We start from the raw sequence: 72,089 nt of genomic DNA on the forward strand, positions 1-72,089 counted from the left end.
ACTGCATACAAGGTAGATGAAGCTATTCTTAAACATATCATCAATAAAAATGTCACACCAACCAACCCAAATAGTAAAGTTAAACTCCGAATTTATTACAACAATAAAAAGACGTCTCACCTAATACTGAAAAACAACTGCAGTCCTAGAGATAACTCTGAGTTAAAGCGTAATCACGTAATATATGAGTTTAATTGCCCCTTTGACGGCTGTGCACGTCAACATGACTCATATATCGGGATTACTACTGCCTCACTGACTAGAAGGCTTACGATGCATAAACAGAGTGGAGCTATCAAATCTCATTTGGACTCAACACATTCAATCACAATTAGCCATGAAATCCTCGACAGTAACACCAAAGTAATATACCAGAACAGCAACTGCACGCATCTTAAAATTGCAGAAGCAGTCCTAATCGACATCAATAAACCAAAAATAAATATACAACAAAAAATGACAACCTCACTTCCAACCCGGCGCCTAACCAACAACGAAAACAAAGAAGTAATAAAAACTAGCATCGTAAATAGTGACATAGAAGAATATGATGCTATCGATGAAGGAAAGGAGACCAAAGAAGATGACCAGCCAATTAAGAAACCTGACACCTAATTCGCATCAAAGTTCAATTTTACAACACCAAAGTTCATTTTTACAACGTCAAAGTTAATCTTGACAAAGTCAATATTTTCCTATATATACAGCAAGGAGCACTGACGATGATTCATTCGGAATCGAAATATGGCCTTATTTGCAGGATGAATTCGAAAAATAAGTTTATTTTGAATTTTAATAAACTAAACGTTCACCAAAAAACTTTAGTGAGAAAAATCGAAAAAACGAACTACAAACATATTAACGCCAAACATTCAGTAGAATTTATAGAATATTGTAAAAATTATGGTCTATTACCAACATATATATATATATATATATATATATATATATATATATATATATATATATATAATGTTATGTTATATATCGCTACAAAGATTGTAGACAAATTATCCAACAAAGATGTTTCCGTTGAGTGATGTTTTCTAAACCTAAACTTACATACATGAAACAAGTAATTTTGTTCCAAGTTGCTAACAAGTTTTTTAACAACTCTTTGTTCTATAACATTTGACATAAACGGGAAACTGGCTGTCGTTATTCTCATCGCTTTCATCCAGTCCATTTTTCTTTAAAAGACGTATAACCAGGGCGTGTATGTACCAAACAGGAAATTTTTTAGAACTCAAACATAGGTTGATAAAGTTGGTTACAAACTTTGAAAAAATCCTAAAAAGCTTCTTGAAATATTAAATAGGCAAGTACGCATCGAGATTGCAGGTTTTAGTCGGCAAAGCCAAAATTATTCGTTTTTTATCATTCTCGATTAATATATTATGTTATATTTATTCTAGTTATGTGTTAATATATACGTGCATTTGAGTGCATTTGCGTTTGAACGCCTGTATAGGCATTCTAGTTTTTTTCTTTAGTTAGCTTTCCATAACTTGATTTTTCTTTTGAGCTAGTCTTACTCACCACGTGTTTTTGCCTAATAGTTATCTCTATTGTGCTTGTCGTTTTGAAGCTATTTTTTAACGTTTTTATTTTGCATCGAGTTGTTTCATAACGAAAGATTTAAAGGAAAAATGCCGAGAAAACATTTTCGAAAACGCGAACCAAGGATGGACATCACTACTGAATCTGCTGGGTGAGAAAAAACTTTGTTAAAGCTTTTCTTTAAGATTTTAGTTTCTGTCTTTTAGTGTTTGTTGCCACTTTGAAAGATTTTTAAATTCTACATAAAATGAAACAAAAAATATAGTTTAACTGAGCTCATGCAAATGTGGAATGGAGATTATTATAAAACTGATCAACATTGTTTCTGTTGAGTACTGACATTCTGCCAATTGAAATAGGTTCTTTCTCATAGAATAGAATAGACAGTTCAGTATTTCTTGATCAAATCCGGCCTGTTTATTGGCTTCCCATTGACTTTAATTTCCAATTTTTTTTAATTCCTTTAATTTTCTTTTTAAAGTTGAACGTTTTACAATTTTACATTATAAACCTTAGTTAGAAACTTGTCTTAAAGACATTTGATAATATGAGACGTCATCTAAAGCCCAAGACATGTCTTTTTCGTTCCAGCCACCTTTTTAGCATTGAACTTTCTTTAACCTTGTCCTCTTGTATTCAAAAATATTAATTAAGTATTTCAGTCTAATAATAACATCACAATTAAATTTAATATTTAAGTTAAGAGTAAAATCATAAATTTCAAGATTCATAATTCATGTTTTTTTAAGATTTAAAATGCAAAAAAATATAATTTAAAATCAATTCATAGTCAATATTTATTTATTAAAATTGAAAATAAAAATAATTAATATTTACTAATGGATTCAATTAAGTATTAACAAATGTGAGTAATATCACATTATATGTATGGCGGTTCATTTGGTACACCCAACGGTGGTCTATCTTGTACTATGTAGTTGTTACAGACTAATAATGGTCCCCAAAACAATGGAAAGAGATAAAACTGTTGAATATGCACCCTCGTGTAGAGAAAGCATTATTTTATCAAAATGAGCAAAAATGAAAAATATGCCACACAAAATTTAAAAAAAAAATCAAAAACAGGTACACAAAACTTTTACTTTTTCTAAATCCAAACAAAGCAATTTGGTTAAATCTGCTTCAGAAGACATGAATTTAAATTTATATCAGGTTATGGTTATAGATAACCAAAAGACAAATTTAAATTTAAAAAAAATTAATTTTGCATTTATACTATTTTTAAATTCACTGGTCCTTTCTGCACATAGTGCATTCAGCCCCATCTTCTCTATATACTTAATCACAAACTAAAATTCAAATTACAAATATAATTTGAATACTAGAATTATCATATAAATAATAAAATATAATCATGACTGAATAAACATGTTTCTTTAATTTAAACTATTGCTCCAACTTTTTAATAACTTTGTATCAATTTAACAACAACTAAACTAATCTACAGGATTACAACAAAACATGGAGCAATAATATAGGCAGTGAACTTAAATTCTCAATGACATCCAAAAAGAATATAAAATTACATTTAAAATAAACTCAAACAAAAGTTAAAATTGTAAATATCTTTTAAAGTAACAGATGCTAAAAATTACTTTAAAAATGATTTAAATTGAATAACATAAGACTAGTGAAGTCATTCAAATCTCATGAGCAGTAAGAAATACGTGAAAATGTCTGAAAGCAGGAAGAAATGTTAGATTTAAAAGAACCTGAAATTCAAACAAAAATTTATTGAGAAAACCAGATACACAGATAAATAATTAAAATTACCAAGAAAATATATGAAGGTAAAAAACAAAATTGCATAACGATTAGAACACACAAATATGCTGTATTGACAAAGAATATTTACATATGATAATAATACACAAATATAAATAATAAACAGTCTGCTAGCTGTTAGGTTAACACAATACATTTTACAACATTCCAAGCCATTTTGTCTTGCTCTGTAATTGAAATTTTTTTTTCAGTTTTTTAGAAAAAGAAGCTGATGAGGAAGTAACACAGGAAGATATCCGTGATGCAGTTGATATTTCCAGTGCTACAAAGGTGACGAATTTGCAACATTGTTGCCTCTTTTTCTACATTGGAAAATGAAAGCATCATGACTGACTGCTTTTTTAATATTATTATATTTTTTCCAGTATTTCAATTTGACACTGGACAAATTTGGTCCTTACAGGATTGATTACACACTGAATGGGAGGTAATTTATGATGAAAATATTTTTTATTAGGACATTTGATGAAATTTAGTTGAGGGTTGTAAATAAATCATCTTCATCATTCTAATTGTTCTAAAGCTATTCACACAACATGAGGTACAAAACCATCATGTCCTGTCCCCATGCCAAACTCAAATACTGAGTTTCCCAATCATGTTCTTACAATCCATCTGTGATTTTTTTACTATTAGTAAATTTTTTCCAGTCCAATTATTGAGTCCTACATCCAGTCACTAGTCAGTTGACTTCAAGCTGTCACAATTTCCACACAACGAAACCATTGTGAACGTTTTTACTTTATTGTCTTTTTTTTCTGCATGGCCAACTTATTTCCTCTCATCACTCTCCAACTTACTCCACTCATTCTCATGCACACATTACCAGTAAGTACTTTTTCTCAGAGAGTTGTTGCACTTATCCTTCTTAATCCCTGCATCCAACTTCTTTTACCTTCTCTGGTTTTCTTTGGATTCACGTCTTAAGAGGTAGAACATGCTCCTTGAAATATCTCAGCTGGTAGACAATTCAGTTTTCGTACAGCTTACTTTGTTACAGAAGGTCTAAATATTGTTAACATTGTATGCAGATGAATATATATTTACATCATATGATGTGATTGAAGCTCAAGAGACTTATATAATTAATTGAAGGTTCCTTCTCATTGGTGGACAGAAAGGACATTTGGCAGCTTTTGATTGGCAGACCAAAAAATTGATGTGTGAGATCAATGTTATGGAAACCATCCAGGACGTCAAGTACGGCTTCAACGTTGTTTATGCTCCATATTCATAAATATTTTTATTTCTCGTCATCCTTACATCTCAAAAAACTGACAGTGATGTGATGCTCTGTTTATAATTGATAGGTGGCTGCACATAGAAACGATGTTTGCCGTGGCGCAGAACCAGTGGACGTTCATTTACGACAACCAAGGAGTGGAGCTGCACTGCTTGAAGTTCATCGACAGTGCGCTGCAGTTGCAGTTCCTGCCCTACCACTTCCTGCTTGTTGCCGCCGTTAGATTTTTCAACATTTTTTTTACATAGTTCCTTCAAATAGGATAATTTTATATAGTTTTTTTTACAAATCATCAGTCCATTGTCATTGGTTGTAAACATTTATTGTGACACTGTAATTTAATTTATTCAAAGGCAAAAGCATTTACAATTTATTTAAAAAATCCATCATACAACATTGGATTCAATGTTTCCTCTGCTGTTTGATTCTTTATTTTTAATATAGCTGTTCGTCGTTTAAGTCTCACTTAATTTTCACAAAACTCAATCTATCATTTTATTGTTAAGCAAGTTGGTCCTATATTTTTATTGATGCTTCTATAATAGTTTCGTGACCTGGTTTGAATTCGAATTTAGAATGCAGCCTGCCACATCTACATTCCATGTTTTGCTTTGAAAATTATCCAAGATTGAGTCTTGCAACACATTTTTAACACGTTATGATGTCTTGTTCTACCTGCAAATTCTGTCTATGTTAACATTTTGTTAATCTCGTAACTTTTTTTCTGTTCTATCTTGTTCTTACAGTAGCCTCACACAGAGTTTTTCATTTATCATCAATTTTTTCTTGACTACAAATTGGTAAATAACAGCACATTCATTATTAACTAATAAGTACTTAGTTCTTACGATCTAAATATTAATAATCAGTGATATTATTATTTATATTATTTTTTACATTTTCCATGCCGTGCTCATTAAACATATTTTGGCAAGCACTCCTGAATGACTATTTATATACTTGACTCAATGTCAAACATACATTAGCTTGTCTACAAAATTAACGAGATAAAATGAACAACAAATTTACCTCCATCAGACATCTCGGAGCTTCATTACGTGGATCGATGTTTCCATTGGACAGAAAGTAGCTGGCTTCACAACTGGCCTTGGAAGATTGGATGTTATGTGTCAAAACCCACAGAATGCAACAATCTTATTGGGTCACCCTGGAGGTCAGATGTCTTGCTTGTTGATTGTTTTTTTCATTTGCTTGCCTGTCTCACGTTTCAATACATCTTCCACAAACTGCATCGCACAGTTTCAAATGCAGTTTATGTCAAATCATCCACATCTCATATTTGTTTTCGTTCAACTTCCTTATTACAACGTCTGAAGTCAATGTTTTTTGAAATTTTCTTTCTGGTCTGAATATCTTTTGTTCGACCTCTCATCACGTTTATCACAGAAAGGTGGGTTCCTTCAAACTCTTTTAGAACACTCCACATGAAAATCACTTAATTTTTATACATGGATAGCCTTTCTTTGTATCTCTTCTCAAAATGAAATCACTATGACAATGTCGTTTATGAAGCGCCTGTGCATGCCACTGAGGCACCCTCATTATAGTTTTCTTAAAGATAAACTTGTTGCATCGTTTTGTACACATTTTATTTCGTTTATTATGAACAAACAATAAATTTGTTACATAATGGGGCATTCCAAAAGAGTAAATCTTAACTAAGCGGAATCCCCAACATTCAAAAAAGTAATCCATAAAATCATAATTCGATTAAAAAAATGTAAATTAAATAATTTTTTTTCTTTCTTTTTTAAATCTTTTAAAGAATCAATTTTTAAAACATATATATAAAATATGAAAAATTTATAATGTTTAACCCATATTAAACCATGACAGAATTTTATAAAATTGTGTACTTATTTTGTTTTGTTTTTACATTCAAACATCATAAAAAATTTTGAAAAAATTCTAGAGGCAAAACTTTTTTTTTCTACCCAAAAATATGACCGTCAGTTTAAACTGACGCTAGCCACAGATGTTTTGGTTTTTTTTTTATATTAAAAAATGTATAAAAATGAAAAAATGACCACCATTTGCTTAATTTTTATTAGTAAGCCGTTTATTTGATCAAGTAAATTTATTATTTCTAAAATTAAATTCAAAAAAATTTTGTTCAATAAAACGTTCATAAGAAATATTAATCATGTCAGCAAAATTATTACGGTTAAGTATGGCTCAAATGAAATGACTTGAAACAGCCCTGGATGTAATCCAACATTACATTTTTCGCATGCAAATATGGATGTCCCTTTGCATCCAGCAGCAGCACATAGTCGCTGAGAACTTTGGATAATCCAGTGTGCAAACCCATCTGTTCGTATATCAGACAAGACGCGGCGATCAAGTGAGAGTCGTGGAGCAGGACATAATAATTTTTGAGTTTTTCTTTGAGACATGCTTCGCATATACACTTGTACAATTTCACGTCGAAATGATAGCAAATCATGAACAGAAGTTCCAGTATCTATTTTTTGCAGACGATACAACTGAAAGGCATTTTGAACTGCCAAATCTAAACAGAACCTAAAGATTGGCCAGTACCACTTTTTTGATCTATGCTGTATCATATAGCAAGCTACATTTTGGTCAAAACGATCTACTCCACCCATAATAATAATAACTTTGGGCTGGTCAACTTCAATTTTTTTTTTCTGTTGACTTGAAAATCGCTTTGCTTTCTGTAGCGGATCAACTCCAGCATAAGTTGAAGCATTAGTAACAACATTACTATCGTTCCATTGAACTAGACATACTTCAGACTTTTCTTCCAAGACAACATCATAGGTGCCACGAGGTTTTTTTCATTATTACGATGCTTTTGAGAGGAGAACCTTCAACACGGTTTTGACATAGAGTGCCTGCAGCAGCCATTCCATTTTTTGCAAGTAAACGTAACAATTTAGGGCTTGTGAAAAGGTTGTCCAAAACAATGTGATATAAACTGACTTTAATTGCTGGTCAAATTTGTAACAACTGAACCGCAAAGTCCAAGACTTTTGTCTGTTGTTCTGGCTCCCTGATATGGATCAAATTTAATAACGTATCCAAGTCGTGTGGCCAGAACCGTAGCCTAACGTAAGTACAAGCCTGAGTGCTCATTATGCAAATTTCGTTTAGGAGGCGAACGCATTTTGTTTACATATATGTAGTAACGTAAATAAACAAGCTTGAGCAGTTGTTGCCAAATTATTTGAAGATCCACTTTGTCCCACAATATTACCACCCTTATAATCTAAATATGGTTTAAGATAAATTTCATCAACCATTAGCATTACCTTTTTGTCTTTCTCATTTAAATATTTAAATTTTTTAGACATGTAATGCAGACACTCTTCTCCACCTTGTTCATATTCAGGTCCTAGTCTAAAAGAATTACAAACTTTTCTGATATTGGCTGGATGAGGCAAAATTAGGCAGCCAAAGTTTCTAACATATTTGTAACCTTTAGGTGATATTAAATGGAAAATACAGGAAAATATAAAAGTGTCATTGTGGTAACGACGTCGTTCTTTATTGTCTGATATCAATTCCAGTTGATTATAACAAAATTGAAAAAAAACTTCATTATCTTGGTCATTATCTTTTACAATTTTTAACAATTCTTTTAGGTTTGACAAATTATCCTTTTTATTGTTGAAAAGACCATCTCTCTCTCTTTTTTTCAACTTCATCCAAAATAGTCATTATATCAAACATATAATTGACATTTATCGGAGACTCAATATCATTAATAAATTGTAAGCGAACACTTTTAAAAAACAATTTCAGTTCTAATTCCTTGTTTACCACGAGTAGATATACTATTTCTGTTGGTACATCATGTGATAAATTAAAAAATAAGATATCATTGTCTCGACATACGACATTCCAAAATTTAGAAAGTTTAAGTTCCTTTACTTTGTCGCACAATTCAGAAAAACTATTTATTTTGTTTTTTGTTAAATATTGACTGTGCTCCATCAGACTTTTTGTAATTGCATTGTCAATATTCAAACTTTCCATTCGCTGCCTCTTTTTATCCGGCGATACCCTGAGAGTTACTGATGTGCTGTAGTAGTCTGGGCATCCAGGAAATATTGAAGGAACTGAATCTTTTTTTAATCTTGGCCTCTCGAGAGAAGTCAAAATCATCTTTCCAGATTTAGCATCAAATGAAGATTTTTTAGTAATGATGGCCTCAGCTGGAAAGTGCTTTTCACATACCTTAGAAAAAAAAATATAATTATTATTTGTAATTAAATTATTAATAAAATTAATAAATTTCAATAAACATGCTACTCACTCACATTACAACTAATAATAATAAAACAAATAACATAGCTATGTAATGTATTATAATTTTGTAACAATGTAAGGAATTTAGTTAAAATCTGAAATCCTGGTCATGCACTTTATTCAATAGATCATGCTTACTCGTGAATGCAAAGTAGGTTTCCAATCTTTTCTCGGAATTGCAGATATCCATTTTTGAAACATGTGTTCATCTTTAGGAAAACGAAAGGAATGTACTTTTTGTTCAATTGTATAATTCCCTTGGCAAAACGGAACAATACATTTATTCACCATTATTACAAAATATTATTCCTTCCGAAATTTTTTGATAATTAAATCCGAATAAGTAACCAATTACGAAGAAACAAATAAAACGTGCAACGCTGATCAAGTAAACAAGAAAATGAAATAAATCGTTCGCCTCCTATTTGATCAAAACATTAAAATAGGGATGTGAGCGCTCAGGCTTGTTATTTACGTTAGGCTACGCCAGAACCCACATTTGTAACCAAATTTTATTGGCTTGCCATGGATATATTGTTTAGCCCCATGACGGCCAAAATGGGGACCATACTTTCGTCTATGCTAAGTACTTGCTCTAATTGAAAATTTCTCTGACATAAAGCATCTATTTGGACGCACTTTTCCAAATTTGTCTCCTGGGTTTAAGTCGTTATTGTTAGCAAAGTGAATATTGCTCATTATGGCACTGAATCTATTTCGTGACATGGCACTAGACACCATTTCATTGTGAGTATCATGTGCTGTTTCCCAATACATTGAACGCCTGGGAAGAGAAACATACCCACTGAGCAGCAGGATCGAAAAAAATAGTTTGAGAGTTGGAATGTCTAAATCAAAGTTCAATATACCTTTTTGAGCAGCATAAAAGTTTGATTCATCACAAATATGTTGCATTAACTCGGGTGTAAAAAACAGTTAAAATAATGTAACAGGTGAAGAATTTGTATTCAAAGATGGTGGAAGAATATTCCATGCAAATTTTACTTTCCTAACACTTTCTTTCAAATCATGTTTTTTCCAGGATGGCTGATAGTCTGGTTCTGTTGTTACTTTTGTGGCTTGTTCTTGTCTCTCAACTTCAAATAAATTTTCTTTTTCCTTTGACTTTTTGCTACTTGTTGCTTTCAATGAACCAGTTTCTTTAAAAAAAACAAACATTATTTTCATCTTAAAAAACAACGAGGTTTTACACATACTTTTCATAGAATGTTTTCTTTCTGATTGTCTTTGTCCAGTTATAATTTTTTCATTTGATTTTTTAATAATTGTTCTTGGCTTATCACTACTTGTTGACGGTAGACAAGTTTCACCACTTTCAAAAATAAAGTCATCTAAATTGTCATCTAAGTCAAGGACAACATCTCCAGAAGTTTTATGCAATCGCACTGATGCCTCTGCGAAAAGTTGATTAGAATTTAAATGATTCAAATTTCCTTCATTTGAACATTCTTCTCCAGAATCTTCATCAGTACCATTTACATTTGTAGGTGGAACAATTGTGACATCTATGTCAAGCAAATTTTCATCGTCGTCGTCTTCTAGCATCCGAATCACTTCATGAACGTTATAACTTTAAAGAAATTATTAATGTTGAATTTTACTAAATTTTAAAAATAGAAAACAATATTGACCCATAAAAACTCAACTTAATTAGTTACTTATGATATAATAAATGACCTACGCGTCTGTGCCTAGCGTCAGTTTAAACTGACACATCAAAAGCAGCTATACCGTTAGTTTTTTCTTCAACCTTTTTTATTGTACTAGCTGATGTTCACATAGTTGAATCGTCAGCAAAGATTCGAAAATGTGATACATTTGAGGCCATAACCAAGTCATTAATGTATAATAAAAATAATTTAGGCACAAGTGTGCTTCCCTGAGGGACACCACTATGGACACGTTGAAACAAGGATATAGACTCACCAATGGCAACATATTGACAACGTTCTGACAGATAACTTTCAAACCATCTCTACGAAACACTTTGGGTTTACAAAGGGTCGTTCCACAGAGATGTGTTTAATGGAAATAACAAACTATAAAATAAACAAATTGTGTCTTCAGTCTTTCTTGCTCATTCACAAGAATATTACAATGATTTAAAAAAACTGTTAGTCTATTATCAACTATCTTCTCCAAAATCTTTGATATTGGATTGAGGATGGTGATAGGTCGGTAGTTTTTGACATCTTGTTTAGACCCAGACTTGAAAATGGGCACCTACCCTATGTTTGACTTTGTGTTATGATATGATGGTCAAATTTTTTGTGTGTAATTTCATCAGTGAAAATATGTTTTAATTGCAAATACATAATATTCTAGGTACGGTGAGCATGTGGTCTCCGAATGTGAAGGAGCCCTTGGTGAAGATGTTATGTCATGGCTCTGCTACCAAATCAATTGCTGTTGATAAGACTGGAAAGTTAGTCCATAATTTATGATTGTTATTAAAACTGGTTGTTGAAGCCTGCTGTTAATATTTCTCGTGGCATGTTTGATTCACTAAGACTTATTTATTTGAAACTATCCTTTACAATTACTCTGGTGAATATATCAAAAATATCCTCACGAATGACCCAGTTACATGGCCACTTCTGGACTGGACAGGCAGCTGCGAATCTGGGACTTGAGAATGTACAAGGAGGTGCATGGCAGTTATTTGAAGTTTGGCGCCAACCGGCTGGATTTCAGTCAGAGAGGATTGCTGGCAGTAGGGTTGAACGATATAGTACAGGTTAATTCCTTTATTATGTTTATTATGTTCGTATGTTGCTGACTGTTAATCAGAATGACCACGTTAATTTTTAATATTTTTAAAATCAACTTTACATTTTTAAAGAACTGTTGTGTTTGGTCATTTTCTATCTTTTGATACTTTCCAAGCATTTGTCTAGACGTAGAAATGACTAAATATTGTGTGTAATGTATAAATATATCCTGTTTAGGTATATACCGATCCCGTTTCAAGTCCTCCGACCACTCCTTACTTGAGTCACACACTAAGGAGACCGGGATTGCACGGAATGCAGTTCTGTCCATTTGAAGATGTCCTGGGTGTTGGTCACTTGGAAGGATTTACAAGTTTGCTCGTGCCAGGTTCTTACTAAATTTGCATGTAGCATTATCCCTGTCTTTAACGTTTTGCTCATATTTTCAATTCGCGGTTTAATTTTTCCTTTCATTGTTTGCAAATATAAAAATGATAAATGCGACAATGATAAAATGATGATGATAAATATAATGATGACTTTTCAGGATCTGGTGAGCCCAATTACGATGCACTGGAAGCCAATCCTTACCAGACGAAACAACAGAGGAGGCAGAAGGAAGTTAAGATGCTCTTAGAAAAGGTATTTCAATTTTTATAACTTTTTTCGAACACGCTATTGCTACATTTATTATTTTTATTAAATGTTCGCGTCTTTACTAACTTGTAACTATTCTTGAATGACTTGAAGGTGCAACCAGATATGATAACATTAGACACCAGTGCACTTGGAAAAGTCAACGTTAAGACATTAAAAGAGAAAATGGAAGAGAAGGCAAAATTGAAGGTTTGTTGAGTTCTGTCCATTTGAAGATGTCCTGGGTGTTGCTCACTTCTTTGTTAGATCCTTCGTTTATTAAATCAATTATTGTTACAAACTTTTAATTTCATCTTATTATTATTTAGTTTCTAAAGATGAAGAAAATAGACTTTGAACCAAAGTACAAGAAAAAAGGAAGAAGCAAATCTGGTAATCTATTTTCAGTTGATAAATTTCACTTACATTTCCCGATGTTTTTTATTTACTTGCTTAAGGATGTTTGTGTCTGTAAATTGTTAATGCTATTTAATACATATTTATTGTACTCTAGTCTACTGAACACATTTGTAACAAATTGAATTTTATTATTAATCATCAGGCAAGAAGGAATTGAGGAAACAAGGTGTTAGAGCTGAACAAACAAAACACTTTATAAGAAAAGTTTTAACAAATAAAAAACGGGAAGAAACAGAACCAAGCAAAGATTCAAAAAGAAAAAAAGATGTTTTGGACCGATTTAAATCTAAAACATAGTTTTTTGTCTACGTCATCTAACAGTTTCTTTTAGGTGAAAATTTGTAAATAAATTTTTTTTATTCAACCCTGTCAGTAGTTTTAATCAGTGATGTGTTCTTATACTTGCTACTTGTACTCGAGTACCAAATTTAAGTACTTGTACTTGACACCTAAGTACTTGTACTCGTACTTGTTATTTTACAATGTACTTGTACTTGAAATTTACTTTACTTAAAAGTACTTTACAAAAATTTACAAAATTATAGTTAAAAATTTTAAAGAGACTAATATTTTGTTTGGAGATTTCAACCATTTTTTCATATTCGGCTAGGTCAAATTTGAGCCAGATTTTTTTGTCATCTAAGTTATAATATAAGCATAGGTATGTCTACGTTTGCACATTGTACATTTATTCGTCTACATGTGAACTTAGGTTGGTTACGATGATACCGGTGAAAAATGTTTTTGGGAAAATTAAGTGCAGAGACCCTCTAAGCTGTGCCACTTGGCTAAAAAATGGCATTTGTAAAGATTCGGCTCAATTTGGTGATACCAACCCGGACCTCATCGAGGTTGAAATTTTAAAAAATTTGGAAAACTCATTTTTGTTTGTAAAATGAGAACGGTTCATCCTAGAAACATGGTTTTGGTTTTGTTTATCTGTTAATTCTCTTTAAATTTTATTATCATCATTATTTAGCTACAACTATGGATATATATAATATATTCATGGCTACAACGTATAGTTTCTGAGATTTTTGCATTTTTACCCATAAATCATAAGAAAAAGTTGAATTCTGATGTTACGCAAAAATTATTAATATATATTACAATTTTTTACATATATGGAAGTAAGCAAGAACTTGGGCGTTTGTGGGTCTGCTTGTATAGCATGGACTTTTAGTTAAAACTATAGAACTTTTAACTTTTTGTTGACGCGGAAGCGGTTACGACTCGCGTTATCATATAATTACCAACAATCGTTCAATATTCATTTCCCACTTTAAGATTAATACTGAAATGAATGCTTGCCGTCAATGCCACACGCTTGTGCTTCCAAGTAAAGTTTATGATTAGAAGAATAGAGCAATTTCACTCTAAAATTCCATAGCGATTTGTTCATTTAATATTTGTATGCAGTTTTTTAAATCACTTATTCACAACAACAACAATAGTATAAATTATTTTATGTATGAACAACTTTTCAGTTTTTTTTCATGGATATATGAACATCCATGGTTTGTTTCCTTTTTTGTTATTCTAGACCTGAAATTGCATTTGATTATGTAGCTGGCAAAAATGTTGAAAAAACTTCTTTAATCAAAAAACTATCCCTTGTATTTAATATTCATTAAACACTTTGCTGTTCAATCGCAAAATCCAGAAAATTACAAAATTTCGCAGGCATGAAATGAAAAATATAATATCGAGCCTTACCTATTAGTCCTGCTAACTCGCGATTGGCTTATAAATAGCACCGGACCAGTTCACAAGCAAACGCTGTTAACGAACCTTATAGACTGCATAACATCGAGCTCTATATGGAAACACCCAATTGTCACCGTTTATTATTTATATTATAATATATATATATATTTTACAATATTCTATAAATTCTACCGAATGTTTGGCGTTAATATGTTTGTAGTTCGTTTTTTCGATTTTTCTCACTAAAGTTTTTTGGAGAACGTTTAGTTTATTAAAATTTAAAATAAACTTAAGAGTAAATTACTACACAACAATAACCTTCCTAGTACCAACAATCAAGATAACGACATCATCTTGTATTAGAGAAATCACATGTCAACTGCATACAAAGTAGATGAAGCTATTCTTAAACATATCATCAATAAAAATGTCACACCAACCAACCCAAATAGTAAAGTTAAACTCCGAATTTATTACAACAATAAAAAACGTCTCACCTAATACTGAAAAACTTTAATCCTAAAGATAACTCTGCGTTAAAGCGTAATCACGTAATATATGAATTTAATTGCCCCTTTGACGGCTATGCACGTCAACATGACTCATATATCGGGATTACTACTACCTCAGTAGAAGGCTTACGATGCATAAACAAAGTGGTGCTATCAAATCTCATTTGGACTCAACACACTCAATCACTATTAGCCATGAAATCCTCGACAGTAACACCAAAGTAATATACCAGAACACCAACTACACACATTTTAAAATTGCAGAAGCAGTCCTAATTGACATCAATAAACCAAAAATAAATATACAACAAAAAATGACAATCTCGCTTCCAACCCAGCGCTTAATCAACAATGAAAACAAAGAAGTGATAAAAACTAGCATCGTAAATAGTGACAGAAGAATATGATGCTATCGATGAAGGAAAGGAGACCAAAGAAGATGGACCAACCAATAAAGAAATTTGACACCTATTTTCCATCTAAGTTCACTTTCACAAAGTGAATATTTCCCTATATAAATCAAATTGCACTGATGGTGATTCATTCGGAATCGAAATATGGCCTTATTTGCAGCATGAATTCGGAAAATAAGTTTATTTTGAATTTTAATAAACTAAACGTTCTCCAAAAAACTATAGTGAGAAAATCGAAAAAACGAACTTCAAACATATTAACGCCAAACAGTTACATTGATTGATTGGTTGATTTATTTTTTCATTTATTTGTTTATACTGTACCAAAAAAATTAATTGTGATTAGATAAAAAAAGTCAATAATTCAGTTAACGGTTCTTTTTTATCCTAGCAAGCTGCATTTGTTCTACTAAATAATGAAATATAAATTAATTTCATTTGATATTGAAAAATTAAGTAGATCAATGCAATGAATTACAAACATACATACTCTCATACATACTTATATATTTATAAATAATAATAATATATAATTATGAAACAGATAAATTTCTTTGAAACAGTAACAAAAAGCAAACTAAAAGTCTAGTTCTTAAAATCTTTCTATTTTTTATTTTCTTTCTTATCTTTGACTCTGCGATTTTGAAACCAAAATTTAATTTGACGATCATCTAATCCGGTTTTTTCCGCGATCCGAATCTGATCCTTTCGATCAATAAACTCTTTGCTTCTATATTCCATCTCTAATATATCTCTTTGACGAGCAGTGTATACCATTCTGTAACTTTCGGTCGTCCTTTTCACTGGTCTGCTTCGTCTTTTTTTCGAAATCCTTGTTTTTGGTTTTGATTCTGTTAGTTGTTCGCAATTGAGAGGTTGTTGCAGTTGAAATGGCTGTGGCATTATTTGTTGCTCTTGTTCGTCGTTTTTTTGTTGATAAGTAGAAAAATTTTGGGATGAAGGAAGCTGTTGTTGGAATTGTGGAAGCTGCTGGAATTGTGAAAGTTGTTGCTGGAACGGTGAAAGTTGTTGCTGGAATGGTGGTGGTTGCTGAAATGCATTTGGTTGTTGTTGGAACTCCGGTTGTTGATATCCAAATTCTGTCAGTTTTTGTTCAAATTCCGGGAGGTTATGTTGAAATGTTGAAGGTTGAATCGGAGGTAATCGCTGTTCGAAAGTTGGCAGAACCAAGTGTCGTTCTTGTCGTTGAATTACTGGTTGTTCGTTTGATAACACTTGTTGGGTAGGTTTGTTTGGTTGTTGTGTTTCGTATTCATTTAGTTGCATAGGATCGCATGCTTGTAGTTGTTGAAGCTGCTGTATGGGCTTGCAAGCAGGGTTTTCTTCTTGTCCCATAAGATCGCATGCTTGTCCTTTTAGCAGTTGTCTAGGATTATATGAAGGTTCGTGTTGCATGAGATTGCGTGCTTGTCCTTGTTGAAGCTGTCGCCTGGACTTATATGCAGGTTCTTGTTGCTGGTACATGAGTTCGGATACTGGTTCCTGTGGTTTGTATGTTGCAACTGCTTGCCTATAAACTTGCCGGAATTCTTGAAATGATGGTATTATTGAGTGCTCATCAAATTGTGGTGTTGTTTGTTGTTGATGCTGACGTGATGGTAACATTGACTGCTGTTGTCGGTAGTTAAAATTGGGCATCTGATAATCTTCATGCTGTTGAAAATGTGGTTGTAAGTCAAACATTTGATTATTCAAAGTTCTTGGCACGGAAAAAGATTTTGATGCTGACACTGACGTTTCGGAAGAAGTTGAAAAAGGAATCTGATTATTTAGCCTATTCCACCCATCATTCGAACATGAGTTTGAGAAGACATTGTTGTTTGTGTCTGAATGAATAACGCAAATTTTTTCTATATTTAATGTACCCATGAAACCTCCTTGAAATAATTCGTCTTCTCCAGCACTTAACAAGTACGATGGCTCAAACAAATCATCTTTCTGATTGTAATACATTTATGCTCAGTCTATTGTTTACTGCAAAATTTACTATTGAGCTCTTCAAATCTAAGAAGTGAAATAATTAAATTTGGAAAGCATCTCCTTATATATACGCCCTAACAATGATGAACAAAGGCATGTTTTACACTTTAGCCTTCATCCTTAAACAAAGGCACTTTAGCCTTCATTCTAAGTTTTTATTTCCCTTTCTATAACTAAATCGTAAAATTCATCAAACTCATAAAAATTGTAAAACTCATAAAAATCTTGTAGTGGTTTTAAATTCTCACAGCCAATAAAAGTGGCCTTTGATGGGCCTGTTTTGTTGGGCGATCTTTTTGATGAAGAAGGAGGAAGACAGGCGTGCCTTTATCGATCGTTCATTGGCATCAATTAACATTAAGGGGACACCCATCAATTAGCTATCGATTCTTCTCACGAGCGCCATTTACGGGTTGAACAGTTTAGTTTTGGGAAAAACAATAAAAAAGAAAAATTACTAGAATGCTTTCTTTCACTTTCAGGATTTGCAGTTAATTATTTTACTACACCTCAACAAATGCAATAATTTAAACGCGTATACAAAATTTAAATTTTGGTAATTAATTATCAAGTAAAATAATTAGTGAAATACTTCAACATATAGAATATAGAAAATATTCCAGTGACAATACAAAAAAAATACTTATTTATTTTTGTTGATCCGCACATACACATCACAAATTTTCACAAACATGCACACGCACGCGCACACACACAATCGCACAATGTATGAAATTTGCTAAATACAGTTATCTCACGCGCAATCTTTTCTAAAAATCGATTCTAAACATATTTAACTTAACTTAAAAATTTAATTTGCAAACAACTACGTGTTAATTTGGGATGGCTTATTGTTGGCGATATTTTTAAAATTTCGGTATCACTTTCTGCTCTTCTTCATTTTCTGGCCTGTTTGCTGGTAATATTTGATGTTGTTGTCGTTGCTGTTGAAAAATTGGTTGTAAAATGTTGGTATTAATTGTTCCTCAGCATCTTCTTGTTGAAAGTAAGATTGTTTTTGTTGTATTGGTTGTAATACTTGCTCTTGTTCGTGTTCAATTTGGGTTGGCGGAAATAATTGTTATTGCTGTTGTGTGACTTTGTAGGCTTGATGTTAAGTAAAGTTGCTTTCATGTTGCTGTTGCAGTTGTTGCGCGGGCTTGTTTGCTTGTAGCTGTGTAGGCTCATATCATTGTTGCTGTTTGTAGTTGTTTCTGCTTCTGTTGCTGTCGTTGTGCGGGCTTGTTTGCTTGTAGTTGTTGCTACTGCGGGGGTTTGTATGCTTGTTGTTGTTTTGTTAGTATGTTGGAACGGTTTGTCTAAAGTGTTGATAAAAGTGTTCAAATGGTGGTAATATTGAACGTTGCTGAAATGACGGTAATCTTTTTATGTGTTGTTGATGTAATGGTAAGATTAGCTGTTGCTGTTCGTGGTGGTTGCTGGGAATCAGTTGGAGACAAAAGATAAGAAACGATGCCATAAGAAAACAACTTGGAAGACAAAAAACTGTGTATGAAAGTGTCAAGGAAAGAAAGCTGGGTATCTTTGGGCACATCTGCAGAATGACAGACGACAGACTGATCAAAAAAGTACTGATGAGAAAGAGGGACTGGAAGAAAAAAGTTGGAAGACCTGTGAGGAAATGGATGGATGATATCACGGAATGGACGGGGGTTGGAACATTGGGCTCAATGAAGATGGCGAGGGAAAGAAAAGGAATTTGGAGAGATAGAAGAATACCATTGGCCTCAACGGTCCCTTAAGGGATTACAGAGAATCATTGAATGAATGAATGTTCGTGGTGGTGGAAAGGCTGCATTTGATAGTCTACATGCCGCTGAAATTGTGGTTTTATTTTATGCATTTGATTATTTAAAAGTTTTGGGACAGATGATGGGGAATAGGAGGAGAAAAAGAGGAAGAGGTTGGAGGAACATACGGAGCATCGACAACATTCCACCCATCATTGACATTTTTGTTTGGGAAGAAGACTTTATTTGAATTAGCTTGAGCATTTGAAATGTCAGCACCGTTCAACGGAGGTTCGTTGTTTTCCATTGTTTGCAACAAATTCAAAAAACTTTCTTGAACATGTTGCGGCTCAGCACCGTACAAATACACTGGATCACACAAGTCATTTTATTAAAACATTTTTGCTCAGACTAAATGTGGTTTGCGGAAAAATTGATTTTTTTACAACTGTTATGCAGTAAATGTATTATTTTAACACTTTGATCTGGATCGTATAAAACCAAGTTAATAAGTTATCTGGAATTCTATACCTGTACGACACTCGCACTGCTCGTTATTGGAAATTCAATAAAGAAACACATTTATTTCATTACGTGCTTCTCCAGTTTATCGAAATCTTCCATTCAATCTACTCAAAATAATACAAAATCGTAAATCTCGTAAATATCTGGTGTTGGTTTCAAATTCTCGCAGCCAATAAAAGTGGCTTCTGATGTGCCTGCTTTGTTGGGCGATCTTTACGATGAAGGAGGAAGACAAGTTTCGCTGTTTTATTACACTGAGCAACAAAAAAAAATTTTGAGGAAATTTCCTAATTTTTTACAACTGATTTATGATAATTTGGCCCCGCTGAGTCCGAAAATGACATCCGTTTCCCTAGAAAAACTGGACCTAGGTCAGGTCCAGTTTTTCTGCTAAGTTAAATGTTTATTTTATTTTATTTGTGAATAAATCAGTAAAATTTTTGTGCCATAATCGGTTTATTTCTATGAACATTTCTCATTCGGAATTGGTTTTAAAGAGAAAAAAGCGTTCTGAAACACAGTACCTTAAGTAAGGGTCATTAATGTTCGTCATTGTTAAGAATTTAGGGCTGGAACTTCCGTTTATTGGATACCCTGGAATGCTCAGCATCAGGGATGTCTCTCTTTAGAGTCCAGCAGTAATCAGCCATCATGACGGCATTCCAACGTCCCTGATACCTGGTCTCCATCTCCTTCATCTCCTGGAGGAATCTCTCTTCCTGCTCGTCGCTCATTGATTCAAGATTCTCAGGAAAACGATCCATATGTGAAAATAGATAATGCAGTTTGATGCTCATGTTGCATCCGAGTTTTTTGAAAGCAGTCACCATATTGTTGACAAGTTCAGCATAGTTTCTGGCCTTGTTGTTGCCAAGGAAGTTTTTCACAACGAGAACAAAAGCATTCCATGCTTCCTGTTCCACTTTGTTCATTGACTTTTCAAACTCTGGATCTCTGATGAGCCGACGGATTTGAGGACCGTCAAAGATACCAGCTTTTAACTTCACTATGGTTACTCCCGGAAATGTCTGGCACATGTAATTGAAGCAGCCACCTTCCTTGTCTAGAGCTTTTGTGAACTGCTTGATCAAGCCAAGCTTGATGTGCAGTGGTGGGAAGAGTATCCTGTCTCTGTCCACCAGAGGGCTGTTGATAACGTTACTTGCTCTGCAAGGCACTAGTTCCTCTCGCACAGGCCAGTCCTTCTTCGTGTAATGGTGAGCAGTGTCCCTACTGTCCCACATGCACAGAAAACATGGGTATTTGGTGAACCCGGATTGTTGCCCCAACAAAAAATTCACCATCTTCAGGTCGACACAAATAACCCACTTATGCTGATCATAACGAATCATCTCCAGCACATACTTCACCGCTTCATACTTCTCCTTCAGTTTAGTAGAGTGAGCAAGGGGAACAGAGGCAAACTGGTTGCCGTTGTGCAGTAGAACACATTTCAGTGACCGCTTGCTGCTGTCAATGAACAGTCTCCAGTCTTCGGGCTTGTACTGCGGCACTCCCAGGTGGTGCAGAAGCTGTGCAATATCTGTGCAGTACACCAAGTCCTGCACCTCCGAGAAAAATTGGAGGTACTCTTGATGCCTGTTGCGGTACAGGGTGATGCGAGCACAGCCAGAGAGGAGGTTTTTTTTTCAATCTGGATGCCAACAGTTCAGCAGAGGCCTTTGACAAGCTGAGGTCGCGAACTAGATCATTTAGCTCCTGTTGGGAAAAAAGCTGTGGAGTTTCATCGTCAACAACTGGCCATTCTTCTTCTGTTTCCTGATCTTCATCACTGGAGGATTCGTCATCACTGATGTCTTGAAGTTTGTGAAACACAGGTACTGGGATATCATCACAATGAGCTACAGGACGACGTGCGGATTGCAAATCAGGATACTCGAGGCTGCTTCGGTTCTTTCTGTTTATCCCAGTCAGATCGATGCTACAGAAGTAGCAGTCAATGTCATGGTTTCTCTGCTCCCGCCAAACCATGGGAATTCCAAACTTCAGACACGTCTTCTTGCCCTTGGTCCACTGACGCAGATACACGGTGCAAGCCTTGCATACCATGTGTGGCGCCCAATCTTTATCCTGGTCACCAAGTTTAATACAAAAATAAGCATGGTAAGCACGCTTTATGAAACATGTGACTTGATTCCTGTTATGAACAAGTGTGTATTCACCGCAGATATAGCAAAATACGTCGGGTTTATTTTTACAAGATCTTCTCTTGGAAGCCATGTCGTTCGCTTGCGATTCGTTTGCAACTGATACCTATACTAATGCAATCTGCTATATGGCTCAGATTTGGAAAATGCTGACGTAACTATCCATAGTTATACACAGCCTCGTCCGGGCATGTCTGCGATTGTCTGATCACGTGACTGTAGTTACGTGATTTAATGCATTGAACGTGTGTGTGTGTGTGTGTGTGTGCATAGGGGAAACATAAAAATATCAATTAATTAAAAATTGCAAATTCCTCATAGTGATGAAGTGATTAAGAACAAAGCATCACATACAGCGAAAATACCTGGGACTGTACACAAAAAAGTGAAAATGAAGATATGGCCATAGCTTAGAAAGTTGACCTGATCTAGAAAAACCAATGTGATATTTGGATTCAGGATATCAAAATTTCCATAAATCAGCCGAAAGACCTTAGGAAATTTTTTGGGTGTTGACCAGTGTTAGCATCGATTAAGCGGACACCTCTGAAACACGTGCGCCATCAACGTTTCGACGATTTTTTTGAAAATTTAGAAAAAAGTAAAATTTCAAAAAGTAACAACAGTATTTTACAAAAAATGCAATTAGTCCAACTTTAGAAGCAATTCATTAATCGTGTTTAAGTTATTAAGCATATAAAGCCATAATAAAAGAATTCAAATTTTTCCTATGGTACAAGGATAAAAATGCAAATATCTCAGAAAATATAGGTTGTAGCTAAATAATATCGATATTAAAATTTAAAGAGAATAAACAGATAAACAAAATAAAATTAAAATCATATTTCAAGATAAACTGTTTTTATTTTACAAACAAAAAATGAGGTTTTTCCAAATTTTTTCAATTTTTGAAGCTTTCATCCTTGACGAGGCACAGGCTAGAATTATCAAATTGAGCTAAAACTTTACAAAAATGTAATCTTTTTGCCAAGTGACACAATTTAAGAGGTTCTTCCGTTAAGATTATGAAAAATTTTTGTGACTACCCTAGAACATATTAGTGTTTGTCATTTAATGAACGTGTCGTATTGTTTTGTTTTTCAAAATGTGTTAACGCGTGGAGTGCATGCATGCATAATCACTGATGCTATCATAATGCATGCAAGTTTGTTTTAATGTGTATGTTTATATATGATAGTATATCAAAAAATCAAGCAAGAGGTATTCGTTCAATTTTTATAAAATTCAAGCTAATTTATTGATAGGGCTGCAATACAACAAGGTTTTGTGCTGGGTTTAAGACACAGTAAAGCCACAGTCGCAAATTATAACAAAATGCACCGTGCACAAATCTACTTGCGACTACGTCTCTGGTTGGATTTGTTTCTGTCAATTCGGGTAAATCGGTACATTTCTAGAAATAAAATAGTTGATTGATTTTTTTTTATTTTGATTGATTGAAAATGTTTTGTTGTTAAGTGTCCTTCGTCATTAACATTTGATATAAAAGTACTCGTACTCGAACTATAGTACTTGTATTTAAGGGCTAGGCACCTGTACTCGTACTAGAAACATTTTTTTCAATACTTGCACTCGTACTTGAGACCTGAGCACTTGCATCTGAGAAAAAGTATTGTAAACACCTCTGGTTTGAATGCCAACTACGTAGAAATAACGAAACAACAGCGCCGTTAACAAAACTGCACCTTGCACTAAAATTTATTGTTCAATTTAATACAAAAAAAAAACATGCAAATGCAAACATGTTGTGTGTATATACTTTTATATACATATGTATATTATATATATATATATATATATATATATATACATTAGGGGTGCATCCCTAATATATATATATATATAAATCAATATACAGTACTGTTTGAATAATATGAATATATAATGACGAAAAGTCTGTCAGGAACGTTTTATTTTTGTGTTGGGTCATCTTCTTCCTCACCGAAACTTCGTAGGCAGCATGGGTGTCTCGGGATCGTTGTCGATTGTGTGATGCAGCATGAGGGCCAACACACCAGCACGATTCGCCATGGCCGTCCTCACCTGACGTTCTTGCTCAAACAAGTCATCCAGCGACATCCACTGTACGTCATGGATGAATGTGTTTGTATGTATGCATATTTGTGTGCATTTAAGTTCACAAAAGCATTAGAAAATTATTCTTTTACAAAATATTTTTTTATTTGTTAATGATTTTAATGACCTGGGATTTTTAACAATTGTATTTTTTCTTAGAATTTAATTTGTTAATCGTAATTTATTTTCATTTATTTTATCACAATTATATAATAATTTCTCATGTACGTTTTAGAAAACAATCATATAACAACGTGGCAATATTATTTAATTTCGATAAGCGACGCACGAGGTGGACAGCTAGCAGAATGAAACACACGACCCTCTGTGCTCGAGAATTCGCAAAAGTTCATTTGGACTGAGAGTTGTTACAATTTCAAAATGGGTAGTTAAATAAAGTTCGCGGGAATCAAACTAATAAATAACATTTGCGTTTTTTAACTAATTAGGATTTAATAATCAGCATAAATTAATGAAAACAAAATTTGTAGCTGCAAGCTCAACTTGAAGTCGAACCTGTCGCAGTCTTTCCATGTCAATTTGTGCCTTCCTCAGCTTCTCCCAGCAATGATGCTTCACGCATTTCCTTTTTGAAACTCGGCAGAACTCTCCATTCGGTTCAAAAACGTTGGACACCAGCGGACATCCACATACTTCGTTTTCAGGTGCCTTCATGTGGTTTAAATAACAATGATACGACAAATAAAGAATGTGAGCAATTTATAAACACCAAAAAATGAAAAATTATAATCGTGTTCCTTATAAGTTTTTAGTTAATTAGTAATTTAATTTTAATACGGCTCATAACACTTGAACCAAAGTATAAAAATGAGAGTTACGAGCCACGATGTGATTGAATGAGATATTCATTAAGTCTTACCCTTGGCTCTTTGGTGTGTTCAGGACAGAGAACCTTCAATCTTTTGCAGTAAGTTTTTTGATGGGGGTTGTAAAAGTCACAAAACATTGGATCTCCCTCAATGCGGGTTTTATATATCGAACCGAACGACGTCTGACTCTCAAACTGGACAATAATTTATTAGGAATCATAATTTCAATCCAACAATAAAATAATTTAAAAAACTATATCAAATTTTAATACAATATTGAAAATATTTTAAAGTGTGAAAGTATCTTAAGTATCTTTTGCACATAATATGACCATGACCATGAATGGTTATCAGCATTTAATACGTTGTTATTTTCCATTGAACTAAAAATTTAATAAACTGAAAAATTAGTTTTTAAGTATTGAATCATTGAGCACGGCTCTAAAAAATTTAAAAAAAAAGCCTTAATTTCTGAGGAATGTTATAGTTACAACATTATGCCTTTGGGTAATTAACAATTTAATTCATTCATCAAATTAAAATACAGCAAAACAACCTTATTAAAACATTTTTCCATGTGCCTAAGAGCGCCTTTTTGAGCCAATTCGTGTCCACAAGTTATGCAAAATGTGCTCAAATCGGAATCATCATCTTGATCGACCTGAAAAATGCAAACGTAACATTTTATGACATCAAATTTGAACGAACGCAGGTCTAAAAATGGCTTAATAACTCGATTCTATCATCCCCTTCTCCACCAAATAATCATGTCATGGACCGCTCCAATTTTAACATTCTTCTACATGCCGTTAAATTCGGCAATCGATGGTGAACATTAACAGACAAAAAATTAAACCGATATCTATACACAATCTATGTGATTTTTATTGTATGCATTTTAATCTTATTGACTATCGTGTGCATTCTGATCTTTTTGTATAGTAGAGACACGCTGCGCAATTCTGGTTTCTGAGAGGTGACTCGGTTTGTATATGAGTAGGTATATAGGTCAATCCTGGTCTACGAATCTGTTGCGTAGGGGAAAAACGCACGTCTCAAGTTTCTTATTTGAAATGGAAGACTTTATGGATTTTTGAACTTTTTATTTTACTTTAAAATTTTTTTTAGATCGGTTAAATTTTCTTTTTTACCTTTGCATCATTTCAATATTTTATTTAATATTGTTGGTATTTAGTAATATTTTTCAATCTTTTCAAGTTATTTTTTAATTATTAAATTTTTCATTAAAAATAACAAAGTTTTTAGTTTAAAACCAGAGTTTTGAATTTTACTCTATTCAATAGTTGTCATGTTGAACTTTTTGAATTGAAATGAATTTAAAAAAAGTTTACTTCAAAAATTATTTAGATTATCAATGTTACAAATTAATTTATTTTCTATGAAACAATTTTAATTTAATTTGTTATAACAGCTATTTTTTAAACATGTGGTTCAACGACATCGTTTCAAAATTCATTGAAGATTATCATGGGTCTTGTTCTTGTGAGTGGGATGTATCGAGTCCGACTTCAAAAATCGAGTCTAAAGAAAAACGGCCCTGTACTCTCTGGCTGCAAAATACAATATAACTGTGAATGACGTAGAGAAGAATTCATAATATGAAAACATCCTTCAACTGGGGGCGGAAAAATTAGTTCAACAAGCGGGACCTCTCTCAGAAAGTCAGCATAGTTAGCTTGCAATTACTTACAGTTCCTGGCGCCAGTAGACGAAACAGATTTTGACGATGAACAGAATGAAAGCAATTAGATGAAGTAAGAAAAAAATTAGATTATTTTATATCGTGGGTTATGTTATTGTTGTGAGTTGTTTAATTTCAATTCTTTATTGCATTAAATTAAATTCAATGAAGCTTTGCTCGAATTTTTTTATTATTTTGAAAACGTCAATTATTATATGTAAAAATAGTTTGTAATCACATATATTATTTTATTTATTTTCATTGCAGTTACTGTATTGCCTCATATTGCCAAACTACTTCTACCTCTTAAGTCATGAAATTTATCAAAATTAGTTGATGATTTTCGCGGAGTGTTTTGAAGAATTACCAACTCACACTCTTCTAATTTTCCCTTCTCCGGGATCCTTCAATTATTTTTCCAGAACCGTCGTACAACCGCAGGTGGAGTATAGGCAAGTCTTCAGAATTGAAAATTGTGCAGATACACGCAAGATCAAAAAAAGACTCCACTTTATTTAACTGTAATGCAACTGGTTTGAGAAACACTCAAAATTTGGATGGCATAATACCAAAAACATTTTCAATGACCCTTCTAGCTCTACTCAGTCTGTAGTTGTCTACTCTTTCTGGAATGTGTATTGTTTAATCAAATAATTAGATAGAGCGAAAACATCATCTCCCACAATGACGTATGGCACCAGATATATTCTTCTAGATAATTACTCGCTTGCAGGTTAATGTGCTGTATTGTTTTCCAGATCATTGCTCAGTGAAGCAAATCTGAAAATACACCATTCTGTAGCGCAATTTATTCATGAACCGTTCAACAACGAAGGCCTGCAGCGCGCCATGAGACGTTGTTCATCATCCCGTCTATCACGCAATAATATGATTATCTTAATGTCGTTTAAAAAAAGTTCAATGAAATTTCTGAACACTGTTTAAAAAAATATACTTTATCATTTTATAAATATATATATATATTTATATATATATATAAATTTACTTGAAAAAATTACTTTTTTTAAGTTTGAAAAAATAAAAATAAATTAAAACTGACAACAGACGTGAAAAGAACAAAATGAAATAAAATTCTAAAAAACCAATTATATTAAAAATAAAACCAATCCAAAAAATAAAAAAAAAAGAAAGTTTTAAAATTGTATAGTCTCCTTTTTAATCTGGTAACTATAAACGTGTGATTTTCGCCTTCACAACAGGTCCGAAGACGAGACTGATAGACATATTTCGTAGACAAACCTAGTCACATCTCAGAAACCAGAATTGCGCAACATGTCTACTAGTGTGTACTAGACAAAATGGACTAAAAATGTCCTTTAACTCAATACGAAAGTGAGCCCATATCCGCTAAATTCCAGCACAAGTGGAAACTTAACGTGACTTTTTATTAGCTCAAGCATGCACACAGAGTACACATCAAAAAACCTATAACGCATAACCAAAAACTAAGGTGGCACCCATTTTAACCTTCTGGTTATCAGTCTTTTCTGCTCCTGTCTATTTTAGCTAAGTTATGCAGTCACCACTTTAGGCGGGCTCTGTCAAAATGTCCACTTCTACTCTTGAGTAAGAGGTCTTCCGTTTTTCCTAATTTTAAAACTCAGGTTTCTTCATTTCAAACTCAACTCAATTTACAGATACACTATTTCACCAAGAATGATCAAGATGCTATGCAACTCTGATATAAACACGATGACGAATAAAATTTAAAAAATGATGATGGAATGAATATAACTACCTCCTCGTCCGCATTTAAAACAGTTCCTCTCTTTCCTATCATAATGATCTCATCCAACTTTCTGCGTTTCTGCTCCAACTCCAGTAATTGCTCCTTGGCTTGTAACTGTTTGTATCTGATCTTGTCCAGAAGTTTCATGTTGTTCTGTTCAGCTATACAAGGAGTTGACTGCCATTCAAGTATTCGACGGGGAAGAATTTCAAATATTCGACTGTGCAAAGTAAAAAAATAAAAATCTGTTTCAACATATTTGTGTCTCCAAATACTTTTGAAAAATTTTTCTCTTTTAGAAATTAAACATTTCCATAGTGTAATAGATTTTAACTAATCAAAACACTTATTCCTTAGGTAGAGGCATTGATTAAGCAGAGGGAAGTATGAAATGAAGTAATCAATTGTGAACGACAGGAATGTATTACTTAGTGGCGAGTTTCATACCACAGTCATCTGAGCAGTACTTGGAGCCCTGTCTTGCAGACTCTGTACAACCAGGTCCCAGACACTGTCTCGGACCATTCTCGTCATAATACTTGTTAGGGTAACTGTACCTTTGTTGAGCTGTTGTATGTTGTTGAGTTGGTGCTAACTTTGATGAATGCTTTTTCTCTTTATTAGGTTGAGAATATCCTACATAATCATCATCAATATAATAACTGTGTTGCATGCGTTTGCGATGATGTTGTTGTTGTTGTTGTTGCATTTGTTGTTGCACCTGTTGTTGTTGTTGCTGCTGCTGTTGAAACATGTAATTGTTGTTGGACTCTAAAGCAGCCTGAGAAACATTTTGAATGGCGTCCTGTAGAGAGAAAGAGCATATGCATATTATCTGGTGCATGCACGTGCATTATGGGTGATCTATCATCCAAGACGATTTTTATGGATGGTGATGGTTGATGATGGCGACAAAAAGCAAGAACAAACAAACCATTTTTAGTGATTCACTGAACTTGCTACTTTCATGACTGCTTTCCTTTTTGCTGCTATGATGTTAAATAATGTAAATATATATGCATTATAAAATTTATAAGGTATTCAACAAAAGGTATGTATGAAAAGTTTGAAGATGTCATGAAAAGACTGTAAAGAAACAAACAAGAATGAATGGTGGAACCAAGAGCAGCAAGGAGACGATAATAACATACCAAAAATTAAATGATGGAAAAGACTAAAAAATGTGACCTTCTAAAATAATGAGTACAAATCGGAATGAAAAAAATATAAAACAAGCCTTTTAGAAAAAATTGGATCATCGTTCACCATTGTAGAGATTCCCTAGTTGATACGTTTCATATTTATTAAAATGGAGGATTGCAATTTATAATTAGTGATCAAAAAATTTCTAGCAAATGCAAAAATGTTAAAAAAACAAACGTAAAATGTAGAAATCATACATAATTTAGGCACTGTCTAAGTCGACATTTCTGTCGTAACTTGTTTGGTCCACCAAATTTTTTCATGTCCTGTTTGAATGAATACAAAATCTAATTTAATAATTGGTAAGCAACCGTGATGCCATTATATTGATTTTTTAAATATCACTATCATTATTACAATATCAAATCGTTCTTTGCCTTAAGGATATATTAATAACCACCACCATATCTCTCACCTCAACAACCAACTGACTGCTCAATAATTATAAATTCGTTCATCTCATTGCTCGAACATTCTCCAAAGCTTTTGATGCTTTTAATTACTTCTCACTTGCCTCAAGCCTAGCTACTCTTTCTATTCCTGACAACATATAAATAAATTATGCCTGCACTACTGCCTCTCATATACCGCACATACAAATTACATACACATTTTACCAAATAATACTTAATTAACTATTAATATTAATTAAAAACTAGAACTTGAAACAAAATTAAAATTACTCATACAAAATAAGTCAAATAAACAAATAGATCAATGAGAATGAACACATGATAAAATGAAAAATTGCCTTAAGAAACTAGAAGTAAAAAAGCAATATAGAATGACCTTGCAAAAATCACACTTGGCACAGTCTTCATTTCTGATGCACGCTTTGCATGAGCCACACATTCGAGATGATTTTTTTCTGTTTAATTCCTTTTCTTGCTGTTGTATGTAAACAAAACATGTATTCATCGTCAACCATAATACAAGGGAGTTAAAACTAAAATATAAGTATGAAAATCAACTATATATATATATATATATACAATTAAGGTGTTCCAGATCAATCAATCAATCAATCTTCATTTTGCGTCCAGAGACCCGGTTTCCCGAGGTAGGACGTTGTTTTCTTTACCATCAACTTTTTGCGCCACATTAGACGATCAGTTGTATCCATTTCATTTAAATTTAGAGTTTTCATTTCTTGCTCGATTGTTTGCGACCAGGACTTCTTTGGACGGCCTTTTGGACGTGTGCCAGATACTTCAACATCTGCAAGAGAAGTTATGGCACTGTTTCCACAGTTTTCCCAGAAAAAAGTGAAATTTGGAAATTGTCAAGTGTCACCCTCTTAAAAGTTTCTATGTGGCATTTTAAATAAACTGTGCAATTTCATATCATTTGAACAAGGTTTAGGGGTCCCTCAAAGCTTTCGATGGTACTTGAATAATATCCTAATGTGAATGACTGAACGTATTCACCAACAAACTGCTAGCATGTAACTAAGTGTAATCGTGTAAGCAAAAGCGACTGTTCCCTGTATTTGTGGACTTGGAAAAAGCTTTTGACAAAGTGCTTTTTGAGGCAACCAAGTGGAATCTACATAAACAGCTTGTTCCAGAATATCTGGTTCACGGGCTAAAGGCAAATCTTGACAAACAAAAATTATGATCCCCGGTGGTACCGCTGAGCCTGTAGTCTCTGGTCATTGTCCATGTTTGGTGTGTGGGGCTGGAGTTGGAAGCAACTCGGTCAAATGTCTACGATGTTAGCAGTGGTGTCACAGATGATGCTCGAGAATTACCGGATCAGTGAGAAAAATGATCGATTTCGTATACCCCACCTGCATCAATCTACGAAAACGGGGCCCAGGTGATGATACGATTTCCGGGATCGAAATCTTTACTTCATTTCATTATTTGGGAGATGTGCTAAATTGTACTGGAACAGCTGATGCCGCCGTTCGTGGACACATACGTGCGGCGTGGGACGGCGTGGGGCAGATGGCACCTTCTTACATCGGTACTAATGCGGTATAGCATTTCTCTACTGCTGCTCTCAGAGCTGTACAACACAGCTAGACGTTCCGTTCTGACGTATGGTGCAAAGACCTGGCCGAAACTCGAACAGCAGCTTCACCGAACTGACATGAAGTCGATTCGTTGGATGTAGCATGTTGACCTAAGGGACCATATCCATACGACCGAGATCCTGAACCGATCGGAACTGTGCATGTTGAAGGATGCATGTCGTTGTCATCGCCTACGATGGTTTGGCCATGTGAAGCGATAACGATACAATAATTTCCGTTACTGAGAACCAGGTGCCTGGAACCCGCCCAAGTGGTCGCCTAAAGAAGTCCTTGAAGCAGACCATACAGGACTTGAAGGCACTTGGTCTCAAAGAGACAGACACAATGGATAGATCGACTTGGAGACAGAAGCTCATGAATGGAATAAAAAAGTCCGACCCATAACGGATGGAGACTATAAACGAGGATTGATTGATTGATATTTCAGGATAATGGCACAATCAAAACTGGCAAGATCATCACAAAAAAGTGACCATATTTGGCGATTGGGTATCCTACTGAGACTGACAGGTGCTAGACTACCTTTTGGCCATGATGTTATCAAAAACTTTACGCATTACCACCATTCGCAAAATCTCACAGTTAGTGAATGTGCAAAACATGTATATATAAAACTGATGCATTTCTGGATTAAGTCACGACTACCTACACGTCAAAAACATTACATAATAAAGAAGATTACAGATTTACACAGTGAGTGGGACAAAGAGGTTGTCAACAGATGTGAAATAGCCCTCCTGAAAAAGTTTGAGATGGAAGGACAGTGTTATGAAGTCCGCGTATGTGTAAAAACACTGCTCTGTTCTCCAACCATCTCCGTTAAGCTTGCTGACAGATGATCAATTTGATGGAGGACAGACTGTCGTCCCAATCGATCAGCCACATTCTACGATCAGAACACTGGATTGGAAAATGGTGGGTTACCGATCGAGACGGCCGTTATTGAGGCTCCGGTACCGAAAAAAGAACCATACAGCGGAAAGAAGCTGCAAAAATCCTTGAACTCGAAAGATGGACCATCAACGTCCCTGACTGCGAATGCAAATGTCGGGACAACGTTCAATGAGGTGGGGGATGTTGAGAGATTTGCGTGACGCGTGTATGTGCATATGTTGGTATAATATTGCATGAACGCTGTTGAATTGGCTGTGCATATATGCTATTGTTAGAATGCAAGTACGGTTAAATATACTAAATATACTAGAAATTGAATTCATATATATATATATATATATATATATATATATATCTATATATATATATATTTATTTATTTATTTACAATATTCTATAAATTCTACCGAATGTATGGCGTTAATATGTTTGCCAAACAATCGGTAGAACTTATAGAATATTGTAAAAATTATGATCTTTTACCAGCATATAAACATATATATATATATAATATATATATTATGAAATTTTGGCTCTCCGTCGAAGTTGTCTAGATCAGCCACTAAACATTTGTATGTACAAGCAAATGCCTCATCAATATATATAATTATATATATATATATATTTATATTATATATATATATATATATATATATAATAGTCTAACTTTTGTGCAGACTACATTCAAACTAGCTCAGCACAAAAATAAAACCTTGCAAAACCTATCATGCTTTTTGAATGAAAACTTACACAGATTCAAAAATTCACTGATTAGAAAACAATGGCAAAAAATAAAACAAACTCTTTTAGTATGCTTGTGATGTTTAGATTCGCCATCATACTTGGTCTTGTTTTTGTGATTTTTATGTTTCCAATCGTCTTCATCGTCATCATCATCATCATCGCAATCATCGTCATCATCTTTGTAGGATTTTGAATCAATGGAAGTTTTTGATAGATGACTTTTCTTGTACAAAATTTTCAACGTTGGATTTGATTCTGAATAGTATTTATGTCAAACAAATCTTTGGCATCACCATCATATATTGATAAATCATATATAGATAAATTAATATACCATTTAATGATCTAACAACAATGTTACAGTCCTTGATATTTCAATAGATTTTCTTATTTGATAGAATATTGAAAAAAGAAAAAGAATAGATAAGTAAAAAAAAGAATTTGAACATTTGAAGATCCAATGAACTAGCCATAACCTGCTTCAATGATGGAACAAAACTTTCAAAAGTCTAATTTAAACTCAAAACATCAAATAGAATGATTTCAAGCATGAGCTATGTAGTGAAGAAGGTAGAGGACTCGTTAATATTAGCCAAAGTGTGAAATTATTAATCAAGTATGCATTAATTTAGTGACGAGGTGATGATGGTGCTGATAATAATGGTGATTGCAATGGAAACTTACTTAAGCAAAAGTTGCAGAACCAGTGTTCAATGTTTTGGGCATCATCTGAAGTTAGATTAATACAATCTCCATGATACCATCCATTGCATTCTTCACAACCACTGTGTGCAGTGCATAGTTTAACAATGTATTTCAGTTTTATAAGCCAATAGATCATTTGTTTGTAAAGATAAAAAATGAAGTAAAATGTGGTGAAGTTGCATCACAGGAAAATAATTTTTAAAAAATTTGATTTAAATTTAGTTATTCATTCAAAGAAATAGTCTCTATTAAGATTAATACCAGAGTAAAAAAGAGAGATTTGAAATATATTAGATTAGTACTAGAGTAAAAAAAATTTGAAATATATTATTTGGATTAAAGTGTGAAAACAAATTTAAGTTTAGTGTGTTCCAGTTCAGATGAGCTCTATTCAGATGAGAACCAAATTATCAATTAATTTGTGTGAAAAAACAAAAAACAAACCAGAGGTGCATGGGGTTAGCCAAAGATATTCACAGCCAAGGAATTTAATCTTAGAGTTTAATAATGAAACTCAAACAACTTGTAAAAAAATCATCCACAGCAGGTGAAATTTTCAGGGTAAATATTTATATGGTAAAAATTATAATGTATTCTGTAGTTCAGGGGTGGGCAAATTTTTTGCTGTGAGGGCCGCATTGAAAACTATTTTATCTTTGAAGGGCCACATATGTATTTGAGTATATACTCAAACCCGGAGGAAAATTTTTTTAAGATTTGTGGTCATGTCTGGCTGACGACCATTTTTTGGCGAACAAGGCCTCGCGGGCCATAGTTTGCCCACCCCTGCTGTAGTTTTTTAAAAAATCATTAAAGCTGAATGCAAATAACTAATTTAAATGGACTCTGTTAAAAACAATTCAAATAATCAATTAATTTTCAGAGTTTATTTATAACAATAAATATATGATCTATGATGGACATAGTTTAAGATGTTTTGCAAAAAAAGCCACAGCATTTACTGCGAATATCAGATTGGTAATAACCATCAACTAGGTTAAAAAGTCACAGTATCTACAGCAGACCTAGTAAATTTTTGTGAATATATAGTCAGACCTACTTATAGCAAACTACTATACTATGAAAATCTTTATATAATAGTAAACTTAAGTTAAATTTTTGCATTACTGTTTTGGTTATTATGCTTTTTGTTGTATACATATGGTGTAAGTATATACATATAATAACATACTATTTATTAAATTTTTTGCAATTACACTATGTATCATTACTGTTTGTTATAAAAACAAATAATTGAGAGGTTGTTTTTCCTAAATAAATCGCATATAAACACCTTCAAAGCAATATAGATTTTTTTTCCAAAGCAATTCTATATAACAAAATTTGTATGTGATGAATTATTTCATAGAACCATCAAATTTGTTGCAAGGAGGTCCAACTGTATATCATATATATATATCATATATATATATATATATATATATATATATATATAATATTTATATGACATTGGCATCATAGGTAGTATTTAGTATTTATCATAGACTAACTAAAAAAATATGTTAAATGTTTATTTATGCGGACCAGAGATGTTGTTTGTCTGGTCACTCAAAAGTAATTAAGATATAACCAAGATAGCCACATCAATCAGATGGTTCAAGATGGTATTTTTTCATGCTTCAAATCATTTCACACATATACAATATGTTCATTAAATAGCACACATTAACATACTTGTTCAAATGTAGACAAACAAATATACAATGTGTAAGCATAGACATACATACGCAACGCATATATTAAAACTTAGAGGATAAAAAATTTGGCTCAAATCTTAAATCTAGCTCGACTTTGACCAATCCAAATATGAAAAAATGGCTGAAATCTCTAAACAAAATATTAGTCTCTTTAAAATTTGTAAATTTTTGTAAAGCACTTGTACCTGTACTTGAAAAATTTCAAGTCATAAGTACAAGTACATGCACATTGTGAAACAGCAAATATAAGTATAAGTATTTAGGTGTCAAGTACCAGTACTTAAAATTGGTACTTGAGGAGTACTCATAGAAGTACACAGTAGTATTAAATTTATTAGCTATTAAAATTAAATTAAATTTATTACCTATTATATTTTTATTAGCAAAGTAAAAAAGATATGTCGCTTTATTTGCCGCAGACATAGTAATTTTTCATATAGGCAGTGGCATTTTATTTGTATTTATTAATTTTTTTAGATATTTACCAAGATTCATAGTCATGGAAGTAGCTTTGTTGTGCAATCAAAATTGAGGATAAAATAAAAACCCTGAAAATGTAACCTAATATGATTATTTTAGTCTCCAGTTACTTGAGTTGAAAGTCTCAACAACGATAAATTTTAGGCTGCGCTAAAATCTTTGGCTGATTTCATAAAAAGTAAAAATAAAAACCAACATCAAACCTGTCCTAACTCAACCAACTCCAACAAACAACAACCTACGTACATCATAAACCGAGAAATATCAGAACTTCGACAAATGCAATAAATTTCCTCAGTTTTTTCGTCGCCATCATTACTTTTACTCATTTTTATTTTTTATTAACTACTTAAATTTAAAAAATTTTCATAAAAATTACACTAATACCACTTTGTAAACAAAACCAGCGATACAAAAATTACGATGTCCAAAAATCTACTAGGTGGCTTATTATTCTATGCCGGACATTTATATATATATATACATATATTTATATATATATATATATATTTATATATATACAATACGTTTACAATTTTCATAAAATTCTATCGTTGTATTAATATAATGTTTTATAATATCAATTTTATTTTTATTAATTTAAAAATATATATTAAAATTAAAATAAATTAATAAAATATATTAAATAAAAACTAATAAAATTAAAATAGGCAAGCTTTTTTGGCAAACTTTTGCCTTTTCTTGGCGATCCTTCTCTTCTCCTTCTTGTTACTTAGTTAGTCGTATCTGGGATTGATTATTGTAACTCACTCTACTATGGTCTTCCTGATTCTACACTCCATCCTTAAAGTAAAGCTTTTAACTTTGCTGCTCGTCTAGTTGCTCGTGCCTCTTTCTTTTTCATATATCTCCATATCTTGTTCTCTTCCACTTACCACCCATAAAATAATTTTTAAAATTTGCACATTTATGTATTAAGTCTCAATCTAAATTATTTCATAAGCACTTACCAGATATATTAATTAAAACTAAACGCTCCGGTTTACAATCGTCTTTTTGTTCTCACACTTCTTAATTAGTGTTAAACACTCTTTTGCTAAGTCTGCATTTGCTTTTTCTGGCACTCTCTACCTCCTTCTCTGACTACTTCTCCATCACTTACGAAGTTCAGAGCGGATCTCAAGACCCATCTGTTTGCAAAATTTCTTGAGTAGTGCTATTGAACATCGCGGAAATAGCGCTTTATAAACTAATTGATTGATTGATTGAAAACTGCCATCATCATTAAATACGGGTGATATTCCAAGTGATTGGAAGACAGCTCTGGTGGTACCATTACATAAAAAAGGTAACAAAATTTTGGCAACCAATTACAGACCAATTGCACTAACGCCAATATGTTGCAAAATAATGGAATCAATTATAGCTGATCATATTAAAAATTATTTTTTAAGCAACCATCTATTCACAGAGAGACAATATGGGTTCCTCCCGTCTCGTTCAGTCACATTACAGCTTTTGAAATTTGTTGATGAGATAACGGCGTCATTGGAAGCAGGTATGAGTACAGATATTGTTTATACAGATTTGGAGAAAGCTTTTGATACAATTTCCCATTCTAGTCTGTTTTCAAATTAAAAAATATAAAGTTCAGAACAAGATAATAAAATGGATAGAAAGCTATCTTAGGGATAGAACGTTTCGTGTTAGAGTAAATGACCAACTTTCAAGAGCTAAACCTGTTGCTAGTGGTGTTCCCCAAGGAGGAGTACTCAGTCCACTTTTATTTGTGATTTACGTCAACGACATTCACTCAACAACAATATTTTTTATATGCAGATGATGCAAAGAAATTTGGTTCAATATCTGTTCCACAGGATGAGGCGGTGTTGCAAGGTTGTTTGGATAATGTAATGATGTGGTTCCACAGATGGAGTTTGAAGGTTAACGTCAGTAAATGCAGTTTGTTGAAAATAGGCAGATGTTTGTCAAGGGAATATTTTATCATTGATTCAGATGATGTAGCTCAGGCCTTGCCAAGGGTGAAGAGTATATTTGACCTGGGTCGGGTAATGGATGATCGCCTCCAATTCAAAGAGCATGTTTTGAGTCAAATAAAAAAAAATCTAACTCCATGTTAAGATTACTATCAAGAAATTTTAGTTGCCTGTCTGATGAAGCTTTTATCTGTGTCTACAAGTCTGTTCGCTCACGACTGGAATTTGCTGTTCAAGTTTGGTGTCCATATAGAAAAGGTCTAATAAATGAATTGGAAAAAAATCAGAGGAGAGCTACCAAAATTCCAAAGTCTTGTAAAAATCTGGAATACAGTTTGAGGTTGGTGAAATTAAACCTCCCTTCCCTTAATTACCGCAGAATCAGAGGAGATTTAATCCTGGTCTATAGAATGCTTCACGGCATGGTGGACCCTGTGATTTGCCCTCAGTTGTGCGGTAGGGCTGATGTAAACACCAGGGGTCATCAGCTCAGATTGTGTACTCGACTGGCCAGAAAAGATTGCAGGAAATATTTTTTCTCGAATCGAGTGGTTAGCCCATGGAATGCATTGCCAGAGGATATTGTTAATGCTCCGTCATTGGCTATTTTTAAAACTAAACTAGACTTACTTTATGGTGACGCAAATTATTCTATATTTTAATTTTAGTTTGTTTTGTGCCTGATGTTTATTATAAATTATTTGCAAATGTACGTACCTGTAATAATCAATTTTCGGAATTTGCATTTTTTTCAAACATTGATAATTGTCTTAAACATTGACTCTTTAATTTTATTCTGATTTATTTTTGTTATGTTATTTCAGTTTTTGGCAAGGGGCTTTGCCTAAGCCTTTCTTCTTATAATATATATATATATATATATATATATATATATATATATATTTACAATATTCTATAAATTCTACCGAATGTTTGGCGTTAATATGTTTGTAGTTCGTTTTTTCAATTTTTCTCACTAAAGTTTTTTGGTGAACGTTTAGTTTATTAAAATTCAAAATAAACTTATTTTCCGAATTCATGCTGCAAATAAGGCCATATTCCGATTCCGAATGAATCATCATCAGTGCATTTCTGTTGTTTATATAGGTAAATATATTGACTTTGTCAAAATGAATTTAGATGGAGATTGACTTTGTCAAAGTGAACTTAGATGGAAATTAGGTGTCAGGTTTCTTTATTGGCTGGTCATCTTCTTTGGTCTCCTTTTCTTCATCGATAGCATCATATTCTTCTTTGTCACTATTTACAATGCTAGTTTTTATTACTTCTTTGTTTTTGTTGTTGGTTAAGCGCCGGGCTGGAAGTGAGGTTGTCATTTTTTGTTGTATATTTATTTTTGGTTTATTGATGTCAATTAGGACTGCTTCTGCAATTTTAAGATGCGTGTAGTTGCTGTTCTGGTATATTACTTTGGTGTTACTGTCGAGGATTTCACGGCTAATAGTGATTGAGTGTGTTGAGTCCAAATGAGATTTGATAGCACCACTCTGCTTAAGCATCGTAAGCCTTCTAGTCAATCAGGTAGTAGTAATCCCGATATATGAGCCATGTTGACGTGCACAGCCGTCAAAGGGGCAATTAAATTCATATATTACGTGATTACGCCTTAGCTCAGAGTTATCTCTAGGACTGCAGTTGTTTTTCAGTAAATTCGGAGTTTAACTTTATTATTTGGGTTGGTTAGTGTCATATTTTTATTGATGATATGTTTAAGAATAGCTTCATCTACCTTGTATGCAGTTGACATGTGATTTCTGTAATACAAGATAATGTCGTTATCTTAATTGTTGGTACTAGGAAAGTTATTGTTGTGTAGTAATTTGCCTTTAGCAATCTTTTCAATAGAATAAGTCTTATATCCATTGTTTACAAGCAGGTTAGTGACTCTTTTTAATTTGGCGTCGCGATTTTCAATATCGGAAGAGTGTGTGAATGCCCGGTTTACAAATCATTTTATTCTGCTGTCTTTAAATTGTTAGGTACATTCACTTTGTCCATTCAAACAAATTTCTTTCTTTGGCATAGACCGTAGTCTTGAATCGTTCTTCGCCACGGGTGACCAACACATCAAGGAAAGGTAAAAGTTGTTCATTTTTAAATCTCATTTGGACTCAACACACTCAATCACTATTAGCCGTGAAATCCTCGACAGTAACACTAAAGTAATAAACTTATTGACATCAATAAACCAAAAATAAATATACAACAAAAAATGACAACCTCACTTCCAGCCCGGCGCTTAACCAACAACAAAAACAAAGAAGTAATAAAAACTAGCATTGTAAATAGTGACAAAGAAGAATATGATGCTATCGATGAAGAAAAGGAGACCAAAGAAGATGACCAGCCAATAAAGAAACCTGACACCTAATTTCCATCTAAGTTCACTTTGACAAAGTCAATCTCCATCTAAATTCATTTTGACAAAGTCAATATATTTACCTATATAAACAACAGAAATGCACTGATGATGATTCATTCGGAATCGGAATATGGCCTTATTTGCAGCATGAATTCGGAAAATAAGTTTATTTTGAATTTTAATAAACTAAACGTTCACCAAAAAACTTTAGTGAGAAAAATTGAAAAAACGAACTACAAACATATTAACGCCAAACATTCGGTAGAATTTATAGAATATTGTAAATATATATATATATATATATATGCATATATATATATATATATATATATGCAGTAATTTATAAAGTCTACCAAATTTCTAACGTTAGATGGTTTTTTCTTACATTTCTCAATATTTCTGACCAAATTCTGGTCGCCATTATTTATTTTATGAAAGTTAGAATAATATACATTTTTCCTTTTCATTCTCGAGTGAATTTTTTCGATCATTTTCAGCACTTGTTGCAGTTTATATAGAGAATCTGTATAACACAGTATTTGTTGAAGTTTACATAGGATATTTGTATAATTAATAAATTGTACTGTCTTCATTATTAATTGATATGATTTCTTTGTTCGGGCTATAATTACTGTGTTAGGTGTTATCAAATTTGTCATGAACAACTGGACTCCTCATAAAGGTTCGGCTTTAAAACGTAGCCACGTCAGAATATTTCATATATCGGAGTAACTGCAACATCGCTAATTAGACGTCTCGCCATGCACAAAAGGGAAGGTTCTATAAAAACACACATAGAACACAAATAATATTGAAATTACAAGAGAAATCCTGGACAACACCAAAATAATCTACTGTAGTTCCAGCCATTCCCAACTGAAATTAACAGAAGCCATTCTCATCGACATAAAATAACTCCTGAAAAACAAATTTGAGATTTCAACATTACCCCCGACAAGAAGGATATTAATAAAATATAAAACGACTCCAATGATACCAATGAAGACACTGAAGAACGTAGCATCGACCAAAGTGCTATCAAAAAGCGAGTAAATGATACCAATAAAATTAGCGCAATAAAACATAAGACCGAAGTAATTAGCACAATAAAACATAACACCGTAGCAATAAAACAACACCGAAGCAATAAAACAAAGTAACCATATCAATTACTAAAGACAGTAAAATTAACTAAGTTTGTAATTACAAGAACCAAAACCTAAGTTATACAAATTCTCTACAACAAATACTGCGTTATAAAAATTCTTTTGAACAGAGACATGATCTCAATAATATATATCGAACATTATTGTTAGTAGCTAAATATTTTAAAATAGTTGAGCGAATTTTGCTTTCAATTACGCTTCCCGGTTCAGGAGATTTATAAACCTCACCGGCAGACCGTGTAGTTATCAGAAATTGTGCTGTAACCCTCAATGAGAGACCCAACAAACTAGCCATACAAAAATTAAAACAGGAGCATAAAATTAGTGTAAATATTATTCTTGTAAACTTTAGACGTCCTTTAAAATGTTAGGAAATAAATTTATAATTGACGGCAAAATAAATGCTGAAAACTTTTTTATACAAGACACAAACAAAAAAACAAATCTCATAGATAAGAGTTGATATCGATTGGAAAAAAATTACAAAGCATTTCAAATAAATGGATATGTAGTGCGTTGCTAAAATATCTGCTAAAAACATGGAATGGAATACAGCCTCAAAAAATGACCAGTTGAAATTGAATGTAAGATCTTTAAATTTTATTTTAATCTTACCGTGAAATTCGCAGTATTGTCCCCAGAATGGTATAACATCTGTAACTACATAGAAGAATGAATTGTCTATGTTAAACAAAGAAATTGAATAAGTTTACAAAAAGATGCGAAAGGCTAAGAGTAACACAAGTAATATTTGGACTAAAATTTTAATTCAGTCAGAAAATGTTTTTTTTCGCTAATATTTGTTACTGTTATACAACTGGAGTAATAAAATAATTGCAGATAAGGGGTCCAATTTAATCTTTCTGATCTGTTTTCTTTTTTCCATCTCCTCCGAAAGGTGGAAACCGTTTGCCTGAAAATAAATATTTGAGCAACTTTCTAACGTTTCATAAGATAAAAAAAGTCACAAAATCTACTTGGTGGCTGGTTAATCTTGCTTGTCAACCAAACAAATGGATCGATCAAAGACTGACGATTACTAACAGATATTTCCCAGAGTCTCACTGTTGATGAATTTTTGACTTTAGTTTGAATAAACTGCGGGTAAGAATGTATCATGAAGCTTGCAATCAAACCCACCTTTCTCAGTTTGCGCCCACCTATTTGCTACGCTAAAATCAACTTTTCTGGCATCTTTCAAATCACATTTATTTCCCAGAGCTATTATTACTGCCTGCCAATTCATTCAACAACAACAACAGCATATATCATCAAATTATTATCAATTATATCAAAATGTTTTTTAATATAATTATTACCTCTTTCTTTTCTTTATTTTTTTCTATAAATTTCTTCAGCTTATCCATGCAATGAAATGATAATTCATTGGTAACATCATATACAATTATGAAACCCTACAAAAGTCACAATTGTTATTATATAATGTATATCATTGATTTATTGTTGATTGGTTACATCAAAAAAACATAATATAATAAACATAACATAGAGCTGAACAAGGGTGAGGGGCAACATTTGACCTTGGTTAAAAACTAGAAATACTTGGTGACCAACCTTTTTATACTGGACAATTTTTTGTAAATTTTCTCATTTTAAACGATGTTTATATGTACAAAAAAGATATGGTTAACATCATAAATTTCAACATTAATTACAAAGATTAAAACTATCAGACTTCATTTATATTTCTTAACTAGCACTAATAATATATTTAACTAAGCAAACAAATTGTTGTTAACAAAAAAAAACAAATTTAGCTCAATGATGTTTCACACAAGTGCCTTATTCCACCAACTATACTTTACTGTTTTGTCTAGCAATAAGAGTAGTAGAAAAATGTCTTTTCCAAATCATCAACAAACATCTAACTGGCAAATCATCCACACGGCTTCCGTGTTCCGTCCGAGACATTAAAAACTCTGCTCTCACCATAATTACCCCAGACATCTTTAATGGCTTAAACCAGAAAAAACAAGACCACCGCACCATCCTCACTGCATTGGACCACACCAATGCATTTGATACAGTCAAACATCATCGAATGCTGATTTCCGATCTCCTCTCCTCTATACTTCTTAGATCAGTCGTTCATTGGATCTCCAACCACCTATATGGACGATCTGCCATAACCGAAACGACACCAGGCCACCAGACAGCGCATCATCCGAAAGTGTGTAACTCAAAGCTCAGTGTTGTCGCCATACCATTTCAACTACTATGTCTCCAAAACACCTGAACTGCCGCCCTACATTAAAATTGTTTCCTATGCTGATGACTTTTTTATTTGCACACCCCGACTAAATGCGGACATTCTAACTAAACTACCTGACCATGTTATATAAAATTTTTGACCATCAAAACCTGGAGATCTTAACCACAAAATTTACAGTAATCTTCTTCCCTACTGCAATCCTCAAATTAAAATCAAGAACCTGCTCCTACCTATGGAACAAAACCCAAAAATACTAGGCCTCAAATTTGACACAATGCTGAATTTCACCAAAAGTTGACAGCATCAAAGACGTCCAAACGCAACCTCTATAAAGACTCAATGGATGATGATGATGTTAATACAAAGTAAAGACATCTGAGTGAATAAAAACAAAATCATCTGAATCTATTTAATGACGTAATCACAGTGATTAGAAGACTGATATGATTTGGAGTTGTTCAGCAGCATTACTCTTTTTGGTCCAAATGGAATCAATCAATTTTCGTTTTGCGTCCAGAGACCCGGTTTCCCGAGGTAGGACGTTGTTTTCTTTGCCATCCAATTTTTGCGCCAAATTAGACGATCAGTTGTATCCATTTCATTTAAATTTAGAGCTTTCATGTCTTGCTCGATTGTTTGCGACCAGGACTTCTTTGGACAGCCTTTGGGACGTGTGCCAGATACTTCAACATCTGCAAGAGAAGTTATGGCACTGTTTCCACTTCGTTTGACATGACCAAACCACCGCAGACGGTGTTGCCGGCATTCGTACTTTATATCATCTAAACCAGCACGACGCAGGATTTCGGTAGATTTGATGTGGTCCTTCAGACTAATTCGTTGCATCCATCGGAGCATTTTCATGTCGGTTCGGTGAAGTTGTTGTTCCAGTTTGGTTGTCATTGGCCATGTTTCTGCACCATATAACAACACCGGACGTATCACAGATTTATATAGTCTTGATCGTAGTGGTAGTGGGATGTCACGCCGCATCAATATAGAGGCAAGGAGATGCTATTTATTCCAGGCTGCACGTATGCGTGCTCAAACGGCAGCTTCAGCTGTTCCAGTACAATCCAGAACATCCCCTAGATATTGAAACGATGTGACTTTCTCTACCTTAATGGCTTCAAAAACAGTGCTATTTCGAATTTGTTATTGTGGATTGATAAAAGCAGGACAAACAAAATTGGACACTTTAGATAAATTACCAATTATTTTTGAACAACGTTTGTGACACCACTGGTTACACTGCTGACACTTGATTGTATTGTTATCTCCACCAGCTTTACAAACTGAACAGGGCCATCGTCCAGTAGCTGTGGATTGGATGGGTTCACCAGTGTTCATTGCTTTGGTTTTGCTGATGTTGACTTTGAATCCATGATCGGCGAGTCTAGTGTTCCAATCTTCAAACATCTGTGCTGCATTCTGCTCAGACGTGGCTGTTAAAACGATATCATCAGCATATATTAGATTCCAAATGTCAGCAGTGCGTATCGGTTTTGTGATTTCTTCCATCACAGTTATAAATAACAGTGGACTGAGAATCGAGCCTTGGTGAACTCAAACGACGATGTCAAATGCATCAGTGTTTCCAACCGTTGTGCTGACAAGTCTTAGTATTCGTATACATTTCTATCACAAGTCGAACAAGATATTCTGGAACGAATTGTCGACGTAGACTCCACCTAATTGCTTCACGGGGAACTCGATCAAATGCTTTTTCAAGGTCTACAAAAATCTGTGATAGTTGTTGATGCTTTGCGAGGTACTTCTCTTGCAGTTGCCGAAGGATGTGAATTGCATCAATTGTTGATTTCCCCGATAGAAAACCAAATTGATAATTTCCGATTGTGATGCACGACGTTAATCTTCTCTCAATGATTTTTTCGACAATTTTCAGGGAGTGTTCTAACAGACGTATACCCCGATATGATGAACAGTTCAATGGATCACCTTTGCCTTTGTATAGCGGGACTGTCATGCTATAGTTCCATTCAATCGGCATTGAGCAATTTCTCCAGATTTCACGGCAAAGTTGTAGTAACGTTTGGATACCTGCAGTACCAGATGCTTTGATTATGTCATTTGTGAGTCCAGAGGGCCCTGCGATGGGTGGAGCGTCAAAGTTAACATTGATGGGATTTGACAGACGATTGAAGTATTCTCTCCACTGTAGCTTGATCTCATCTTGTTCAAGAACCATCTCATTTTTGTCGTTTTTGATACATAAGGCACCAACTATGTCTTTTTTCGTACGCTTTGCTTGTTTTGCTATACGATACAGAGATTTCATTTGTTCACCTTTGCTTTTAGTGAGCCACTCTCTGCACTGATCTGTCCGTGCCAGTGCAACTTGACGTCTTGTATAGTTGTTCTTCTCACGGAAAATTTTATGGTCATCTACAGACTTTGATTTTTGCCATTGCTTGTATGCAACTTTCTTTTCAGCTATTGCATTTTGTACACTGTCATTCCACCACCAAGTGTCACTTTCATGCTAACGTTTTGTACCAGTTTTCCCACAAACTGTAGTTGCAGCGTTCATTAAAACGGTTTTGTATGTACTCCAATCTGTACTGGCTTGCGATTGGTGGTCTAACTGTGTGGCGACAATCTGTTGAAATTTTTCTTGATGAATATTGATTTTCAGCTTCCACGTTTTGATTCTCCGAGGCATTTGTTTAGACTTATGTTTTGACAGTTCGACAACCAGGTCTGCCACAAGGAGTCTATGTTGGGCGACACATGATTCGCCAGGTATAACTTTGACGTTTTTGAACAGCCTTCGGTGTGGTTGCTTGACAACGAAGAAATCAATTTGCGTGGCTGATGGTCCCCTTTTGTATGTTATGAGATGTTCCAACCTCTTTCTAAAATATGTGTTCAGTAAACAAAACCCGTGACTTTCAGCAAACTCAAGGATGCGGTTGCCATCTTCATTCCGTTTTCCATAGCCAAAACCACCATGTACGTTGTCAAAACCATCTGTTTTCTCTCCAACGTGGCCATTGAGATCGCCTCCAATCAGGATTGTTTCAGATTTTGGTATTGTTGAGATGGTGTCCGAGAATGCAGTCCAGAAGTCATTTTTCATCTCTTCTGATTCGCCTGTCTGTGGTGCGTATGCAGAAAAAATAATCATTGTTTGCTTTTCTATGCGAAGCTTGATCCACATGAGACGTGAATTAATCCTTTTAATATCCAGTACTTCTTGGGCTAGCGGTTCTCTGACAAAAATTCCAACACCATTTTTGGCCGTCTTTTGACCATTCCAGAATAGTTTATATTTTTCTTTGTCTGAGTTGACATGACAGACACCATTCGATCTCCATCAGGTTTCCTGAAGGCAGCAGATGTCAATCCTTCCACGCTCGAGCATTTCTGAGATTTCCATGCTGCAGCCAGTCAGTGATCCAACATTGAGCGTTCCAAGTCTAAGTACCATAGAGGGTTCATTCTGACTGTAAAGTTTTAAAGTTGGAGCATCTACAAAAGAAATACCAAATGTAGAATGTATAAAGATAAATTACATCACATCAATAAAAACAATACTGAAAACATAAAATTGCTGTCTTTCCAAAAAAAATTATCTTTTGCAACAAAAATAAGAAAAAAGTAAAAAAAACAAACCAACATCAGCATAAGAAAGATAATGTTTTGCCAACTCCGGTCTTGAATGATCCTGGAAAAAAGTTTTGCTAACAAAATATATTTATGATTTCCTAAAATTGAAGATTATGAAAAATTGTTTGAACTAACTAGACCAGCTGTGTCATAGAAATGTACTTTTTCTTTTTGATTTTTATCTGTATCTATTTGAGCAACATAGATATCTTCTATTGTCGAAAACATTGACTAAATTTATAAAAAAAATAATTAACAAAATTGTGTAAACAACTAAATATGAAAACGGAATTATAAAAGTCAAAGGTAATAAATAATGTAATATGCTTGGTGCAAAAAAAAACAAATGTCACTATTACGTCTTTAAAAATATGCATGTCAGGGTGATTCTAAAATTAGGAGCTTTCAACATTAGAGTTTTTTTTTATGTAAAAACAATTAGATGGGATTTGTTTGAATTCGTAAGTTAAGGATAAGTAAGAATTTGAAGTTATTTATAGAAAAGCTAAAAAATTAGTTTTTTTTTATACTCCATGAAATCTAAAAGTTATATAGCATTAGCAATGAATTTCAAATTCAAAGCATGACTAATTAAAATTGCTAAACTGCAAATAACAAAATTTCACTTTTCTGCCCAGTTTAATACTATTATAACTCATAAAATTTTACAACTTTTACATTTTCATAATTTATTAACAAAAATTTATTCATTTTTTAAAAATTATTAATTTTAATTATTTTTTAACTGATTTATTTGATGTATTTGCATAATATTTAAGCATATACAGTATCTTTTTTGGTGTAAGTATATGCAAACTGAAATGAGCTTTACAGCTTTAAAGGCATCCCCCTGCATCTACGTAAGTGCTTGTAAAAATTCTTTTTATTTATTTATGCAGTAGACTCAAGTGTACTTTCTGTATCTATACTTTAGAGTAATAACAATTTTAAAATTATTTTAAAAGCAATGAAATATTTATATATTTTATGTTAAATCAATATCATAAATCATGTCCAGCAGTGTTTCTTTATAGGTTTAGATAGAATGATAAACAAACCAAGCAGAACAATTTGGAAATCTGTGTTTGACAGTTATTGCCCTGATATATAGCGTGCAGGGCAAAGTAAAGGTTGTGATGGAAAGTCTGTAGCTGCCAAAGATCAGTAGTATAGATCTGAGTTTTCTCAATCAGTCAGAACTGATGAGACCAATTGCACAAGCTCTTAAAATCTTAACAAGCTTCAAGAAAATGTTTTTGTGGAGTCTTACTTTGGGCTTGTTTTGTAGACTATATTTTTAGTCAGTGTTGGTATAATTGCTAACATGCCTGGCACTGCAATTGCAGCGAATGGGCTCAAATGGAATGGGATCCAAAGGTAAAGTATGTGATGAATTGATTCACATGTATATGCATACACTATGCGCTTGTTGTTGGTAACTCTGAGCAATACTTAAAAGAGAATTATAAAAAATGTAAATAAATAAATTCAAATAAAAATGTAAATGAATTTATCTTGTAAATGAATACATAACGTTTTAATTTAATTTTTTTTTTAGAAAATCAAAATCTGACAAATGCACAAACTGTTGGAGCATGCAAGGCAATAGTATAAAATGATAGCAAAAAATAAATAACGGAGAAAAATATGGAAAATAAAATAAAGTAACAGTTTAAAAAGACAAACAAATAAAAGAATTAATTAATAGACTAGTTAATAACTTAAGTAATCGATAAGAAAAAAGAATAGACCAAATTTAGTAAATGACAATTTAACTTGAATATGGCATTTACTTACATTACACATCTTACAGACTCAAATATGAATATGTACATGTGTGTACACAAGACATAAAATAAACTACATTAAAATTTACCATTACATTATTACATGAATACATTAATTTAATTTTATATTATAATAATTCTATATACCATAAAAAAATTACAATACCTTTATACAACAAAAAACCTTAAGTTCAAGACTTAAAGTTTAACTTAGACAGATAATTATAGTAAGAAAGTGATCAAGAAAATGAAACTTTGGTTCTAAAATTACTAAGAAATAAAACTTTATTATTATTTTATATGTTTTTGTTTATTAGTTTATTTTATTTTATAAGCTTTATTATTTACTTTTTTACATGTTGAGCATTTTTCAGTTCATCTGGTTTATGTATTTATAAATTTATATATATTATATATCTTATATTATATATATATATGTATGTATATATAAATAAATTTTAATAATTTTTCCTATATTATTGTGAAAGTTGAAAATCGACCAATATAAAATAAAATAAACTTACTGAGCCAACAACATGATCACCATTTATCAGCTGTTCAAGTACAGCAGTTTTGCCAACGCCTGCCTGCCCACAAATGACTACTTTTGATATTTTACCCATGCAACCAGTGACCAATCAATTTAATATTAATTTGATTAATGTATGTATCTTATACTTATATAATATTATAATACAAATAAATTATATATATTTAATATTATATATATATATAGTCCATGAAATATACATTATTTTATAAGACCAGGTATATGTCATGATAAAAACTAAAAAGGACAAACTACTACTATAGTAGTCTTTTATTGTTTATTATTCTTTTACTTTTAATTTAAGTTTTATTTTTTTTATTAATAAATAATTAAAAGAATAAGATTTAAATTAAAATTTAGTTATTATCCGTCTTCTTGTCGTTATCTCTAGTAAATTTCTTTCTTATTTGGCTTGTAGGACTCAAACTTAACTCAAAATTTTTGTATTTTCAAAAGCTGTTTATGTTTAACTTCTATCTTTCATTTACGTTTCGCTGACCAAAACTCCAAAAAAAGACGATTCATGACTTGGTCACAATAGCCGACCTATATTACTATCAACAAAAAGATCATGAAAAAGAGAGGCGCATCGCGCAACCATAGAATTTTAGACTGAAATCGCCCTATCATGTCTCTCATTATTTGCATCATTTTACTGGAAACAAATAGCAATGACATTATGTGTTTTTTAGTGGCGGAGCTAAGGGCGATCAATGCTTTTTTGGAATTGATCAAAGGTTTTATTTTGTTTCAATGAACTTCAAACCAATCAGGATGTTTCCTCCTTCCGTAGGCAGCAATGGCGGAGCTTTAGACGGCACCGCGAAGACGTTACCAACTCAAATCCACTATATCATTAATCATCACTAACCCCTTGAAAGCGTTCTCTAAATTTCTGATAAACTACTGGGTTTTTGAGATTGTTGATACAACTGGTATTATTGCGTGGGCGTTTCTTCCTTTTAGAATGAGGCAATTTTTCTGACTTTAGACGCACCCTGATAACAACCAAAACATGATACGTATCACAGTCTGCACTGTGGTAACTGCAGGTAAGTAACATACAACTAACATCTGCTCTTCTGGTGAGGACAAGGTCCAGCTGATGCCAGTTGCGAAAGCGTGGGTGCTTTCATAACATCTGATGAATTTCCTTGCACTTCAAAAAATGTGTTTGTCACGCACAGTTTGTGATTATCTAAAATCTACCGCAGTCTTATTTATGTCTCCGGCCCCAAAGTTCCAAGACAGGCCGACCAGGCATCCCGATTTACACCCAACCTTGCATTGAAATCCCCAAAAAATAAAGGCTTTCATTTTGAAATATTCTTTAAAACACTCTATCCAAATCTTATTAAAATTGACACTTTTTTCAAAAGCAAAGTAGAAAATTTGAGCGTATGCAGTTATGCACTGAGAACATTAACTGTGCCAGATTACGTCGACAGCGGAATAATAAGCAGCATTTCCGAGCTTTTAACAGGCGACTGAGTAGAACCAAGCAGCGTATTTCTTACAGCAAAACCAACACCGTACTGCCTAGGTTGATTCAGTGACATTTCTTGCTAATAGAATGTTTAATTGGCCTCATTGATAACACTACTGTTTGCAAGCCTAGTCTCCTGTAGAGCGACAATATCGACATTAAAACACAAAAGGATTTTGTTGATAACGGAAGTTTTTCTTACATCATCCATCATCTGTATTTACCAATTTTTGTCACTGCTCTTTGGTCCGAATAGTGGTATTTTATAACTCAACTCAACTTTTATAACTTTTTTAAAACTTTTCCTGAGAATTCTGACGATGAGAGCAGGAAGCAAAATCAGATCTGAAATTTCAAATGTCCAGTGTGGTTTTGTAAAGGATTGTGGCACAAGAATTGCTATCTTCATGCTACGAATGGTCAGTGAACGAGCGATTTAAAAGAAGAAAGACTTTTTTTTTATTATTCTTTAAAAATCAGGATCTGACGGACGCAGAAACTGTAACAACATGCAAGGCAGTGAAACAAAATTAAACAAATAAGTGAGAAAATAAATACAAAAAGTGAGGAAGAGAAATGATAAAACATGAAAAATAAAATATGTTAGAATAAAATAAATAATAATAACACAAATAAAAGAAAAGTAATTTACGATGAAATATAAAATGAAGTAACGGCAAATTGATAGACTAGATGATGATTTAGTGGGTTAGTGAGGTGATCGATAGATAAAGGCTAGGCCTGTGTGTGAAAAATTTAATGAGTATTAATATATTTGGTGACTTATTAATAGACTAAATGATGACTTAGTGAGTTAATGAAGTGATCGATAAAGTGAGGTGATCAATAAGTAAAAACTAGTTCAGTAATGATGAATTTCTTAAGTGCTAATAATATGTTTGAGGTGTCTTGTAATGAAGGTCTTTTCCTGGTATGTAGATTGGGCGACGACTTGATATTTATGTTTGCGCTGACGAAGGTTGTGTGTTGTAGTTTTGATTGGTGGTAGTAGAGGATGGATGACGTGGTTGTTGTTATTTTCTATTTTCTTGAACAGCCTTAATATATATATATATATATATATATATATGTATTAATGTACATATATATATATGTATATATGTATAAATGTACATATGTATTAATGTACATAATGTATATATGTACAGCCTTAATACATATATATATATATATGTATATATATATATATATATATATATTAAAGTTGTTTAGAAAAGACACAACATTTTTAGCGTTGCTTAATTTTTTATTTAATTTTTCAATCTTTTTCACGATAGAAGATCATCGTAAGAAAGTTTGAAAAATTAAATAGATATCGTAAGAAAGATTGAAAAATTGCACAGGAAATGAAGCTACGCTGAAAATGCTGTGACTCTCCTAAACAACCGTATATCTGATAGTCTGAATCCTAAATATATATGTTAGTTAGTGAATGGTGGTAATGATAACTGTTTATATATAAATATATATGTATATATATGTATATATAAAAATATATGTAAATATATATGTTTATATATATTTATTTATGTGTTGGTAATAGACCATAATTTTTACAATATTCTATAAATTCTACCGAATGTTTGGCGTTAATATGTTTGTAGTTCGTTTTTGCGATTTTTCTCACGATTTATTTATGTATAAACAGTTATCATACAATTTATTTATATACAAGTGTATATAAACGTGTTAATATTTGTATATAAATAAATATATTTATATATATAAATATTTATTTTTATTTATATATTTTCAAGTATATGCGTGCACGCCTACAGCAGTTCCTGTAAGAAGTTTCAGTTCAGTTAATCATCATCGCCTTTATTTTTTTCCATTTCGCTCGTTGTTGTGGTGGCGTGTGGATCTTCAACGTTGCCATTTTAAGTTCTATATACTTTCAAAAAGTTAGTAAATACGGTTTTTGTTCTTTTTATCATGCTAGTGTTCTCTTTTGAAATTTAAATTTTTTAAACCTGTACGCATTTGCATGCATCTTTATGTGTGGCTAGTAATAGTTACTAGTAGAGACGTTTTGGTTTTATTTATTTATAAAATTGAAATATAAAATAAATAAATAAATAATAATAATAATAAATAGATTTAACTTTATTTTAAAAGTTATTAACTTATTAACTAACAACCTGCCAACAATAATAATTTATTTATGAATATCGTAATTAATTAAATGAATTAATTAAAATAAAATAATCATAACTACATGATATAATCATATAATATTATAATCATAATAAATAATGGCTTGATGTCTTGTGTGATTGAGATTGAATTGAATATTCATTACTGATTAACATGCTGTTTTCAGTTTTTTGGTTAGAGGCTTAGTTTTTTAGTTTAGAGCTTAGAGACTTCTTAGAGAGCAAAACTAGAGATTCACTCTGGATTTTAGTTAGATATATACATATTTAAATATATTCCCTTTGGAATGTTTAATGTATCATTGTCCACTTTAAAATTAATTAAATTTAATAATTAATTAAATGGTCAAAAAACAGTGGTTCTGATTTTAAAATTATTTAATTATTGAAATTGAAAAGTAAGTTCTTTTGTAATTTAAATTTTAAAAACTACTAAAAACATTTAAACCAGGTGTTTTAATGGTCAGGCTTTTTTCATTGTTATAATTTAAATTTATTGTTTAACTTTTCATGTTATTTTTTAATATATTATTATTTATTGTTTTAACTTAATTATAGCAATAATTAATCTTTCATGTCTTGACCCCCATTTTTGCCTCTGTTGTTAGAGACAGGGTAGATCCTAACTACTGATATAAACGAAACTGTTCATTCTCAAAAAATATTGAAAAACTGTTAACATTTGTAAAAGTTGTGTGGATTTCCAATTTTTTGTTTTTTCTGTTTAAAATTTTTTTTTAATACTTTTATCATTATGTTTTAAATTCTGTGATATAATTTTTTTATATTTTAGATTTCTCAAGTAACTGAACAGCCAAACAAGTACAATGCAGGTTTGTATTATATTCAATAAACACTAATCAGTTACTCATTGAACTAATCAGGGTCAAACCGAGCTGTATCAGTTATATTGTATCCTCTAAAATTTTTTTCTATCATGTACAACAGCATGGGAAACAGATCATAACTTCCATTTTTACCTCTGTCATTTCTTCAGCACACATTTATGTATGCATGTACACATTAAAATATACAATACAAATTTTATTGTTATAGAATTTCTAATTTTAATTTATATTTATATGACATCGCACATGAACTATAACTTCCTTTATATAGTCATTCATTACCCCATTCATTACATATATATTTCTTCACCTTCATCTTTTTAATCTCCTACCTTTGTCACACAATGTCTTACTCTTTTTTAAACAACAACCTACAAGAAATTTGATTTTCAGTTGTACATAAAATCTCCTTTATTCAATATTAAATCATCCACACTCACTATATCAACTTCTGTTAAATCATTCCTCTCATAAAACACTCTATTAATAAATCATCATTTTCAGCATACAAATTTACCCTTACTCACAATAAGTTTTTTGTCATTCGGTAGTAAATCTATATATGGTACCTTTGCTACATCATTTCCATACAATACTAAGACATATCTTTAATATAAATACTTGTAGTTGAGTTTCTCAATTTTTCTAACGAGACTTTTATCACCTTGATGAAGTCTATTAAGGTTAAATAAAAAATTTTTAATATTTGACATTTTTGACAAAACATTATTAATAACGTTATTACTAAAGAAAAGCTCTTTTTGGCATCAACTGCCATCATCAGTGTAGTTATATAGCATTGTTCCGTCTTTGTGTCTTTGTTTTTACAGAGACTTTTATTGTAACTTAATTAGAATTCAAGTGTTTTTTTGTTGGAAGAATATTGGTATTATTTAGTTGAATATTTATTGCTGGTTTACGTTTATCAACGAAAATTGGTTCTGCTATCTTCAATTTGAAGTATTCTCTGTTGTAATAAATTGCTTTGGTGTTATTGTCTAAAATTTCCCTTGTTATAATAGTTTTGTGTTGTTTCATTAGGTGGTCTTTTATTGCTCCATGCTGCTTATGAATAGTGAGTCTTCTTGTTAATGTTGTTGTAGTCATTCCGATGTATTCAGAATTTTGATGCACGCACTCACCAATTTTACATGTAAATGAATAAATCAAATGACTACTTTTCTTATCCGAGGAAGGTTTAATGTTGGAATTGTTTTTTATTATTAGAGATGATGTTTTCCTGTTCGTGCAGTAAATTCTTAATTTTAATGAGCTGTTTGTATCTATGACTTTAACATTGTTATTTATTATCTTTTTCATTATTGTCGTTTGTATTTTCATTGTTAAGTTGTTGTTCTTCGCGGTGAATTATTTTCTTTACTTATGATAGTTTGTATCCATTATTAATTAGGAGATTGGTTACTCGTTGGAGTTCTTTTTCTCTATCTTCAGCTTTTGATGAGTGAGTATACAGTACACCCTGTTGATGAAGGCACTGATCGTACTGGTTAGGAATGTTTCAGTGCACTCACTAATCCCATTGAGACAGAGTCCTTTGTTCGTTGGTTTTGTGTAGACTGTAGTTGTGAATTTATTTTCTTCTTTGTTTGTAAGCATGTCTAAGAATGGTAATTTATTATCAATTGATTTTTCTGTAGTAAATTTCAAATTGTATATTTCCAGTAGTTATATTGAGGTTGTTGTAGGCAACAAATATATCATCGATAATATAAATAATAAATATCACAGGGCCCAACAAACTAAAGATTCTAATCATCAGATATTTAATAATGAGTACAAATATTTTGTAATTTTTATTCTAAAATAATCCTCAGAAATAGTGTTGATGCCTGATTGTCTTTCTTTATAATATACATCCAGCTGTTAAAATGTTTAATTTTAGATGTTAAATAGTTTTTAAGTTTTAATCTTCATAATGATCTTTTTGAAAAAAACCTACTTATTGAGTAATTAAATGTTCAATATAGAAAATGCTGTACGTCTGTGGTTTTTGGATACAAATTAATTTGATTCCAAGTGAAAGAAATTGTTTCAGAACATTTATTTTTTCAGCTAGCATTTAATTGTCTCTTCCATTAATGCTAAAACTTAAAAAGAAGCCAAAGATAATTTTTAGCACTAATTTCATTTAACTTTTAAACCATTTTTAAATGCTAAGAATCTTGTGTGTAATGCACTTTCATATGTAACGCTCCTGACTTATTTTATTTATCAAAAGATGGTTGGGCTTGTGTTTAACATGCATCCAGAAATCTCATCCAACTAAAATAGCAGCTAAAATAAGAGATGTAAATTCTAGAACAAGATGTTGCTTTATGTACATGTACACTGATTGTCTTTTATAATTAATCAACTAATCACAACCCTTTCATTAAAAGGTTTATCAATATTAAAAATGACTCTCAAAACTTGCTAATAATAAGTCTGTTTTATCAAAGTTATTATATTATTGAACTTTTTTGCATAATACTGTTATTATTCTAATGCACTTGCTATGTTAGTTCACTAACTCAAAAATCTACATTATTTCCAACATGTCTTATATCCACTAAGCATGGCTTGGCCTTGCATGGCTTCTTTTGATCCTTTTCCACCTTTTATTATCCTCTGTTAACATACTTATGCCAATTTTATTTGATATCTTTACTTTCTTCTGAGATTTCTCTTTAGTCACTCAACAAAGATCAATGCATCTTTTGATAGCTGCATGCAAAGATTATGGATAAAAGCTTTTAAACATGATGAGATGGGTCTATAGAATAAAGAAAAAATTTGGTTATTGAAAATATCTACATATTCTATTAATTATTTTTTGCTTTATGTTAAAGATATAATTTTAATATCATAATTATTTGTTAAGGATCCTAATATGGACACACAATGGAATGATGTTCTTAGAGAGAAAGGAATTATTCCACCTAAAAAGGATGTTGAAATGACAGAAGAAGATATAGTCAACATGGTTGAAAACACAATACAGCAAAAAAGTCAAAGTAAATAAAATTGAATTTGAAATTAAATGAATTTTTTGTAGTTTTTGTTCTACCTGTTTAACTGCTTCTTACAGAGAAAGGCTACAGTGATATGAATATAGATGAACTAAATGAAAATGAAGATGACATTGATGAAGATGATGAAAGAATGTTTGAAGAGTATAGGTACTCCAAAAAATAATCATTGAAGTTTTATTTCTGAAAAATTTTTGTGATAGATGGTTTTGCTTTGTAGAAATTGATTTTGTTGTTTCTGTTGAATGATATTCAGACGACAAAGACTTGCTGAATTAAAAGCTACACAAAAGAAGGCAATTTTTGGTGATGTTCGAGAAATCAGTCGTGATGAATATGTTGACCAGGTAAATAAGGCCGGAGAAAATATATGGGTTGTTCTTCTTGTTTATAAACAATCGTTAGTCCATTTTCATGTTCAGTTTGTATTTTTTGAAGTTGTTTGGTTTACTGGAAATTAAATTTTAATGATTTTCGTTTAACCCTCAAATGGTACTTGATAAAAAGTTACGTTCCCGGTTCGTGGGGTGCATTTTTATTTTTTCTAAAATATATTTATAGAAAGCATGTATTATAGCATTTTATATGCAGTGAAATAAGGCACTAAACTGGGTTACGGTGGTACGGAGAAACATCGATATAAGATACTTATATTAAATTCATTAAAATCATAGTTATATACTCGATATAAGTATGATTTTAATTCTAGCATCAATGTAATCAAATGTCGTAACAATCCGCATGCACATGCCGTTCAGTGTTTCTTCAAATTATATATTTAAATAGGATTAAAAAACACTGTTCACACAGTATTTTTGAGCTGTTCATAGAATATGCTGAACAAGCGGGCCTAGAGCACATGTCAAAGAAGTTTCGTACTTTCCTTTTCGAGCACAGATGACAATGTTCCTTTATCATCTTCATTTATTTTGCCTTTTTTTTCACTTTCTCTTTATGCAATATTTGGCTTTAGAAATTGGTTTTAATAATCTATGATTGGTTTCATAACCTGAATAGAATTGTCCAAACGTTTCCTAATTTATGACTCGCAAAACATTTCCCATGAATAGGCGAGATATACAGCTTCAGATTATTTGTTCCAATCAGAGTTATTGCATATGCAGATCATGAAACAGCAATGAAAGCTTGTCAAGCATGTTCAAAAACAAAGCCATCGGCCGTCAGTTGATCTTCTCTTTATAAGACTAGATTGAACACAAATGACCTGTTATCGACGCCATTTTCAGTAGAGTTATAAAGAAGGACCATCTCCGGTTTATCAACAGATTTGTCATAATGCATTGCATTGTGTACTAAAGTACTAAACTATTTTGGGTACATATAATACCAAAGTTTTGTTACAAAGTAAAATTCGCATCACGTATATTTGTGTATTAATATTTAATATTTATTTAATGGATCTCGTGGCCGAGTAGTTTGCATGTCCGTCTACTAATCCCATGACCCGGGTTCGAGTCTTGCACACAAGTTCATCCTTCCGAGGTCGAACATTTTTCACATCCAGACACCCATCCTGACGACAACCACCAGTTATAAGCGGTGAGTCAAACATCTCAATAGCTATCACATATCAATCAATCAATCTTTGTTTAGCGTCCAGAGACCCAGTTCTCCCGGGGTAGGACGTTAATTCTTTTAATATCCAGTACTTCTTGAGCTAGCGGTTCTTTGACAAAAATTCCAACACCATTTTTGGCCGTCTTTTGACCATTCCAGAATAGTTTATATTTTTATTTGTCTGAATTGATATGACAGACACCATTCGATTTCCATCGGGTCTCCTGAAGGCAGCAGATGTCAATCCTACCTTCGAGCATTTCTGCGATTTCCATGCTGCGGCCAGTCAGTGATCCAACATTGAGCGTTCCAAGTCTATGTACCATAGAGGGGCCATACTGAATTTTTCTGCAACATCCCTCCGCTATTTCATACTTCCCAGGGATTCTTAACATTCCTTGATCACTTAAGGCCTGCTGGGGACTAGGGGCCGTTGTTTTTGTTTGTGATGGCATGGAATAAATTTTGGGGAAATTTTTCACATCCAGACACCCATCCTGACGACAACCACCAGTTATAAGCGGTGGGCCTAAACTTTTGCTCAAAAGCACGCAAGGCAGCGTGGATGCAGTTTTATGTCATGCCCAGGACTTAATGGCTATCATATATTCAGTGTATATGAATCGGTGCTTGCGGATGCACATACATGTGTACGTCGTGTGAAAAGGATAAACAGCCTTTGTGGCGAAGATGGCTGCTTCAAATCAATGAATGAGTGAAGGTATGAAGAACGTAATAAAAGATTTTTAGATAATATATGTAATATTGTAAGTGGTTCTGCGTATGTCAGAGGTGCAATAATAAAGACTAAAAAAATTTATTTAATAATTTATTTAATAAAAAGTAATTAATGTCGAATTATTATTATTAATGTTAATTGTGTATCATATTGAAATTTTAAGTAACGCTCGTCTGGGGTGCAAAATGCAACTCCAAAGAAAATATTCCGGTAAAAATTGACGTTGATATTTTTTTACAATTTTATGCGTAAAATTATGACACAATGATATTCTACACGCTTTAGAGCATGGCTACTACTTTGTTATTAACAAAAGTTAATAACAAAGTAGTAGTAGCCATGGAGTGCATTGGGGTGCAGATGGCACTCCATTTCAAGTTCCTCTGACTGTTTATAACAGTACTCTATGAAATACTGATCAATAATTCGAACTTACTATTCTTTGTAGCATACTGAAAAAGAATTTTTGTGGAAATCACAAATGGCAAGTTTTGAATTAAGTGCATCCTTTCAATGCAACTGAATGTAGAGTAGACATTATTGTCATCAATTACGTTTTTTGGATAGGTTGAAATAACTGATATGAACATTTGTCTATTTTGATGTTTTAAAGTTACCGGATTCTGAAAGGTTGAATTGTTTTTAGTAGATATGATATTAAAGATGAAGGAACCCGGAATGAAAGATGGCTGAGATTTATAGAAAATAGAAACACGGTTTTAGGCTGTTGTCCTCTACACCACCATTTATTAATATTTATTCGCATTTTTTTTCACCATATATAAAGTTTTTTCTACTCACAGCTTCTTTATAGTGCTTACATTTTAGGAAAGAGTTATCAAGGACTGAGATGAACAAAATGTAGAATACCCTACATCAGACGGTTTATGGTTGATAGTTAAAACAGACAAAAACAGACAATTATTTCATTTTATTTCCAAGCATTTACGTTTATGAAAAAGCCAAATAAGAAGACTTAGAAACTTGAAAAAAAGAAATGGGTACACATTAGAATGGAATTATTGAAAATTTTGAAACATTATTATAGCCTTACAGTTTTGTATTTCGTTTTTACATTTTTAGGGAATTGGCTGCTACTTTCATGTTATTCATGAATTCATAAGCTGATGATTTTACTTATTTTGAAAACTCATTAATTATTTTTCATTTGAAAGGATACCATTATGCAAATTAATAGAGCAGTACTTTCATGAACTTTCTCGCAAATTCCCCGCTACTAAGTTTTTAAAAAGTATCTCAAGTGTCTGCATACCGAACTATCCTGACAAAAATCTGCCAACGATATTTATTTATCAAAATGGGGAGCTGAAACAACAATTTGTTGGACCTCTTGTTTTTGGTGGCATGAAATTAACAAAAGATGGTAAACTTAATTGTTCTAAAAATTCTTATTAAAATAATTTCCGTGCCCTCATTTCGTACATAAATTTTCAGAATTGGAATGGATGCTGTCTGACGCTGGTGCCATAAAAACTGATCTCGAAGAACGGCCAAGAAAGGAAACACATGATGTTTTGACATCCTCGCTAAAGTCTACAAATTATGACGACGATGACGATGATTAACTAATATCTTTGAAATTATATTATTAAAGTTGCTGCATTCTGTTGGATATTTATTACAGGATTCTCTTTGTTTATAAAGTGTTCTGCAATTTTAAGTTGAAACGGATTCCCGTTGCAATACACTATCTTTGTGTTATTGTTGATTACCTACGTTAAAACCATTTATGTAGAATAAAGCCGAATTTTTGTAGGTTAAAACCATGGTTAAAACCGAATATGGTTATTGGCATGTTTGTTCTATACATATGGTTTAAGCAAAGGGCGGCGTATCAGATGGATTTCCGTGGGCTTGAGAAACATACATAATATGCTAAAGATCCCTCAACAGCACATGTTCTCTCTAGTGACAATAGTAATCTTACTCTTCTTCTTGCTCTTGACTTTACCTCGGCTTTTGATACTGTTGACCATACTATTCTCTTGAGACTGCTGCATCTTTTTTTTAATATTACTGATTCTTGTCTATCTTGGTTTTCTTCTTATCTCTGTAATCGTTTTTCTTCTGTTGTTCTCAATAATTCTACTTCGAACTCCTCTACTCTTACTTTCGGGGTACCTCAGGGTTCTATCCTTGGCCCTCTTCTATTTATACTCTATATTTCTGAACTACCTCGTATTATTAATAACTTTTCTTTCTCTAGTCAACTATATGCTGATGATTATTACATTTATACTTCTTTTCCTCCATCTAATCTCAATAGTGTTCTTCATAATTTATCTCTATGTCTTTCTTCAATTATCGCTTGGTTTGACTCTATGTGTCTTAAACTTAATTCTTCTAAGTTTGAATTAATTTGTTTTAATAAATCTAAACACTCTATTACTATTCCTCATATTATCTTACCTGATTCTAAAACTCTTGATGTCTCTCATAAGTTTCGTAGTCTAGGTTTTATCTTTGATTCTACTATGTCTCTCTTCTCAGATTAATAGTGTTGCTAGAAGCTCTTACTTTCATCTACGTAGAATAAAAAAACTTTTGACTTTTCTCGATGATCCTACTCTTCTCCTTCTTGTTACTTCGTTAGTCTTATCTAGGATTGATTATTGTAACTCGCTCTGCTGCTCGTCTAGTTGCTCGTACCCCTTTCTTTTCTCATATATCTCCATATCTTGTTCTCTTGCACTGGCTACCTATAAAATATAGAATAATTTTTAAAATTTGCACGTTCATGTATAAGTCTCAATCTAAATTATTTCCTAAGTATTTATCAGATATATTAATTGAACCTAAACGCCCTGGTTTACGATCGTCTTCTTCTCGCTTTTTCTTAACTCGTGTTAAACACTCTTTTGCCAAATCTGCTTTTGCTTTTTCTTTGGAAAAAAATATGCTAGCTGCTCACATGCTAATGACACTTTAGCGCAATATGCAAATGACCATTCAAAGTGCTTTTTTTATAACTCAATACAACAAAAACAACACGTTTAGACGAAATTTTCCCCTAGATCGGGGGTTGCCGTTTGGCTAGCTATGATGAAACCGAAATACTCCACGACGCCATTCACATCTGTCACTCGCCTCAGTATCACGCAACCCCGCTTTCACTATGTCCTCCACCTGCTCTCTCTATCCCAATCACGGACGACTCCTTCCTATCACTCTTTCAACCTCGAACTCCAACGCTCGCCTAATCCCAACCCTTTCATTCCTTCTCAACACATGTCCATACCACAGCAATCTCAATCTCCTTATCAATGTCACAATGTCCTCATTCAGTCCCATCATCGACATCAGCTCTGTACTACTCCTCCTATCCTTCACTTTAACCCCACACATCATCCTCACCATAGCTCTTTCAGCCCTCTGCAGTACACTTTCCTCCTCTCTCCTCAACACCCAAGCTTTATATACCGTCCCTTTCATCTTCACTGACTATTTCTTTCCACATAATACCCCACCAAGTTCCCTAAATTTTATCAATCCCACACGAACTCTAGTTGTAACAGCGCTCAAACATACTCTATCCGCGTTCAGCTTAACCCCTAAACTTTTTTACTTCAAATTACTTTATATTAAACTTTTTATTTTATATTAAACTAACTTTTTTTATAACTCAATAGCATATATATTTTATTCTACATAAATTATGGGTCTAAGTAATAAAATTGTATTCTATATATATATATGTGAATGTTGCTTATAAATACATTTTTAGTATTGATATATGAAAATAGCAATTTGTTGGCAATTTCAAAATTGGACACACGCGAGGACACATGTGTTGCACATGCACATACGCCGATTTTTTGATCTTTCTAACAAAAATATAACAAAAAATTAACAGTTTTTCACTTCGATATCATTTATTGTGATTCTAATAGAACATCAATAAAAAATGCCGACTATTCATTTAATTTTTAAGATAAATATCGAAGAACTGTTCCGAATATATAGGCATACACACACACATACATATATGTATACTAGTGAAATTAGGTCTCAAGTTTTCATGAAATGCGATTGAAATATTATTATTTTCTATTTTTTAATTAATTTAAGAAAAATTAATATTTCACATTTTCAGAAACGCATATTTTTTCAGTTCATTTATCAAATTATTAGCAGAAAATCACGTGATTTTTGAATACTAAGTGGTACACTTGGAAGGTAGTCCCTAGATGATGTTGATGTTTGGATAATTATGCATTTATCGTTGGTGTAATTGATGGTTTGATCAGATGAATGAATTGGATAAAGTGTTCTGGCTTTCATCATATAGAAGATGCTCCACGGACAAAACCTAATCAGAATTGTTTTGATTTATTGTAAGTAGACTGAGTTCAAGCAAAGAGAATAGAAATTACAAAAAAAGTTGTAAATGTTATCAAATTAAATCATACATATAAAACATAATTATTCGTATGAGCTAAAATAGATTTCCAAGATTTTAAACTACTGTTGAAAATGAAACAAAATAAATAAAAGTGTAACAGGCTTTAACAAAATAAAGAGTTAGATAATGAACGAAGTTGTTAGTTTTGGAGAGTAAAATTATCCGTGAGATCGTAAGATGATGTGTTAACTGGAATAACCCTATCATATTTTTCCTATTACATGCTCTACAATCTACTGAAAGGCAAAGGAAACAATGAAATGACGCACTCATTAAAATTGATGTATTGTCAAATGGGTTAACGTTGTTTGACCGATTTATTGTGGTTTTGAGCTTTCTTTCAATAATTAGGGGTTTTTGATGAGGAACTTTTGGTTTGGTCCCACTCAATTTGCGTTTTCTGGGATCACAATATACCTTAGTGTCAAAACTAGCTTTATTTGATTGTTGTTGCTTATTGTGAAGTTGATTTTGAAAAACTATTTTTTGTTTTATATTTTTTTAAGGCTTGCGGTGAAAATTAAATATTAATTTTTGTTGTTGTTTCTAATGTCAAAGTGTCATACTTATAGGTGTTAGTTCTGTCGTTACTATTGATGCATAAGGGGTGAGATGTCAAAATATGTTTTGATTCATATTGGTAAAAACAGCTGCTGTTAAAAATTGATTATTTTTATTAAGTTGAGTGCTTTTTGTTTGGCTGATGTGGCATGTGGGAAATAAAATTTAATTTTTCGTCAAATATGAAACTTACAAATTTGTTTTCTGCTTTAAATTTTATCTCATTATTTTGAAAGTTGGATTTTGAATACGTCTCACTTTTTTGTTTTGGAGTATGCAGATTTTTTCGGAGAAGTTTACCCAATTTTACTTTAACCAATTGGCTATGTTTTCCAGTAGTTTGTTTTGATTTCTATTTTTTATGCATTTGTCTTTTAATATTATAGTGAGGCCGTCGTCCATATAACATGACACATAACATGACATAACAAAGATTTGTTATAGTGATCCAAGAAGACTAAGTTTGTGACAGGACCACTCTGAGACTTTTTTAAAAATCTATTTTTGCTAAGTTTGCTTTAAAATTAATAGTTTTTTACTGGAAATTGTTCAATTTGTTGAAAATTAATTTAAAAAAAATAATTTTCAACAAATTCAACAATTTCCAAAAAATTCTAGTAAGGAAAATTGAAAAGACAAACTTTAAATTGATTAATGCCAACAATTTGGTAGAATATATACAATACTGTATACACCTATCTCCCGATTTACATGGTAGATACGTTCCTGAGAAAAATATGTAAATCGAAAATTAAAAATTTTCAAGTCAAAACCGTGTAAAACCGTAAATCGAAAAGCTTGCAAAAAATGCATAATTTTGCTATTTAACAGTTGTGATTTTTTTCAATATTTTTAGGTGCACACAAAAATAAAAATAAAAAATGCATTGACAGGTTAAAATATGTAGTATATATATTTTTATTTTATTACAATACATTAAACAGAAAAACAAATAAAACCAAAGGTGTTTTTTTTATCATTCATCACTGTCAGAAATTATTCTCATTCTTTTTTTCTGAATCAAAGGTTCGAATTCACTTTCATCACTCGAAGTTATTTGTGCCGATTCGATGTTTGAACCAGAAATATTTACATTATGAGAGATGGTAATAAAATCGGTTATTAACAATTGCTTCGAATTTTTTGTAAACTTTTTCATATTGGGACAAGCAAGCACGTGTTCAACCACAGTAACATTTAGTAGAATGTGATAAAAACAAAAAAAACTTATATGAAAAAAAAAGCGAAAACGTGTAACACAAGCGCCGTGTAAATCGGGGGATAAGTGTATTTATATTTACATTAATACATAACCGTATATATCCATGCGTTTATAAAATATAACTTCTGAAATTATTTTAATGTTAATTAAAATGTATGAAAAAACAAAAAATGTGTAGTAAAATTTTCAACTCCAAGTAATTGAATAAAATTTATTTGATCAAAAATTCTAAAATTATTGCGGAACACTTACACATGGCAAATGTAACGATGATAAAAAATAATCTGTGTATGTTATTCTATGTACATGATATACAATCTATATATATATATATATATACATAGATATACACATATATATATATAGACTATAATACAAAGAAAGCCAATAATACGACCTAATTTTGGTACAGTAAAGTCTCATTTTAGTTTCATGTTAACTTTCATTTATTTCTAAAGTTTGTTTTTATGGAATTTTTATAATATTCGTATTCATTTTGGGTCGAAAGTAAAATATTACTGTTTATTAAATTTCACTAAACATTTAGAAATACTTTTTACGTTTTTAAAATGAAATTCATTTAGTTTTAAAAAATTTAGTTTTTATTAATTTTTTTTTCTTTTTAGTAGATTATAGTATTATACAGTAGGAGTAGCAGTAGTAGTAGAGTATTATTACTATTATTATTATTACTTATTATCAGTATTTAATTTAGTAATTAGTTGTTAAATTATTGGTAGTTTTTAGCTAAACTGATGAAGATTAGTAGCTTAGCTTATTTCATTTTACTTGCTCAATGCTTCGATTTGGAAAGTAGTTTTTTAATACAGTAGAGCTCTCAGGAAACGGAGTATAATTATAACACTGTATAGTGGGGAGAAAGACCAATACGAAGAGAGAGTTGTTGTAGTAAAAGTTGTGAAGTGAAAGTCAAAGGATGGAAATGGTCTATGATGATTCAAATGACAGTCGCTTTTGTTTGAAATTGACTAGTAAGTTTTTAATTTAACAAATTACTATTTATCATTTTCCATTGTCCTAGCTGAAATTAAAATTGATATATTCAATAAATAATTTTATGAAAATTTGATTAAATCAATTTAAAATAATTTTGATAAATTTTATTTTACGTAAAACGGTAAAAGCTAAAGTTAGTGCATTGCACACTAAAGAGGACCAGATAAAACCTACTTTTTTGAGTGCACGTAGATTTGCACATATGCGTACATGTAAATGTATATATTTATATATATTCTTTCTTTGTTGACCTATATTTGCATATATTTTTTAAATAAGACCCCAACAATGTGATTACAATGTGATGGGTGCATCCAATAGCAATTTTAATGCACACGATTGCTGAACTTTATAATAGGATTTGTGTATATTTATTATCATTATGCATATCCATCATCAGATTTTAGTTTGTTATTTGTATGTTACCCCTACCACATTTAATTACAACTTAGAGTTGAAATGTAACACTCAACACGATTGGTTACTTGGGGGAAGCATTTGCTCTGTCATGTTTAATATGAATTAAAACAGTGTTTGGGAGTTTCCTCACCAGTTTTAATGAATGTGTGATGCCACTGTTGCTTTTGTTTCCAGTAAAGCTTATAATGGGAATAATAGCGGGTGGCAATACAGCTTGAGATTTTCCGTGCAGATTACAGTAAACGTGAGCAAACCATTCAGTAGTACAATACGACAGAATGTTCTGCGGTTCAACTGATGTGTAAGCAACTTGGCTGATTAATGGTTTAAAATGCAAAGTGGATCAGGGAAATTTAAACTGGAATTGCCCTGTCGTATCTATACCATTATATTTATTATATACGTTATTGTAAGCAAGAGAAGCAATGACAGAGGAAGATTGACTAAACCATAAAAATACAACGTGACGATGCAATTGCTTCCAGGTCAACGTTTGTGCCATATGTATAGTTTCAATTTTCTGTGCATAATTTAATGGAGAGTACTAATAAAAGTAATTAATGGCCATCGCTCATGGTGCACATTGCACTGGTGTGAGCACTGTCCTCAATTTTAATTAGTTAATTTTGATTTTGAGAAGCTAGTACCTAGTGCTGGCTAGTTATTATTAACTTTACTGTTCGTTTTGTAAGATTTAAGTCATTTAGTTGCCGTTCACAATTTTTATTTATTTATTAAATTTTAAAAAGTTATTATCAAAAGGTCACCTTTTTAATTGAATGAGTTCAACATTTTAAAATCTTGTTTAAGTTTGCTTTCTTATCTTTGGCGAATAGTTCAAGAGTAGATTTATGATATTAGAAATTTAATTTTAATAATTATCATTATTTTAAATTGTTTCTTGAAAGAAAATCAGATACTTTTATTTTAAATTGTTTCTTGAAAGAAAATCAGATACTTTTTGTTATGCTAATAAATTTAATAATAAATTTTACTTGTTACACTAAGAATGTTACATTTAATTTTATGTTTTACACAATTCACTTTTTTCACAGTATTGTCTGCTACCAACTTGATGAAAAAAAGTTTTTTCAGTAAGTCCATTAAACTATTTCTACTTCAAATTCTTAATATATGATTAATTCAAAAATGTGCTTCTTAATTTTTATTCAATATTCTCAATTTGATCAAGGCCATCCAGATCCTTTGGCTAAAATCAGTATTGATGGTTCAGGGTATGTTTGTTCAACTGATGTTAAGAAGGCCACTCTTAACCCAAAATGGAACCAGCACTTTGAGTTGTTGGTGAAATTTTTGTTTATTGTTTCCTATGTTTCTAATGTTCTATTATATATACATTGGAAGACAGTTAATCAGCCCACCGATTTTTGAGACCATCTGCTTTTTATAAGCAAATCTTTAGGAATGGAAGCAAATGTAATTTAGTTTGCTTAATTAGATCAAAAAGCTGCTTAATGTAGGGACAGTTTATGAAAAAACTTTAGTTCAGAATTAAAATTTATTTGACTAGGATGAAACAAATTAGATATTTAAAAGTAAACTATTCTTCATCATCAACATTTTTCTGAAGTTGCTGTGAACTGTCTGGGTGTGCATTTAATGAATGAACGTGTTGATATTTTGAGTTTGCACAAGTTCCCATCATCCTGTACATGTTTCATTCTATAAATTATAAGAATTAAAATTTTAATGACTTATGATTTAGCAGAATATCTCTTGCAGATTTATTTTAGCCTCAAATCTTTTATAAATCACTGAATAAAAGTTATTTGAAATAATTGATTGAAAAGATGCATGCTTGAAAAAGTGCATGCCTGGAAAGGTGCATGCTTGAAAAAGTGCATGCCTGGAAAGGTGCATGCTTGAAAAAGTGCATGGTTGGAAAGATGCATGCTTGAAAAAGTGCATGGTTGGAAAGGTGCATGCTTGAAAAAGTGCATGCCTGGAAAGGTGCATGCTTGAAAAAGTGCATGGTTGGAAAGATGCATGCTTCCAGCTAAATTGATTGTTAATTTTTTTTTAGGATTTTGAATGTCAAAGATTCAATAACAATCACAGTGTGGAATCAGAAAAAACTCTACAAAAGTTATGCATCAGGATTTCTGGGTTGTGTTAAATTATCTGCTACAGCAATTCAAAGAATTAAAGATTCTGGTGGTTAGAAATGGTTGCTTCTTCCGAAATTTCTTATATTTCAAAACTTGTAAAAAAAATTCCTTCACCAGCTCACAGATTGGAATTAAATGTAGCTCCTGGGTCGACTTGCAGCAAGAAGAAGAAAAAGTCGTCCGTGAGAGGTTGGATCAGTCTGAGTGTCAGTCTCGTTGAGAAACATGATCCTCCTCCACCTCCTCAGTCATCATCCAGTATTAACTTCAACACCCACAATCATTACAGCAGCAATAATAATAATAATGACAACAGTAATTATAATAATAATCGACTTGCTTATCAAAATGTCGTTAATAAACGCAGTAGCGTCCACAACCTGATAGAGAACTTGACACAGGTCACAATCTCAAGAGGCGCAGCTGCTTCTACTGCCGCTGCTACTAATACTAATATTTACAAAAATGCAGATTACAACTTGAAACATAAAAGTGAGTTGAAGCTAAAGAAGAATAACAAGAAAAACAAAGCTCAATTAATATCTGCAGCTGTAGATGAAGCAGGCATGAATGTTTTCAGGTAATTATCATCTGTCCTCTCTAATTAACACTTCTTACACTTTTTTAAAATGTTTTTGGTTTTAATCACACAATTTCTATTATGCCAAATTTCTGTTATGCGAATGCTGTGAAAATAAATTTCAATTCGTGCTTCTTTTGGTTGCATTTTTTTCATTAGCTCATACATAATTTATTTCAAGTTTTCTCCAAATTTATGATTGAAACATATTACTAGGTGTTCTTAATTTTCCTCTAATAACTCCGCAATTTTGTCTTTTTACACAGACGTGTAAATGGTTTTGCATTGGAAGCATCATCTGATCATGCCCGCGGACAAAAGGTTGGTGGGTACAATAGCACAGCTGCCACAAACAGCACCGACGTTAATAACACTGATCGATGTAATTCTAATATTATCGTTCATCATAACAACGTCGACAACATTTACAACAACATCACCATTCCTTTCAATGTTGATCTCACACCAAGAAGGCTTTCAGATGATCTTACTAACGAAACAACGAACAACAATGCGACTACTTTCACTAGTCAAACAGTGAATGAGGACAACGACAGATTTGTTAATACACCGTTAATACCATCAGCTCCACCACTTTGTTCCTTTGTAGCTGATCATCTTTCCAACCTTCCCACGTACAACATCCAGCCAACAACAAAACTACACAATCTTCAAACCAATTGCGTTTCCAACTACACCAACAAAAACGTGAATAACAACTTCAACCTGAACAGCAAGCATGATAACTCGAGTGATGCAAACCTCCTCCTACCTACCCGCACCATCTCCACCTCCATAACACCTTCAGCAACTGCTCCTCGACCGCTGACGAAGAATGCATTGAACAAAACATTTGTCATATCATCAGAGGCTCTTGATCCTCTATCGAAATTCAACAACGAAGCAGTCAGTGCACGAGAAGATGTTGACGCAACGGACGAGGAAATGTTCTTCCCCGTTCTCGACCCAAAGAAGTTCATTTGTTCTCTTCCTATGCCGTCTGATTATCGTAAATTTTTTATTTTGTTATATTTTTGCATTATTATCATCATCACTTGTGAGTATATATTTCTGTCTGAACTTGAGACTTGGCTAGTGGTTTGTCCAGATGTTCACATGTTTGCACATATCAATGAATTGTTTGCATAAGAATGTTCAATGCAGTTTTTGTTTCAGACCAAATCTGTTTGCATCATTCCGCACTTTCAATCAGTCATTCCAGTTTTCTTTCCCTTTACAAAATTATCTCAACCTCACACTTTTTTTGGGTGATGTGCAACTATAGCCAAATAAAACTTGTTGTAAAAACGAAATTGATGATTGCACTTTCAAGTGTATTGTATTTAATTACTGACTTATTGAAACTTCTTAAACCGGTGACGAAACAGAAGAGAGAGTGTCGAGGCAGGGGCAGATATATTACGTTCACCTTCCTTCAGGTACAAGCACCTGGTACCATCCAACGATGCCGAGGTTTCTTCCATTCTTTCTTCTTCTCTTTTATTTGTTTGTCAAATTTTAAAAAATAAAAATTTTCTTGTTCTTCTCAAGGAGTTCAAATGATGAACCTTGTCCTGATCTTTTGAAGGCAATTGAAAATCTTCCATTGTCTTCAGTGTGGGAGGTGAGGTTCACATTGACTGGGAGGAAGTACTTCGTGGACCACGCCAACAAAACAACGCAATTCACTGATCCCAGATTCTTTGCCTACATCAATGATCAACAGTAAGCTAAGATGGATTGCTGTTCCTGGGTCTTGTTGATCTTGTTGGCGTTTCTTTTGACTCTGTTATTTTCGACGGTTTTGTTGACTTGGCTACTAATGTTATTGTTTTTATTGCTGAATAGTTAGATGGAGTAAGAAGCAGCAAGTTTGTTGCGATTTAATCATCATTTTTATTGATTTGTGACTGTGTGAGATTTTCATTGCTGTTGTTAACTTAGTTTTTTTTTATTTTTTTATAGGAGGAATTCAAAAAGTGATCACAACTCCCATGTCAGCACACGGCATGATTTAAAAAGCAAACAACTACCACTCATCTTTCAAAACTTGCAGCGAAATCATTTTTTGCCACAACAAGCGACATCAAATCAACCTTTGACCGTAAAGTACAATTCAAAACGGACTGTAAAATCAAATTCAAAAACTCAGAAACCATCGGCAACGACAGGAAACAAGTTGGACACAGCTGCAACAAATGAAACCACTGCAGCAGCACCACCAACAGTAACGACATCTTCAT

The 72,089-nt window shown here is 32.5% G+C and overlaps 9 protein-coding genes across 9 annotated transcripts in view; 3 read left to right on the forward strand and 6 right to left on the reverse strand.

The window, feature by feature from the left end:
* Nucleotides 1–3,585: 3,585 nt before the first annotated feature.
* On the forward strand, nucleotides 3,586–12,990 carry HELRODRAFT_81152 (hypothetical protein; the record flags this gene model as incomplete). Its single annotated transcript, XM_009020702.1, has 12 exons — nucleotides 3,586–3,636; nucleotides 3,732–3,793; nucleotides 4,462–4,566; nucleotides 4,677–4,827; nucleotides 5,648–5,783; nucleotides 11,252–11,351; nucleotides 11,510–11,663; nucleotides 11,875–12,025; nucleotides 12,185–12,279; nucleotides 12,388–12,483; nucleotides 12,603–12,680; nucleotides 12,841–12,990. Coding segments are annotated over 12 exons (1,329 nt in total), but the record flags the coding sequence as incomplete, so codon positions are not given.
* A 2,953-nt stretch (nucleotides 12,991–15,943) lies between these two features.
* HELRODRAFT_148593 (hypothetical protein) lies at nucleotides 15,944–16,114 on the reverse strand (the record flags this gene model as incomplete). Its single annotated transcript, XM_009020703.1, has 1 exon — nucleotides 15,944–16,114. A coding segment is annotated over one exon (171 nt), but the record flags the coding sequence as incomplete, so codon positions are not given.
* A 2,187-nt stretch (nucleotides 16,115–18,301) lies between these two features.
* HELRODRAFT_174142 (hypothetical protein) lies at nucleotides 18,302–19,384 on the reverse strand (the record flags this gene model as incomplete). The annotated part of the gene is made up of 2 exons (XM_009020704.1): nucleotides 18,302–18,692; nucleotides 19,266–19,384. 2 exons carry the CDS (start codon nucleotides 19,382–19,384, stop codon nucleotides 18,302–18,304), a joined length of 510 nt encoding a protein of 169 aa, XP_009018952.1.
* Nucleotides 19,385–20,165: 781 nt separating this feature from the next.
* HELRODRAFT_174143 (hypothetical protein) lies at nucleotides 20,166–21,843 on the reverse strand (the record flags this gene model as incomplete). The annotated part of the gene is made up of 2 exons (XM_009020705.1): nucleotides 20,166–21,201; nucleotides 21,269–21,843. The coding sequence occupies 2 exons, from the start codon at nucleotides 21,841–21,843 to the stop codon at nucleotides 20,166–20,168; spliced, it is 1,611 nt and encodes a 536-aa protein (XP_009018953.1).
* A 1,620-nt stretch (nucleotides 21,844–23,463) lies between these two features.
* Nucleotides 23,464–36,315, reverse strand: HELRODRAFT_112476 (hypothetical protein). The gene is made up of 14 exons (XM_009020706.1): nucleotides 36,177–36,315; nucleotides 33,712–33,812; nucleotides 33,086–33,282; nucleotides 30,142–30,240; nucleotides 29,550–29,618; nucleotides 29,387–29,430; nucleotides 29,084–29,138; nucleotides 28,578–28,954; nucleotides 28,159–28,369; nucleotides 25,254–25,358; nucleotides 24,748–24,891; nucleotides 24,384–24,536; nucleotides 23,620–23,873; nucleotides 23,464–23,599 (listed from the first exon to the last, which is right to left on the reverse strand). Exons 1-13 carry the CDS (start codon nucleotides 36,257–36,259, stop codon nucleotides 23,730–23,732), a joined length of 1,782 nt encoding a protein of 593 aa, XP_009018954.1. The 5' UTR covers nucleotides 36,260–36,315; the 3' UTR covers nucleotides 23,464–23,599; nucleotides 23,620–23,729.
* Nucleotides 36,316–42,376: 6,061 nt separating this feature from the next.
* HELRODRAFT_81180 (hypothetical protein) lies at nucleotides 42,377–49,710 on the reverse strand (the record flags this gene model as incomplete). The annotated part of the gene is made up of 6 exons (XM_009020707.1): nucleotides 42,377–42,501; nucleotides 42,578–42,671; nucleotides 42,757–42,852; nucleotides 47,311–47,358; nucleotides 47,436–47,531; nucleotides 49,612–49,710. The coding sequence occupies 6 exons, from the start codon at nucleotides 49,708–49,710 to the stop codon at nucleotides 42,377–42,379; spliced, it is 558 nt and encodes a 185-aa protein (XP_009018955.1).
* A 7,328-nt stretch (nucleotides 49,711–57,038) lies between these two features.
* HELRODRAFT_157163 (hypothetical protein) lies at nucleotides 57,039–61,080 on the forward strand (the record flags this gene model as incomplete). Its single annotated transcript, XM_009020708.1, has 5 exons — nucleotides 57,039–57,162; nucleotides 57,237–57,327; nucleotides 57,434–57,577; nucleotides 60,670–60,878; nucleotides 60,950–61,080. 5 exons carry the CDS (start codon nucleotides 57,039–57,041, stop codon nucleotides 61,078–61,080), a joined length of 699 nt encoding a protein of 232 aa, XP_009018956.1.
* A 7,829-nt stretch (nucleotides 61,081–68,909) lies between these two features.
* Nucleotides 68,910–69,146, reverse strand: HELRODRAFT_81222 (hypothetical protein; the record flags this gene model as incomplete). The annotated part of the gene is made up of 1 exon (XM_009020709.1): nucleotides 68,910–69,146. One exon carries the CDS (start codon nucleotides 69,144–69,146, stop codon nucleotides 68,910–68,912), a length of 237 nt encoding a protein of 78 aa, XP_009018957.1.
* Nucleotides 69,147–71,843: 2,697 nt separating this feature from the next.
* HELRODRAFT_112481 (hypothetical protein) overlaps nucleotides 71,844–72,089 on the forward strand; it is a 7,032-nt gene continuing 6,786 nt past the window's right edge. Inside the window, exon 1 of the mRNA XM_009020710.1 lies at nucleotides 71,844–72,089. This exon is cut by the window's right edge and continues 125 nt beyond it. The gene's annotated coding sequence lies outside the window, so the exon portion shown is untranslated.

The sequence above is a fragment of the Helobdella robusta genome (assembly GCF_000326865.2).
Source record: "Helobdella robusta unplaced genomic scaffold HELROscaffold_29, whole genome shotgun sequence".
NCBI classification, from domain to species: domain Eukaryota; kingdom Metazoa; phylum Annelida; class Clitellata; order Rhynchobdellida; family Glossiphoniidae; genus Helobdella; species Helobdella robusta.

Excerpts from the sequence above, each read along its gene's own strand:
- HELRODRAFT_112476 (XM_009020706.1), bottom strand. The coding sequence starts at position 36,259 with ATGAGTAAAAGTAATGATGGCGACGAAAAAACTGAGGAAATTTATTGC. Across the intron at positions 29,139-29,386 it reads GATCCAATTTTTTCTAAAAG|CAGCAAAAAGGAAAGCAGTC; the intron begins GCTTGTTTTATA and ends TTAACATCATAG. Across the intron at positions 24,537-24,747 it reads AACACACCAAAGAGCCAAGG|GCACCTGAAAACGAAGTATG; the intron begins GTAAGACTTAAT and ends AACCACATGAAG.